The sequence below is a fragment of the Rhineura floridana genome, chromosome 7 (genome assembly GCF_030035675.1).
Source record: "Rhineura floridana isolate rRhiFlo1 chromosome 7, rRhiFlo1.hap2, whole genome shotgun sequence".
In the NCBI taxonomy this organism is placed as follows: domain Eukaryota; kingdom Metazoa; phylum Chordata; class Lepidosauria; order Squamata; family Rhineuridae; genus Rhineura; species Rhineura floridana.
Window position 1 is genome coordinate 95,837,455 of NC_084486.1, and position 72,089 is coordinate 95,909,543.

General features: G+C 43.0%; 1 long non-coding RNA gene across 1 annotated transcript; it reads right to left on the reverse strand.

Moving 5' to 3' along the window:
* Positions 1-15,694: 15,694 nt before the first annotated feature.
* Positions 15,695-53,422, reverse strand: LOC133388464 (uncharacterized). Its single transcript, XR_009763819.1, has 3 exons — positions 53,239-53,422; positions 35,236-35,389; positions 15,695-18,017 (listed from the first exon to the last, which is right to left on the reverse strand). It is a non-coding gene; the product is annotated as an uncharacterized LOC133388464 (long non-coding RNA).
* Between the last annotated feature and the right edge of the window lie 18,667 nt (positions 53,423-72,089).

The following is a 72,089-nucleotide window of genomic DNA, read 5'->3' on the forward strand; positions in this document are numbered from 1 at the left end:
GTTACAGCCCTGATGAACATGAATGGTTACCTGAGATCCCTAGCTGGCTGCCCTCAGTTAATTTGTCCATCAAAGGTAATGGGTTTCATTCTATGGATAGAATCTAGACCCTTACCTAATTTGCTACTGTTACACCCAGCTTAGGGCTTTATAGCTGCCATGCACTACTGTGCACCCATACATGTACATAGCAAAATCATAACTCTGAAACACAATTTCCTAAGAAGCTATGCTTTAGTTGAAATAATGTTTTTTACAGCATTCAAGACTGTGAAGAAAATGTTGAAAACATGTTGGCAACATTTGTCAAAGCTGCAAAATCTTGCAGGGGCATGGACATCAACCGTCAATGTTCAACATAGCTCTTTATTTTCCTTTATGGCTCCTAGCCTATCTCTCACTGCCCTTGCTGCCCCTGACTTCCTCTTCTTCCTCTTCCTCTTTCATCTTCCCTAACCTGCCTAGTCACCACAGATTCAACCACCAATTTATTATATTTATTTATTTTATTTTATTATTTCAATTTATATACCGCCCTTAGCGAAATAGCTCTCAGGGTGGTGAACAAACAAAATAAAATACAATATATCATAATAAAAATACAAAAACATATACAAACAAACCACAAAAAGCACAGCAAAAACAAGCCTGCTTACCAAGGCATCTGGAAGTTTGGCAATAGTTGATTTTTTGAAAATGTATTTATCTATTACCAGGGATGCCAGAAAACTTGTTCAAGCTCAGGCTTGGAGAAGAACTTTGGTGGCTTATAAAACCCATCTCAAAGGACAGATGAGGTTTTAATGCCCCCCAAATTCTTCTCCGGCTCAGACTAAAATGCTCAAATGATCATGGGAAAGGTAGTTTTTCCACGGCTAGCCCTTGTTAATCAATATGTTAGAGTGATGGAGAAAGGAGAGAAGGGGCAAAGCCCATTTTCTCTCCTTAGGCATTGGTCACTGCTTTTTCAGTTGCCTTTTGCCAGGGACTGGAAGGGGCAAGTGGGAAGTTTATTTTGAAGAAGTAGAAGATTGGTGGTAATGACAAGGGATAGCAGGATACTCTTCAGATCTTTTGGAATGGCTTGAAAAGTTAAGAGGTTACAGCTCCTCCCCAACAAATCATATTATTTGCAAGTTAATCTGAGAGCTCTCCTATATTGCATTTTTAACTTGACTTTCCTCCAAGGAACTCAGGGCAATGAAGATAGCTTCTCCCCTCCCTGTTTTATCTTCACAATTCTGTAAAGTAGGTTAAGGTAAGGGATGATTTCAATCCAGGTCCCCCAGACATAGCCCAGTGCTCTACCTACGATACCACATTGGCTCTTCCATTGCAATTGCCCCTGTCTGCTTTTGCTATACTTCTGCCTCTTGTCAGTGCTTGGTGCTGCCATTGATGCTCCTCAATTATATTTTTCTCTTAAAGACATGCATGCATACAAAATAAAAATGGTGGAGGATGAGGGCCACAGAAGGAACTGATGATATACATGAGTAGGAGAAAGCATGGGAAGGAGAAGTAAAGTGTGTAGTGACTATCCAAGAAGTTGCCCTGGACACCCTTATTCAGTTCTATATAAATCTAGTGAAATATGAAAATTTGAGAAAATCTGCACATATCTGATCATAGCAAGAAGCATGATATGTGCTATCGTCATTGGACTTGGGACAGAGGCAATGTATGCCTTGATCACTTTCCAGTGACTTAAAACTGATTAGCTCATAATTTTCAAATTTCTATGACAGCTACTGATTCATAAGCAGGGATGGCCTCATGAAAATAATCCCAGGCTAAAAGTTGCTCTGCCAAGTTTAGAGGGAAGTAAGTTTTCCCCTCCTCCTTTGAGACTGGAATGGAGGGGCACACTCATTCTGATGCAAGGGACACTCTGCCAATGACAATCTCTCTCTTTCTCTCTTTCTATCTAGATATCTTACATTTATATCCCACCTTTCTTTCATCAAGGAACTCAAGGCAGTATACATGTGGTTTCCGGGTGGTCTCTGTTGAGGCTATTTTAGCAACTGCCAGGGCAGTGTGAAGCTCACCTCAATACCCCGGGTGTGAGTGTGGGCGGAGGAGAGCCAGATGGGCCCCTGTGCTTTCAGCCAAGTATCAAGTAAAGACACACACACAGCTCTTGATCAAAAGCGACCTCAGTCTTACACAGGCACGTCAGCCAGGCAAGAGTGAAGGCCCCTCTTTATTGTAAGCAGAATCAATATATAGGTTTCAGGAGTAAAAGAGCAATAAACAAATTGTAACATAACATTATTGACAACGTCAGAGACAAGTAACAAATCCTTGCTACAATTCAAAAGTCAGGACGTTCCTCCCTTGAATCTTTGTAGCCCTTGAGTAATACATTGTGAGATAAGAGTAGGGATGAGGAGAGTAACTGACACTTCTGGTGGTCATAAACATGGGAACATATATACAAGAAAACACATATGGCTCTGAGGAGGCCTCATATCAATGAAACTACGAAGTTCTATTACTAAACCTCCAAAGGAGTACCCAAAAAGAATTTAGAGAGAAATACTAAACCTCAATTACAAAAGAAGATACATGGGTGTAAGTACACATCGAGTGCTGCGAGAATAAAACACTCAAGGACAGCTTCAGTTTATTATCTTCTGAAAACATTGTTGCCGACCTGCAGGCACCTCCGAGGTCAAATTCCCATGAACAGAGACGAGACAGAGTGTTTGCGTTCCCCCTCCCATCTGTGTTCCAACATGCTTTGCAACTTTGGTTCAGTATTTACGGAGTTATTTAGGCTCAATGTTTTCTACCTAACATCTCCCTTCCAGGCATTGACCAGACCCAGACCTGCTTAGCTTCAGCAAAGTGGTGGCCCCTTGTGCTTTCAGACCATATCCTGGGACTGTGGTGAAGAAGGTGAAGAAAGACACAGATCAGCAGGTGGCTGGTCCACCCTGAGACAGTGATGCCCTCTCTCCTTCCTCTCTGTATCTGATGCAGCAAATGACCAGCCCTATTTTTTTCAGGATGGGCTTGGTTAGTCACTCCTTCAAGGAGGACAGAATGGCAATTTTTAAGAGGCTCCTTGATTGGTTGTGGGTCTTTCTTTTTTCACATATTCTTTGATCTCATTTCTTATTGCTTTAGACATAGCTTGCATTAAATATAGGACAGTAAAAGACTGATGGCTGCTCATACTGGTAAGGACTTTGAGGCTCCTGAAAGGTGAAGGTGATACTCATTGCCAGCCCACATGAGGAGATGATGGAGGGGAACTCTGTGACGTCCTTCCCTAGCACCACCTGTGAAGCTCTCACTTGTGGCTACCAGCAGACAGGAACGTCAGGTTTTCCTCTTACCCTTTTCAGCTCTAGCACAGATCTCCCTAGATCCCACTGCTAGGCAGCACTACCAGTCACCTTCTGTAACCCAAACTCCCAGAGACTTTGCCTAAGTCTCTCTATAGCTTGTTACTTTGTGACTGTGTGCCTATGCTGTTCCCAACCCCCTTGTATCTTTATATTTAAAGCATACAACTCTGGGTTGCTCTGGATACGTGACTTGTTACAATCTCTCCCTTCACCGCTGCCACCATTAGATACAGTTTCTGTTCAGCCTTGGTAATTACCTTGCCCTCCCTTCTGGTCTGTATATTCATCCAGCCAAGGATCAGGCCTTTGGTAAACCAAATAAGTATTTATTAAATATCAGAAATTACAAGATTACTTAAGGAATGTTTCACAAGCATATGGTTTCATCTATATTCTGTTAGATACTTAACTTCTTACTAATTGCCTCAGAACTCCGACTCACTCTCCACACCACCAAACCTCCAAACCTCCAACCTCTCTCTCAACCTCTCAAACACCACCTCCTAAACACCCTCCCAGATTCAACTGTCCTTCTTCCATTTATACTCCCAGCCATTCAAACACTCAGCCAATCATCCAGCATTCTACTGCTCATGTACTCCCCCCTCCTCTTTCACTCCACTTACCATATGTCTTCTATATAAACAGCACTTACCATATTTACAATATAAGCAGGAACATCACAAACTCCCTGTAGATTCCAAAGGATCTAGTCCCCTGAATGTTGGCCAGCAGTGATGAGGAGGAACCCAGAAACTGCTTGACTCACTGTTAAGGTGAGCAGGTGAACAAGGTGAAGAAAGACACAGATCAGTGATGCCTGGCCCATGCCTTGAGCCAAGTCAGAATTGTCCATATGCTTTAATATGAGGGATGCTTTAATCAACTCCTCAAATATATAGGTGTCTGCACTGATTTGGTGTGTTGGTTATTGGCTTGTTGCAGATCTGAAATTTAATAAATCTATGACCCTTAATCCTTGTGAATAAATCCTGTTTATTTGAATTTTGGTCTTAATAGGTATAAAATGTTCTGACATTTGTATTGTAATGTACATTGTAATGTATTTTATGTGGGAAGTTTTTGTCTGGTCAGGGGAAAGTTAGTTTAACTGTCACGTGGGCCCTTAACTGACAGCTGTGAGTTAGAATTCTCAGTATGCAAATGAAGGATAGAAGGTATGCATATTTTGATTGGTGGGTGAAGGTTTAGAATTTTCAGTTAGATAGTGTGATTGGCTGGGGCTGGAATAGAGGGGACAGAACAGTGTATATAATGGCTTGCTACTGGTCAAGAGAGATATCAAGTAAGAATAACAGGGTTGCATTCCCCCGTCCTTCTCCCGATAGAGGTCATCCATCAGGGCGACCAAGGCTGATTCAGTCCCATAACCAGGCCTGAACCCAGATTGGAATGGGTCAAAATAATCTGTTTCATCCAAGAGTACTTGCAATTGCTGTGCCACAATTCCCTTGATTACCTTCTCTAAAAAGGGAATATTTGCGATCGGGCAGTAGTTGTCACAAACCAGTGGGTACAGAGTGGGCTTTTTCAGGTGTGGTCAGATCACCGCCTCTTTTTATAGCAGCTGGGACCACTCCCTCTCACAAAGATGCATTGACCACACCCCGAGTCCACTTGGTCATACCTCCTCAGCAACCTTTAATAAGCCAGGAAGGCAAGGGTCGAGAGGACATGTTGTTGGCCGCATTGTTGCCAGCACCTTGTCCACATCATCAGGTTGCATTGACTGAAACTGATCCCAAGATGTTGTGGCAGATGTTGCACCAGGGACTATAGCTGATGTGGGACTATACTAGACATTGCACTGAGGACTATAGTAGATGTGGATGGGGCATCAAGATTGTTACAGAGGCAAGCCGCCCTGGGCTCCTACTGGGAGAAAGGGTGGGATATAAATCCAATAAATAAATAAATAAACTTTACCCTTGAAGTGCCTTGCAAACAATTCACAGTGCTGGTAGTAGTTAGTCAAGTTGGTTGGAGTTGAACTGTAATGAGTGCTTGTGGCGCCAAGTTAAAACCTTTCTCTTCTCCGAGGCATTTTAATTATTATTTTTTGTTAATGATTGTAATGTTTGTAATTTGATCTTAGCTTATGCAGTTTTTAGATTGTGAAATTTGATTTTAGATTGTGATGTTTTTGTACTATATTGTATTTTATTGTATTTATGTTCACCGCCCAGAGAGCTATTGCTAGTCGGGCGGTATATAAGTTTTAAAAATAAATAAATAAATAAATAAGAAGACAATGACAGCAAAAAAGATAGGTCAAGAACAAAGAAGGCCTAAGAGGCAGTTGGAACTGCCTGATGACTGAAGACTTGATGGGGATAGCTAAATTAGTTAACTTAAGCTGAAGAGACAAGGGGAGAACCAGTCTGCAGTGCTGAGGGGAGAAGTGAGAAGCGGCTGGGAATGTTGGTCTCTGGTGACGGGTAAGGGTACCAGAGGCAAGATGGCCAGGGCAGTGCAAGACAAGCCTGCACTTCAGAAAGTCAGTAAAGGGTTGGAAAAAGAGGCTTCTAGCAGACTCCCCAGTTATAGAGTTGGTAGGCTTAACTTGGGTGGAGAGAACAAAAGGCGATTTGGCTAAAGGGTTTTAAAAGGGTAACTAATTGCTTTTTTAAACCTGTCTTGGTTTAACATTAATAGTTGAATACAAGATGTTGGTATATCAAGTTACAATACCTAGTTAAAGTTTAACGTTCTTTTAAAGATATTGTACTATCTTAAAGTAACTAAATAAGCTTGTGTGCTTCTAAATATAAATACCTTTGTTAAATATAATATATATATTATAGCCAGTTTTTAAAGGCTGTTCATCAAATTAGTTGTGAGCTCAGTTCTGGGATTTCTAGCTGGTCTGAGGCTGAAAGGGTTAACAGCCAGCAGTACATTCATCGCCCTCTTGCACACCAGCTGTCAATATACCTGGACAAATTAAGCATAGGTTTTATTGAAAATGAACATTTTCTGCTTCCAAGGGAGTCTCAGAGCTCTTGGAGTTGGTGACCTGTCTTGACTGCTTAATAGTGCAAACAGTTCTTCAAAACTGCTCCGTAACTGATGCTTGAGATTGCACATATCCTATGGCATAGGGACCAGGCAGAGCTCTTAATCCCACTGTCATGTGGCTTTCGACAATTAGAAGCAAAAACTTTATTGTCCATTGTTAAACTTTAACATTTGATGTTTTAATAAACAGACAGGTTCGTTCCCCTGAACCATTAAATCAGTAGTAAAGCAGAGAGCTAAAGCCAGTTTATGAACTTCTTCTATCTGCATGCATCACTGGCATGTTGAAAATGAACCAATGATGTGCTCATAAGAGCCAGGATTTGCTGCCAAGATGAAGAGTCCTTGAAGATTTAACATTGGAATATAAGGAGGAGTCTGGAAGAAGAGTGGCCCATTATCCCTAGGAAGATGAATAAGATCATTTGGGAGAAACAGAAACTAAAGTAATAATTCTCTGTTCTTTTCCCCAAATTTAAAATAATTATGAGACATTGAATAATGTGTCAAGTTAAGAAACTGAAATTTCTGGATCCCACAGTTGCTGCAAGATGGAACTGAAGCCAACTCTCTGGGAGTAAGTCCCATTGGATTCTTTGGGGCTTTTGAATAAGTATGCTTAGGTCAGGCTGAACAAGGGCAACTGCTCTGGAAGGAAGCTATGTGTATAAGTTCAGCTAGGAATGCTACTGAAACACATTCTTATAAAATGAACAGGACCAAAGTTTAGATCAAATCATTTGGGTGGCAAACGTTGGAAAGGAGTTTGGGAATTTTTTTCTGTGTATGAGATTCTACCACTTTGCGGTGACCTTGGAGTCAACACTGGAGGTCGATAATAGTTTCAGTTGTTGTGAACATAATATTCTCACAGCAGATTTGTTGTTATTGTTGTTCATGGGACATTTTAAGTTAGATGACAGTATATCTAACAGTTTTGTGTGTGAATAAATTGCACTGATGAAATGCAACCAATGTAAGGCTGTTTGGCATTCTAGCAAGAGAAGAAGTGTGGCTATAAAACTAGCCAGAATCTTGCAAGAGCCACCACTCTGTCTCCATATGCCAAAAAATGGAAGTTTGGCACACTAGATACATTGCAGGAACAATGTGGTGATATCAATAAGATGTAGAGCTTTGCTCAGTATTTTCCTTTTTTCAATTTTGAGGCCCACTTTTCAGGCCCAAAGAGATGGAGCAGTAGAAATAGTTTCTGGAGGGGAATGGGGAAGCCTTGGATTCTAAGGTAAGTTAAGGAAGCTCGTGGGAGGGGACGTTTCTCTTCCCCTCCTCTGCATGTAGCTACCTGCACCCCCTCCCAAAGTGGTCTTTCTGAAGGGTGGAGGGCCTTCCTAAACAATGGAGGATGATACATGGAGGGGCTGTTGGAGAGAGGAAGGATAGAAACCTTCCGTCCCTTTCAGTTAGCTTATACAAGCAATAATAAATAGGATGATGTCACAGAGGTACATACTGAGAAGAGAGAGCCATATAAATGAATAGGTGAATCCCCTCTTCCCTCCCCCCCCCAACCTTCAGAAAAGAAGTTGCAAGACTATGTATGGGATAAATGGGCAACAGCTTTATTAACTTGGTTCAGGGCTCCTACTGGGAGTGTGAACCCCTGAATGTCAGGTAAAAGCTTGCAGTTTATTTCTCCTGATGTCTGCCTGGCATGAGTGACATCAGTTTATAAACTGAAATAACATCAGTTTATGTCTCCTGATGTAGACTTGGCGTGGGTGACTGCACCCTAGTTTTAAACACCAGACCAATCTGCTGACCGATTTATATATATATATACAAATTCTTGAGGAGGCTTACATAATACAAAACAACTTACTATATCAGGAGCATTAGCAATCATTTAAAAACATAAGCCAGTTGAAACAAATAAAACAATATAAAATTCCTGCAGACACAGGAAAGCTATCCATCATAAACACCTCTCTAGCAATGCAGGCTATATTTAGAAGATGGCAGCTTGAAATAAATGGGTTTTGAAAACACGTTTAAACGTTTGCAGTGTTGGGGCCAAATGAAACTCCACGGAAAAGGAGTTCCACAGTCTTAGGCCAACCACAGAGAAGGCCCTATCTCTCGTGCCCTTCACAAGATCTGTGCTTGACCTTACCGGCTCACCTAAAAGGTGTGCTGAGGAGGCACTTGAGTGCCCCATGCCACCATGCTGGACCGTCTTAGATAAGACTAAAGAGTAGTTGTCCTTTCACAACTCCTCTCACTGGTTGGCTGTGAGAGGTCAGTTAAACACTCTTCACCAAAAAGATGCCTTGGAGTTCTCACCATGGTATGCTCTCCTTAGATCCCTACCCACACTGACCCAGAGTATGGTCTGAAGGCACAGGTGGCCACCACATTGCTGAGGCTAAGCAGGCCTGGGTCTAGTCAGGTGACCTCCTGGGAACCATATATATTGCACCTTGGATTCCATGACAGAAGAAAGGTAGACTATCAATGTTAGATGATGATGATGATAATTTAGATCACTAATTCAGCCAAGTTGTCCTAATGTCCCCTAATGGCTACATCATGAAGAAGGCAGAATAAGGTGCTTCTGGCTGCCAGTTATGCCTTGCACTGCACCACCCCCAAATAATTCTACTCATCTTCTAAACAGATGGCTAGCTAATACCACGCTATCCAGAGCTTGGAAAAGTTACTTTTTTAAACTACAACTCCCATGAGCCCCAGCCAGCATGGCCACTGGATTGGGCTCATGGGAGTTGTAGTTCAAAAAAGTAACTTTTCCAAGCTCTGCGCTATACATCTTAGGGGAAGTTGGACAGGAATGCAGCTCTAGAGAAGTTCTCTAGGTTTTTACAGGCATTGTATTAAAAATAAGTCAAAATAAGGGAGCATTTTTTAATCTGGCACAATTCTAGCTCTGTGTGTGCTCATGTGTAGCCTGAGGTGCTTCACAGCTGAGCAGAAAATGTAGCACTAGACACAACTGTTTTTTCCAGGAGTTATTTGTGAACACTAAAAGAAAGTAGTCAAAATGGAAATGAAATTCTCTTGTATGTTTTGTAAAAAGATAATCCTCATCATAATACTTAATATGAGGCCCACCTGGCACCTTCATTGGCATCTTTCTGTGCCAGGTAAAAACTTACCTTTTACCCCAGCCCTAGGATGATGAGTTTGTTTGTTTGTTTTTGCTGTTAGTGTGCTGTCAAAGTTTCCTGTGGACGTTATGGGAGGGTTGTTTTGTATAGTTTTATGATTTGGATTTTTTAATTAATGTGTTAATATTATATTTATGTTAATATCACATGGAGAACTCTGTGTGACTAAGAAGTGTAATCATCAGCAGCAGCAGCATCTTGTTCCACATCTATCTAATACAGGGCCTTCCTTTAAAACATTCGTCTTCAATGGACTTGCAACCACAACTGCATGTCCTTTCCTAAGATATACTGCATCACAACCATCTTTTGAAGAGAGATGGGGAGGAGAGGAAGGGGAATGGGGTGGTGGAAATGAAGAGTGACAGAGAGAGAGAGAGAGAGAGAGAGAGAGAGAGAGAGAGAGAGATGGATAGATGGATAGATGGATGGATGGATGGATGGATGGATGGATGGATGGATGGATGGATGGATGGATGGATGGATGGATGGATGGATGGATGGATGGATGGATGGATGGATGGATGGATGGATGGATGGATGGGATCTATTGGCTGGTGTTGGTTAGAAAGCATTCTGTTGATTTAACAGACCAGTATTGATTCAAGTTGTTCAATAGCCACTGCTTTTACCAATCGTTTTTTTCACTTGAAAAAAATTGATATTAATATCAATATTTTAAAAGGAAATATCAATAATATTAAAGGAAATCTCAATATTTTGAAAGGAAACTTTGATAAAATTGTCATTCTTAATATTAATATTTTAAAGTATATTTTAGAGTATTTTTAAAAATACCGACAGAAAATTGCTACATAAAAATCCAACCCACAAGATAGAGAATAAATGCATTACTGGGAAATTCAGTAACAGATCCAAATTGGGCAGAATTCTAGCCCATGTCTAGATTGATTGATTGATTGACTGACTGACTGACTGATTGATTCCTGGGTCTGGAAAGGTTGATGGTGACTGATATAAAGCTTATGAATTATCTGGTATAATTTTCCTCTGGTGACACATCCTGACACCCAATCCACTGTCCTGCCCAAAGTCGAGAGATCCATGGCTGTGATTTTTTCTCTTTTTATTAAAGTTACAGTTACATCACAAGCAGTGGGCCTCATTAACCTAACTACACTTTCTAGGAATTTTTCCCTGACTAACTCTGACTAAGCATGACTCTGCAGTGCTACAACCAGAGCTTGGAAGTAATTAGTTACAAGTAAGGAATTACTTGTAATTCATTACTTTTTTGAGGAACAGGTGGGTAATTCCTTTATATTATAATAGAACTAGGAGTAATTTTATTACTTTTGTGGAGCAATTTTAATGTTTCCAGCATTACTTTTGGGTATTACTTGGTGGGGGGAAGCAGGGGAAGTCCTCTGCTTCTCTGATTTGTAGATGAAAATCATGTGCCTCAAACTGGGCTTCTGTGCAGCATCACTCTTTCCTCATGCTTTGTGGGTAGGAGGCGACAAAGCAGGAGGTGGAGAGTGAGACAGGGTGGAGTGGAGAAAACAATTGTTTTTAAAAATGGATGGTGGTGGTGAAGAATGTAGTGGAGGGAAAAAGGAGCTGGAGGGCAAGAACATGGATAAAGGAGGAGGAGGAGGAGGCAGCAACAGAATGGAGATAAATAACTGTGGCGGTGAAAGGTGACAGCATGTGTGTGTGTGTGTGTTTGCACTTGGCACACAAAGTAGCCTCCACCACCCTCTCTGGCTACTGTGCTGCATTTGCAGTATTTTAACTTTTTTGCATCTTAGGGGAAAATGTTTGCTTGGGTGAGTGTCCCTTAGTTGCTGGCAGGGCAGGGTCCGGGACATAGTTAAGTGAAAGAGATTATGCTTGCTGGCTGAGTGGCAGGGTGCACTTGGTTTGATGTGTAAAGATCTGAGCAGTGGCCTCTGCCTCCCTCCCCACCTCCCTTGTCAGCAGAGAGTCCACCATTGCTATCTTATGAATAAAAAATAATTATTCTACTACCTCTATATGTGTGTGTTTATTTTTAATGTAGTTTTAGGCTACTTAGATGTGCAGCAGCCAAGGCCAGTACCTTGAAGGTGTTTTTTTTAAAAAGTAACTGAAATGTAATTGTAGTGATTACTTTTGAGAAAAAGTAAAGTAATCAGTTACTTTCAGAGCAATTGTAACGGTAATTACTACTCTTTGGGGCCATGCAACTGTAACTGTAATTTATTACTTTTTAAAAGTAATCTTCCAAGCTCTAGCTACAACGTTGACTCAGCAACGAACCACTCCCCTGCGTCCCCTTAAGGAGGCTTGGCTTTCGTGTTGGCTCCTCCTTAACAACTGTTGAATCTCCCACTTCTGCCTCCTGTGCACACAAGAGCGGTGGACAGTCAGCTTGCTTGAGTGTGGGAACCTGCGGGGCAGCCGGCTGGGAAACGTCAGGTGAACCAGGCAGTGCCTCTGCTGCAGGCACAGGTGAAGAGGGTGTGTCTAACAGCAAAGTCTCAAAAGGGGCAGTCTCTGACAGTTCTTGTCGCACTTCAGCAGGGGGGGCAGGATCAGAGGGAGTTGAGGTGTCAATGACTGGGTTTGCATGCTGTGTGTACTAGCCTTGCGGCTCTCCGCCTCCTCTGCCTCATTCTCATAGTCCTCAATGTCAGAGCTTGGCACCTCAAAACCTCCCCTCCCAACCTGGGTCACAACATCCACAAACAATTACAACCAGAATTATACAGCCACAAGAGTGGCTGTATACTCTAGCCATCATGGATTTTTCACATTCCACAATGTTAAATTTAAAATACCCCCCATTCTGATGCTTCCCATAAGCTCATTTAAAACAAAGCTTTACAAAACTTATAGTCCTGAACTCAGAAATGCTTGCTTAACAACCCTATAAATGTTCATGGTGACACACAAAACAGTCAGAGAGACTTAAGAGTTCAAAGTCTAAAAAGAGAGGGGGAAAACCCAGGCCCGTTTTGGACTTTTTTCTGTCAGAGTTCTCATAATTTGTTGAAATTAATTAAAAATTAGCCATGTTCACTGAGTACGTGTAATCCTGTTACTGACCTTGCCCCATACTCTGACCTTCATCTTCTGTAGTTTAAAAGTTAAAACAACTCCTGGCTGATTTTTAATTAATTTAAGAAATTTAACATTGAACTCAATGATAATGTGAGGCATGCTCAGTAAGAACCAACTGTCAGTGTTCTAAAAGCCAGACTCACAGCTGCTTGGCTTGCCTAATCGGCTGGTTTGTGCTGATTGCAGGTGTTGCCACCACTCACCATATGCTCAGAGGCACATGTTACCAAATTCTTCCAAGCTACACAGGAAGTGGATTGGACTATGAAAAACCAAACCAAATTGTGTTTGCATTTTGACAAATTTGTAGGGCAGTATAATATCTCACAGAGGAGGTCAGGTCTCCTGCTCCCCTGGTGCATTCACTATAGCTGCCCAATTTCCCTGCTTTTTAAATTTTGACAGAAATATCTGTGGGCTATAGGTACATTCTTAATCCTCAAGGTTTTTTGCCTATTAGTGAATATTTTATTTAAACAAGATCATTCTTCTTTAAGTCTTTGGAGCGAAGCTGCTTAAATCAGGCTATGGCAGAGGGAGAGATGGGAAGTATGACCATCCATTAGCTCTGCTGAAAAATCTGCTCCACTGGATTCTTCCCCTCTCAACTGTCACCTAGCAGTAGCCATTCCATCAGGTTGCTACAGCAGAGGGAGGGAGGGGGGGAGGGAGGGAGGGAGGGAGGGAGGGGGGGAAGGGAAGCAGGACCTTCTATCGGCTAGCTTCATTGGACCTTCACTCCCAACTGTCACCTGGAAGCAGCCATCCCATCAGGCTGTGGCAGAGGATGTTTATTTCCCCTCTTTCAAGGAATGAGGCCCAGGCTTTGGAGTGTGAGAAGGAATTGCCCTCCAGTCCAACCCCAGATGCACATGCCAAAGTAGATGCACTTGGGCAAGTAGAGATCATTGTGCCAGGACCTCTCTGGCCTAAGGAGGTTGTGTTGTACTCCCCTCACATCTTCAGCTGAGAAGTCCTTGTGAAATCACAGTCTCCCCCTGCTGTTGGAGTTAACGTCTCCTAATGTAGATCAGGCTACTTCTTTCAAGGGAGACATAACTACATACTGAAATACAGCTGCAACTCATATTTAAGGCTCAATCTGAAGCTGCTGGCTGCTGCAGTGACAAAATTTGCACTCTGCTCTTATGGAGTCTCCAGCATGAGCCCTGCATGGAACTGTCCGGGGTGCCATTGAAGCCTCATCTTCATACTGGTGAGGCTGTTGCTCATAACATAGGGGGAGAAGGGAAGCAGGGCCACTCCATCAACTCTTCTAAAGGACTGACTACACTTGGCTCCTCTGCCAATTGTCACCTAGCACCAGCCATTCCATTAGGCTTTAGCAGAGGGAGAGATGAGAAACAGGATTACTCTATCAACTCTGCAGAGGTCAGCTACATTTGGCTCCTGCTCACCCTGAACTGTTTCTGTTCCAGCTGGTCATTATAAATACTACTATTTAGCTTAGAATCATAGAATAGTAGAGTTGGAAGGGGCCTATAAAGCCATCAAGTCCAACCCCCTGCTCACTGCAGGAATCCAAATTAAAGCATACCCAGCAGGTGGCTGTCCAGCTGCCTCTTGAAGGCCTCCAGTGTTGTATCTCCCTAGGTAATTGGTTGCATTGTCGTACCACTCTTACAGTTACGAAGTTTTTCCTGATGTTCAGTTGAAATCTGGCTTCCTGCACTTGAGCCTGTTATTCTGTGTCCTACACTCTGGGACAATCGAGAAAAGCTACTGGCCTCCCTCCATGTGGCAATCTTTTACGTACTTGAAAAGTGCTATCATATCTCCCCTCAATCTTCTCTCCTCAAGGCTAAATATGCCAAGTTCTTTCAGTCTCTCCTCATAGAGCTTTGTTTCTAATTCCTTGATCATCCTCATTGCCCTCCTCTGAACCTGTTCCAGTTTGTCTGCATCTTTCTTAAAGTGCGATGTCCAGAACTGGACGCAGTACTCAAGATGAGACGTAACCAGTCCAAATAGAGGGGAACCAATACTTCACATGATTTGGAAACTATACTTCTGTTAATGCCATCTGAAATAGCATTTGCTTTTTTTTGCAGCTACATCACACTGTTGGCTCATATTCAGCTTTCGATCAACAACAATCCCCAAATCCTTCACACATGTGGTATTGCTGATCCAAGTATCCCCCATCTTATAACTGGGAATTTGGTTTCTTTTTCCTAGGTTTAGAGTTTTGCACTTATCCCTGTTAACCTTCATTCTGTTGTTTTCAGCCCAATGCTCCAACCTGTCAAGATCCCTTTGAATTTTGTTCCTGCCTTCCAGGGTATTAGCTATCCCTCCCAATTTTGTATCATCTGCAAATTTGATAAGCATTCCCTGCACCTCATTATCCAAGTCATTAATAAAAATGTTGAAGAGCACTGGGCCCAGGACCAAGCCCTGCGGTACCCCACTTGTTACCTCCCCCCAGTTTGCGAAGGAACCATTGATAACCACTCTTTATGTACAATTCTGTAGCCAACTGTGGATCCACCTGATAGTTGTTCCATCCAGCCCACATTTAGCTACCTTGCTAATCAAAATATCATGGGGCACTTTGTCGAAAGCTTTGCCAAAGTCGAGATATATTATGTTCACAGCATTCCCACAGTCTACGAGGGAGGTTACCCGATCAAATTGGAGCCCAAGTTTTCCTTTTCCCCTTGCCTCCATTTCCCTTTTTCCTTTCACATGTCTCTTTTTAGACAGTAAGCCTGCAAACAGGAACTCTCTCATGTTTTTATTCACTATGCAGAAGCTGCAATCCCTTTTTGGCAGAGGAGAGGGATAAAAATGCTTTAAATAAATGAATGAAAGTATTCAGGCTAAACTGATTTGTGTACAACTGGGTTTGTGGTATCTGATAATTGAAAAGCCTTTTCCACTCTCCCACAAAATAATTATTTATTTTATTGTATTATTCTTAATATACATATTATGTTTCCAGTGAAGAAATGCACATTCTTCTTTATATATATATATATATATATATATATATATATATATATATATATATATATATATATATAGTTTAACTAATAACCTTATATTTTCTTCTTCCTCTTCACCATCTTCATTTACTTAAACCCAAATTCCGGGATAAGGACAAACATATTCATTCTTTTGCTTCCTTAAAATCTTGAGATACTAATACATTATTAGTTGCTTGATAGGCTCAAAAGATGACAAAGATTATTGCACAACACTGCGATAATGGTTAATAAATTATAGCTGCTCCTTGGAGCCTCTGATGATAGCATTAAAAACATTCTTCTTCTTTTATTTTCTTAGAGTGGGTTTTATTCATCACAACCAACACACACGAGGTGGCCAGCATCAGTAGTCTGCTCTGTCCATATATCCTGATGTAAAATTATTAGTGCATTATCGTGGAGCAGTGGCTCACAATTCTCTTTTTTCATAGCTCAATAAAGTGATTGGAACCCAGCCTCCTCCCCAAGAATGAAAGCAAGAAGGAGCTTGATCCTTGCATACACCTAATGGCGAGGGATTGGCCTAAGAAAAAAACCAGCAGTCGAAGGAGCCAACTGAGAAAGGAAAATCTAAACATGGAGCTTTTCTCTTTTCTTTTACTCAGGCCAAAGATCCATCCCTGCATGCAGGGGAGCTTTTAGTAAGCGCTTTGTGCAAGCGACTAATATGAAGAAAATTAAACAATATCCAAACGTTCTCTTCTGTGTGATAATACACAAACCTTTGCATAGGGCCAGCTCCAGATTTGAGGGGCCCCTCAACAATGAGTAACTCCCTCCTATATTGGAGAGCCCCAACTTAGCTGGCAGCAGCATCATGGGACCCATTTTGGAAATCAAAATGGTGTTCCTCACTAGGGGCCATCACCTTAAGTTCCCCTAATGCCCCAGAGCGATGTAATGTCTGGGGCAGTATGGAACATTTCAAATATCAGCCTGCAGATTCAGCTGCCTGGTGCAGAGGACCCAAAGCAGGTATCAATGCTGGGGGGCCCTGCTGGGGTATGGTCATCCCAGCAGCTGCCTGAGGGTGTCAGGTGCTAATGCTGGGTCTGCTGTTGCAGAGCCTCTATGCCCAGTTTAGCTAGCTAGACTTGTCCACTTGCATATGGAATTTCGTGAGTGGGAAGAGGACAGGAGAGAAGATTATGATAAGATCAGTGTACTCCATGCAATGGTTGCTCCAGGGGCTGGGCTGTAAAGAGATGGGCCAACACGGAGGAATTGCAGCAGGCCCAGGTCCATGTATGTCAGTCTGCTACATCCAACATCATCACCTTACCCCATATATGCCCACTTGACCACTTTGATCTGTGGAACTGGCACTGCTAAGGTTCCACATAGTATTAGTTCTGGACTTGCAAGAAACAGTTTTAGTGTGGCAGCTCCCACACTTTGGAACTCCCTTACTATTGACAACAGGCCAGCGCCTTTTGTTTAGGCACAGAGAAGCTGACATATAGAAGCTGGCATGTATTTTCATGCGTTTTTAGCTTAACTGTTGATTTAATTGCATTGTGAATGTTTTTAAATGCCTGTTTTTACTTTGCCTTTTATTTAACATTTCTGTTTACAATCAAGTGGTATATATGTTTTGCTGCATAAATAAATAAATAAAACCTCAGGAGGTTGTTTTAAAAACATATGGTGGAAATAGTGCACACTAGTGAAATGGAGAGACAAAGACTGCTTAGGAAAGCCATGTTGCACGCTCTTCAGGTTGTTCTGTCCTCTTGAATATCCTGTGGCAGGGGCAGGCAATGTGGTGCCCTCCGGATGTTGTTGGACTCTAATTCCCATCAGCCTCAGCCTCAGTCTATGCAGTCAGCAAAGCTACAGGGGCAGGGTTGGCTTCAAGACACAGCTGTGCGAGAGCTCTGTCCTTGATCTGTTGGGTGTGGTCCAGTAAAAAAAAAAGCTGGCCAGAGACACAGAGAGGGTCATGAAATGGGCTCTACTTGGCAGTTGAAAAGAAGTTCACGATGACACCAAGAACAGTCCCTCTCCCAATTTAGCGGGCCAAAGGCCACTTCTAGAAAAACAGCTCTGACTGCTAGAGGTTCTTTAAGAGAATTTTCAGAGTGGTAGAATCAGGACATCTATGCTCACCTCTAATGGGAATTCATTGCAATTTTAGAAGTACTGAATAGAAAGAGTTAAACTTCCTACAGGTATTGTGGGAACAGGACACAGCTGAATTCCCATACATAAGAACCATGCGGCTTTCCATCATGTAGAGAAACTCTGAGGCTGCATGCAGATTAGGAAGATGGGGAGGTGGGTGATACAGTCATGGTGCTGGACTAATCCTCCCCACGGCAGACTTGATGTTCTGATCACCACCAGAGGAAATTAGAAGCACAAGTGCAGTTCAAACAGATCGGGTTATTCTGGAGCTGAGCAAAGACAAAAGCAGTAAAATAAATCAATGACAGAGGCAGAAGGGCAAAAGACAAATGAAGTTCAAATTCCTCCTTGTTTATTTGAATGTTTGGACCATTTTCCACTTGATTTATGCATTTGCTTCCATATATTTTTCATTTTTTATTTATTTTGGAGATAATTGGATTTCAAAGCTTTGCAGCCAGACACTGTAATTGATCTCTTAAAAGATGGATTTGTTGGTGAGCTGGGCACAAGCCTGGTAACCAGAAAGGGATAGACACAGATATATAAATAGAGACACACAAATGGATATATACTCGAGTGGCACAAAAAATAGTTTTAGAGAGAGCTACATTGAACTTGTCAAGGGTTATCAATACCTTGGCACAGTCATTAACCAAAATGGAGGCAATAGTCAAGAAATCAGAAGAAGGCTAGGACTGGGGAGGGCATCTATGAGAGAACTAGAAAAGGACCTCAAATGCAAAAATGTATCACTGAACACTAAAGTCAGGATCATTCAGACCATGGTATTCCCGATTTCTATGTATGGATGTGAAAATTGGACAGCGAAAAAAGTGGACACGAGAAAAATCAACTTATTTGAAATGTGGTGTTGGAGGAGAGCTTTGCAGATACCATGGACTGTGAAAAAGACAAATAATTGGGTGTTAGAACAAATTAAACCAGAACTATCACTAGAAGCTAAAATGATGAAACTGAGGTTATCATACTTTGGACACATAATGAGAAGACATTTCATTAGAAAAGACAATAATGCTGGGAAAAACAGAAGGAAGCAGGAAAAAAGGAAGACCAAACAAGAGATGGGTTGATTCCATAAAGGAAGCCACGCACCTGAACTTACAAGATTTGAACAGAGTGGTTTATAACAGATGCTACTGGAGGTTGCTGATTCATAGGGTTGCCTTAAGTTGTAATCAACCTGAAGGCACATAACAACAACAAAACAGGCTTTCACATCGGCAGTTGCCAAGGCGTGGAGCTAGAACTATCATATAGACAACTTTTCTCTTCTATACTGACTTCAGATGATGTACAATTCTGGGTATTCAGTTGGTGATGTTCAAGGTATCATGTATAGCTGTGCTTCATAAACTGCAAAAAGTAGGTAAAAATAGAGGTGGAGGCACACTGGTGTTTTCACTTTCTGCTGCTTGTAATCATGTAAAACAGGGGACATGGTTGTGCATCTCCCCACATGTGAGTGCTTAGGCTCCATCTGTGTGTGAAGCTCATACAACTCTCAATCGGCACTAATCCCCTTTTTGGCATATTGTAGCAGACAGTTTAACAAAGAATCATGAGTGCAATGGCATATTTACATTTCCTCCTCTCTTGAAAAATGAAAAGCCACCCATACTTATGCTTCCCAATGCTCTAGATGCTTTTTAGAATGTAGAAGCTACCATATCTCCTTCCGTAGGGCACTATATGTCGCCAACCTGAATTTTACTGTCTTCTCATAAAGAAGGAGTCTTGGGCCAATCAGATTTCCCAGTTATAAGGAACAACCTTATATCACATGAGCTATGCATATGTAGGGCCCTTTCTGGTAAATGCTGTGCACACAACCATCTAGGGGCATGGTTAGTAGGTACACTGGCCAGGGCCAGCTCCAGGCATGCGGGGGCCCATGGGCATCAGCTTGCCCTGGCCCCCTGGTGGGTGTGCACATGCACGCATACGTGTGCATGTATGCCTCCCCATGCGCCCCCCATGGCCCCCCTACCTGTCTAGTCTTTACCATTGCCCTTAATGAAGATGGTGGCCACGGTTTCCCTAAGGGGAGTGAAGCCTCCGCCGCCATCTTTGTTGATGGCCAGTGCCCAACTTAGCCGCCCTTTAGAACCAGCCCTGACACTGGCAATTGGGATGTGGCCAGCAAGCACAATGCTACACCCTCTCCCACACATTCAACATGAGGATGAAGAAGAGGGGTGTGTTATTTGAAAGCCACTACTATTTCCTCTGCACTAGGGAGGGGCAAGAAATTTGATTCAGATCACATTTCAAGTCAAATCTATCAAATTTGCACTTTCCAAAAAACATGAGAATCAAAACACAGCCATCCTTCGAAATTCACACTTATTTGAATTTTGCAATGCAGTTTGCCAACCAAACATTTACAAAAATGCATATGTTAGGGGAAAATGTACATAAAAATAAATATATGAGTGAAAATAGTATACACAAATGCATTATATGACAGAAAATAGCTTGCAAAAATGTACACATTAGTCAAAACTTCCTACAAACGTGTTTATTAGGAAAAATTGACATTAACATTTTCATGAGGATTTTTGCAGAAATTGTTGCAGAAATATGGAGAAGTGAATTTAAGACTGGAAAAATGAGAAACTGAGAGAACTGAAACTGACAGATCTTTCCATCCCTACTCTGCGCAACATGCATCACATTGACAAGGTCCTTATTTTAGTAAGCAGGATGTTTTCCACACACTTTCCTCTACCCCATGAATGTGGAACCTCTGGCCCTCCATATGTTGCTGGACTACAGCTCCCACCATCCCTGAATATTGGCCATGCTAGCTGTGGCTGCTGGGATGGAGTTGGGAGTCCAACAACTTCTGGAGGGCCACACATTTCCCATTCCAACTCTACTCAATTCTCAAAGCAAGGTGCGACAGAGTGGAATGTCATCCCATTTCTTTCCAGGTGGATCTATAATCATCGCACTTCCTCCAGGCGGACATAATTGCAGCTACATTAAAGGAACATCATAGGAACATAGGAAGCTGCCTTACCCTGAATCAGACCATTAGCAATGGCTCTCTGGGATTTCAGGCAGGGAACATTCCCAGTCCTACCTGGAGATGCTGGGAACTGAACCTGGGACCCTCTACATGTATACAGTTGAGCTACAGTTCTTCCCTTCCCTTCATTTTTTGTTGTTGTTCTATTTCGGGTACTGCTTCTACCGGATTCACCAAATGTACAAATCAACACAGAAGAGGGACACCACACACAGCAGCATCCACAGCTGATTCATAAAATCAGGATGCTTGACTAAGACACTTAGGGTAGCTACTTTTGCAACAGTGAAAAAGAGAAAATGCATCACCAAAACCAGGACACAGATTTGTTTGAAAGGTGCATATGCCAATATAGATTCAAATGTGGAAATGATTATTATAACTTAAATAGTAATACAATACAACTAGCGGAAAGACTGTGACCAGGTGGCCTGTGTGCCTGCTGAGCCTGGTGTCCAAGCGTTCATTGTTGATGGGCAACTTCAAGGCCCCTCCTGCTCTCCCTTCTTAGCGTTCTTTAAACCAGACATGGATTCAACAGCCCTTCAGATAAATCACTCCTTCAAATAGAGGACTAACCTTTGTATGGTGGAACACATGGCCATCCTAGAGATATTATATATGCTGTTCTGTTTTCAAGGGGATTTGTTGAATGGACAGCATAAGTTATATCTTTCTGTTTTCTCTTTGTTTCCTGTAGCAGATGTGCAGCACAATCTTATGTACGCTTGTAAGTAAGTCCCACTGTGTCAGTGGGGCTTCCTCCCTATCTAGTAATTGTGTTTAGGATTGCAGCCATAATCTAATGTGGATGGTGGCCAATGAGACTTTATTTGCATTACAGCTGGAGTTAGACTAGTTTCTGGAAACATGCCTTCTGATTCCCATAGCTTCTTGTGTTGGGTTGTTCATAATGCACGCAGTGTCACCACATTGGCATCCAGAGTCATGAATCAAGCATACAAAGCGCCAAACTTTTATTTAAAAAACCCCAAAAGATTTAAAAGCATAATAAATGGTTTTGCCATCTGCCAGAGGAGCCTTTAAGAATTCAAGTTTTCAGACTAATCTCCATAGAAGGGTTTGTGAACTTTATTCTAATGTAAGAGGAGAGTCTGACAGAATCACAGCGCTCCAAGGCTTGGACTTTGACAGCCACAAGACTCATAACAATGCCATAGTTTTTGGCAGCAGCTCTGGTGAAGGGATGTCTTTTCTGGAATGCCAGTTAACTTAGGCACAAATGAAATGCAATGGAGGCAGCTCTTTATTTATTTATTTGATTTATATCCCACCCTTCCTCCCAGCAGGAGCCCAGGGCAGCAAACAGAAATGCTAAAAACACTTGAAAACATCGTAAAAAGACCTTAAAATACATTAAAAAACAACAAAAACATTTTTTTTAAAGCTTTAAAAACATCTTTTTTTAAAAAAGGGTTAAAACATATTATTAAAGAAAACATATTAAAAGCAATTCTAACACAGACGCAGACTGGGATAGGTCTCAATTTAAAAGGCATGTTGAAAGAGGAAAGTCTTCAAACGGCGCTGAAAAGATAGCAGAGATGGTGCCTGCCTAAAATTTAAGGGGAGGGAATTCCACAGGGTAGGTGCCGCCACACTAAAGGTCCGTTTCCTATATTGTGCAGAACGAACCTCCTGATAAGATGGTATCTGCAGGAGGCCTTCACCTGCAGAGCACAGTGACCGACTGGGTATATAAGGGGTAAGACGGTCTTTCAGGTATCCTGGTCCCGAGCTGCATAGGGCTTTGTACACCAAAACTAGAACCTTGAATTTGGCCCGGTAGCAAATGGGCAGCCACTACAATTCGATCAGCAGCAGGGTGACATGTTGGCAATACCCTGCCCCAGTGAGGAGTCTCACCACTGCATTTTGCACCAGCTGCAGCTTCCGGACCAATCTCAAGGGCAGCCCCACATAGAGCGCATTACAGTAATCCAGCCTGGAGGTTACCAGTGTGTAGACAACAGTGGTCAGGCTATCCTGGTCCAGAAACGGCCACAGCTGTCTTATCAGCTGAAGCTGGTAAAAGGCACTCCTAGCCACGGAGGTCACCTGGGCCTCTAGCAACAAAGATGTATCCAGGAGCACCCCCAGACTACGGACCTGCTCTTTCAGAGGGAGTACGACCCCATCCAAAGCAGACAACTGACCAATTATCCAAACTCAGGAACCAGCAACCAACAGAGCCTCCATCTTGCTAGGATTCAGACTCAGTTTACTGGCCCTCATCCAGCCCACCACCGAGTCCAGGCAGTGGTCCAGGGCTTGCACAGCCTCTCCCGATTCAAATGTTACAGAGAAATAGAGCTGGGTATCGTCAACATACTGCTGACACCTCACCCCAAATCTTCTGATGACTGCTCCCAAGGGCTTCATATAGATGTTAAACAGCATGGGGGACAAGATGGTACCCTGCGGCACCCCACAGCACAACTGCCAGGGGACCAAAAGACAATCACCCATTGCTATTCTCTGAGAGCGACCCTGGAGATAGGATCAGAACCACTGTAAAACAGTTCCTCCAATACCCAGCTCACCAAGTCGGCCCAGAAGGATACCATGGTCAATGGTAACAAAAGCCGTTGAGAGATCAAGTAAGAACAACAGGGTCGCACTCCCCTGTCCTTCTCCCGATAAAGGTCATCCATCAGAGCAGCCAAGGCCAATCCAGTCCCATAACCAGGCCTGAACCCAGACTGGATGGGTCAAGATAATCTGTTTCATCCAGGAGTACTTGCAATTGCTGCGCCAGAACCCTCTCAATCACCTTCTCTAAAAAGGGGGTATTTGCAACCAGTCGGTAGTTGTCACAAACCAATGGGTCCAGAGTGGGCTTTTTCAGGAGTGGTCGGATCATGGCCTCTTTCAAGGTGGCTGGAACCACTCCCTCCCACAATGATGCATTGACCACACCCTGGATCCACTCGGTCAAACTCCCTTGGCAAGCTTTACTAAGCCAAGAAGGGCAAGGGTCGAGAGGACACGTTGCTGGCCGCATCATTGCAAACACCTTGTCTACGTCATCAGGTCGCATCAACTGAAACCATTCCCAAGAAGTTGCAGCAGACGTTGCACTGGACACCTCATTGGGGATTATAGTAGATGTAGAGGGGGCATCAAGACTGCTATGGAGGCAAGCAACTTTACCCTCAAAGTGCCTTGCAAACAATTCACAGTGGGCCTCCGAAGGGTCTAAAACTCCATTGCCCATTTAAACTCTTGTTTAAACCAGGTCTCCAGTTCCAAGCATTTATACAGCGGGTGGGGGGGGGAGGGAGGTCTGATGTAAAGAAGAAAAGGAGTGCATGGATGTGGGAGAGCTGAACCTTTTCTCCTTTCACACCTTACCTGCCTGCAATCCATTACCCCAAGTGCTTTCCCCCCCAGTTGGAACAGAGTGGTAGAGAAGAGTTTGAGCCGAGAGATGAAGGGGGAAGATTCAACAACTCTTCCCCACATGGGCTCTTAAACTGGACTTCCAAGCCTCATTTTATACATAACAGGAGAAGACCCAGGTTTAAGCAAACTGAAATGCTTCCGTCATCTCTAGTTTCAGCCTTAGGACTGCTCCACTCGTTACAGTAAAATGGTGTATGTGTATACAAGCTAAAATGTAATGTATGAACAGGTCAAACTGTCCTGTATTACACAGGTACTCTTTCTCAGGGAACTGAGATTCGTCCCTGGCCCTGAATGCTTATACACTCAAAGACAAACATAGATGTACTGCTGTGTAAAGTGGGAAATGGCCAATAGTAGTTGCCAAACTAAAGCTGCAATCTTAAGGCATTGGGAAGGAGGTGGGTGCAAAACCAATTAAAATGAGCTGACATATATTTCTCCTGGGCTTGGGGGCATGTCAGAGGATCACAAAGGCAATGGATCCTTCATATTCCAAGCCTTTTCCCAGTCCTCTACCAACATGCCCCCAACACATCTGCATTTTGGACCTTTTTGTTTCACAGGAGCATTGGAGCAGGTTCTCAGGTCAACAGTGCCATTGCCATTGCCTTGATTAGCCATTTACAAGAGCTGTGTAACACATCCGAGGTACATGTACCAATCCATAGTTCATAACTCAGGAGCTCTTTGCCAAAATGCCAGTGGAGTATTGTACTTTCATTCCCATTAACCATCCATTCCCCAATATAGCAAAAACAAGGGGTGATGAGGCAAAACAGTGATCATCCAGCTTTTATAAATTCCAGACATAGTGGGATATTTTATGGGTATTATCAAAAGACATTTCCATAGCCCTAATGCATATCTTTCTACATTCATCACATTGTTCCTGCTCAGGATAACTTGGGCCCTCTGAGGGGCTGAGAATTACCCAACAGAAATCATTGCAAATACAGGCCTCTCCTGCCTCCTCCCCAAAGATATATTTCCTCTTTGCATCAAAGTTCATCCTGGGAAGAAAAAGAGAAAGGCAGGCCACTGTTTCCACAGCCTAACACACAAAGGATTTTCTGGTCTTCACTAGGCCCTTACATCTGTTTTGTGTTTGATGGTGGCAGTGGGGACTTCGATCAGGAAACAGAAGGACTCTTGTTTCCACCAGACAGGATCTCTTGTTGATCTCTGGCCAGCCCCAGAAATCAATCTTTGTCCCTGACATCAGAGGTGCCTCATCAGCCTCCTGGTCCAGCTATAGTATCCTCCTAATTGGTATTCAATTGCACCACCTCCCTTCATAAAATGAACCTCTTCTCGATTCAGGGAGTTGAGCCAGGTTTTGTTTTACATTCATGTGTCTCATGTTCCCACGTCTGGGGAAGAACTAACAGGCATAGCTTTAGATACCTTCTTAAGTCCCTAACCATTACCAGGGCACTGTTCTGCCCTGTGGAAAAGGTGAGATCCCGTGGCAGGGCTATCATCACTTCCAAAGTCCTGTCATCTCACAGCAGCCAGGATGGGAGGTGGCTGTTTCTTATCTTTTATTCTGACCATTTTTCTTTTCTTCTTTTGATCAATGGGAGGGAAATAAATACACCAGCTCCAGGGCTTGCATAGTTGAGGTTTCTGGGGCTGCAGAACAAGGGCAATTAGGATCTTGCAGATTCTTGGTCACTCCCAACATCCCATTTTTTGGTTCCCACCACTGATGGAACACCACCAGTGGGATATCTACACCCACAGAGCATTCTGTGGGCTTATCAGAGGACATCTCATTAGCAGGCTTCCTTCTTTGCAGGTGGAATGGCACCTATCCCACATTCTAGGGCATCTCAGCTAACCTTTGGCTACCTTTAGAATTGCTCCCTAAGTGGGGCCAAACAAATCAAGGAGACATTCTCATGTGGTGAGTGAACAAGAATACAAATATTGTATGGTTTGTTTCAAACAGTGGAGGCCTGTTCAAATTTGGCTTCAACGTATAGCCAAACATAGACTGAGAGCTCATGACTCACAGAAATGTGTGAGGCCCTCCTTCTGAAGTTTTCCTAACCTACCTAAATTGTTGACTATCCCCCAGCAACATTCTTACCAAACATTTGCTAGAGAGCTAGTCCTTCTGAATTCACTTCACATTTTGCTGATGACATCATATGTATAATTCCCCTGGGAGAATGTTGTTGATCACATCAAAAACATATGCCTTCGACTCTCTCAAAATTCATACAGAGCAAATCCCTCCAAATTCACCCCAAATTTCTCTTTTGGTGAAATTCATTGGCACTGCTGATGATGACATCTGGTTTGGGATACAAACAGTGCTACAGGGAATTGGTGAGAGCACACAGCCTTCTAAACCAAGGGGGTGGTCAGACAGCACTTTCGCAAAGTAAGTCCATCTCAACACAGATTCAGGCATCCAACAGAGAGCAACAATGAACGAAACACCAAAGCTGTTACAGTTCACAGGTCAACCACATAACAAAAGCTCTGAAGCATCACTTCTGGCTCTTTAGCTATTTACCTAAGTAAGGTTCCTTCCCATCACTCAGTTCTGCATTTCAGTCCCAGTAGGGGGTTGAATGTCTCCACCCAGTGCCCATCAGTATGTGAATTGAGGAGGAAAGACTATACCTCATCACTTCTGCCGAATTGGCTTCCTAATTGATGCTGCACATTTTAACAAGCAATCATGAAGAATTCTGGTAGGGGGAGAAAAAAAGGTGGTGGTGGTGGGAAATGGGCACCTTCAGTGTTCAGGCAGTTAACTGTAATTCGCCTGGTTTCTGAGATGTAATTATCTCGCAATCTCAAAGCAAACACCCTGGAGGGAGCAGCACACTTAAAGACAATGTGGTATTAAAAATAAATTATTAGAATGATGCCCACTTGCTGCTACTTCAGAATCTGTCCGTATTTCCCTTTCTTATTTGGGCATCTGCGTTCCGCTGCCATGACGTGTCTAGCCCACCTGTCTGGTGAGGTGCAGCATTTTTCTTTTTTAGTTATATGATCCAGAAGGAGGAGGTGGGGAAGGGAGAGAACATATCCCTGCTGCACACTATGTACTGCTGTTCTGCTTTGTCACACTGCAATTAGGAAACCACTACATTTGTGAAGGAATTTAATTCTTACCGGCTATTTAATAGATCACACTTGACTAAGTGTTTGAGGTGTTTGAAAACAAATGGGTTGTAAGAACATGATGCAGACAGATCTCCCAAATGCTCACCATATTTTCAACAGCCACTTGCATGAGGACACCCAGGGCATAGCAAGTGCTTAATTACTAGGGAAAGAGGTGTAGGGTCTTAAGCCTGGGCTCCTACTGGGAGAATGGGCAGGATATACTGTAAATCTAATAAATAAAATAAGAAAATACATAAATAAGCCTGCCTAGAAATACTGCCCTCTGTTTGGAGAGCCCTTCCTGAGGTGTGGGAACTCTCTGAAAGGACTTGGTGACGAGAGAAATGTACTCTGGACCTTTTGAGGGGCATGAGTTGTTTATTTTTCCTTCTCATAATATTGAGAAAGGGTGCTGGCAACATTTAAGCCCAGCATTATTGCCAACTCTGGATAAATGGAGATCTGTTTCTTGCACTACATTTGGCAAAAGTATTTGCTCTGCCAGCGCTTTGGGTAGGTGCAAATGGAATGCATTCCTACATCCTCCTTAGTATCTGGTTTTCTGTGTCCAGTGAGTCATCTTCCTTTTATATATACTGACCTCACTTCCTCAGTGTATGGGCTGCCAGATCAGCAATAGGGAAGACTGTTTTGTCTGATACAATCTGCAAGGTGCGGGATGGGGTGGCAGACAGTACTGAATGGCAGCTGAGGGGGAGGTGGGCCTCATATCCTTACTAAAGGAAGTCACAAGGCCACATCCCACTTTGATTGCTACTATCGCCACACTATCAGCAGCAGTGTCCAAATCTGACATCAGTATGCTGGCTATTCACATCTGTGCACCTGCATGGCGCTAACAGAAGTTCTTCCTGCTTCTTCCACCTCATAGCTTCCTCCAGCCTCCTCTCTCACCTGGTCCAAGACATTTTGCTGCGTATGGAAAAAGAGAAGATGGCGCCTCTTCCCAACCCATGGACAAAAGCAGAGCAGACTGGCAGCTGAATCTTATTTCAACACTGGCAATGGAGCAGTGTCCTTCACTGCACCTGAGGGCAGCAGGCTAGGTTAGGGATGCAGGGTTGATTACATGGTACACCCAGCTTTGTCCATTCAGTCCCCCTTTCATCATCTGCTGACTGAGTTGGCTACCTCACTGCCTAATGCTAGGGCTGGCCCTGGCTGTGGCTTAGTCACACTCAAGTACCGCCTCTTAACCCATGCTCTGCCAGCTGCTTTGGTGGCTTTAAAGCATGGGTGGGGAACCAATGGCTCTCCAAATGTTGCTGGACTCCAGCTCCAATCCTCCCTAACCATTGGCCATATTGGTTGGGGTTGATGGAACTTGAGTCCAACATCATCTGGAGGACCACATATTCCCCATCTTGAAGAGTACTTTGGGTTACAACTTGCTCAATCTTTACATACAATCCTGCACCTTCCTGGGTATCTGTACAAAATGAAGGATATTTATATGAAATATGGGGGGGGTATGAGCCTACTCAAGAACTCCCATCCCCGTACTGAACATCAGGAGCAGCCCCTAGCTATTCTTCCTTTACCAGTGTGTAATTAATATACATTTTTTGATTGGAAGCTAGACTACTAACACAACAGACGTTATAGCAGCTTTAACTGCTGCAGCGCCTCTTAGGTCAACCTCATAATTCTTCATACAGCAGGAAGCAACTGCATCGCCTCCCTTTCTTCCTCTCCTCCTCATATCTAGTCACTCACAGGATGCACAGAGCAAATCTGGAGAGCCCATTAAAAGCCACTCATCTGGAAAATAGTCTCTGGGCCTTGTGCTCACACCGGGGTCTTAGCTGCTGAGATGAATTTGACAGAAGCAGCGGCAGCATGTCCATGGGGAAGAGACGTGGTTGTTAATGGCTTCACAGATAGACCACGTGGCAGTTTTCATAAAGTGATTAATAATTAACATGCCGAGCCCATTCAGATTGGTTGAGGCTATAGATCAGAATCTCCTTCTCAAAGGAATTGTAGCATAAAAGAAAATGAAAATGAAAACGGCAATATTGGCCATTGGAAAAAAAAAATCCAAACAGCAGCCATAGCACAATACCTTTATTAAAATGAACTTTAAAAAGTCGCAGAGTAGTAAGGAAGCTCTCAAGTTCACCAGAACTTTGAATGTTTCTGGATGGGGGGGTGTGGAGAGGGAAATGTGTTGCTGGGCATAATGAAAAACCCCACTCTGCCATTTTTAATTGCCTTAAGACGGAATGTAGGAAGGGTTTGGTTGGCTGGTTTCTTGCAGACTTCATTATATTAGATCACAGGGTAGGGAAGATGTTGTTGGACTACTATTCCCATCATCATTGCTCATCACCATTGACCATGCTGGATAGGGCTGATGGGAGTTGATGTCCAACAACATCTGGGGAGCTGCAGGCTCCCCATTCCTGTTTTAGACCATGCTTGGGCTTGAGCAAACAGATCCCAAGTTGCAGCAAGGCAGGAAAGAGCAAGAGCTGCTCTTTGTTTGAAAATATAAAAACCACCAGTTGTTCAGATCTGTTTCCAGCACTAATCAGAGCACAAGGGTCCCACATAAGACAGAGAGCAGCAGTAAAAGGAAATATTGTAGACCTTTTATTGGCACAGCTGAAGATTAATTGTAGGTGATGCATCAGATGTACAGCCAATAGAAGCCAAACTGGGCATTGCCTAGTGGTTCAAAGACATCTTGTTTTCCTTATTAGACAAAGTCCTATGCCCAGGCAGTAGGATGGGGAACCTTTTTAATAGGGTTATGCTCCGTGTTTGGCCCAGGCCCAGGCCTGAGCCGAATCAGGTCTCCTCAGAGGCATTTAGATCTTGGCTGAGTCCGGTTCAGACAGCCATGGATTGCTATGGGTCAAGTTGGATGACCCAGAGAAATCTGTGTCTATCAGGGGGCAGGACATAGGGCAGGAAGAAGAGGCAGGCAAAGTGGAAAACCTTCACAGAAATCCAAGACCTACCTCAGTCCCCTGGCTGTGTCTTCCAGGAGAAGGTAGGCCTAGCTTCCTGCCTGCCTGTCTGCTGCCTCCCCACCCCACACCCCCAGCAGGATCAAACCTTCCACAATTCTGCATGATAAGCAGCCCCATAGCCAGCCTTCCTTGTTAGATGGGGCAGCCACATTTCTAGATGGGGCATTGGGAGAGAGGAGCATAGCACCAGCCAATCCCCCCCTGATGGAGAGGATATGGGGGCTGGGGAAGGGAAAGTCAGTGATCTTCCCCATCACTCCTCCTCCATTCAGAAAGTGTGTTAACTTACATGAATGAAATTTAATTGGTTGAACTGTCTCACCCTTTTTGAGGTCCCCAGGAATACCAGACTCAAAAGCTTGCCTTTGCCTATAGCTACAGTCCCTGTTCACCTGTGGTCTGTCCCTGTGTTCTGATTCTTTATGAACTGAACTACTTTGGTAATGACAATGAACTCCTGAGTTTGGCTTTGATGCTGCATTAGGTATCTCAGTTTTAGATTCCACATGAAAAACAAACTTGTCCATGCTCCAAGTTTACGGAAGGGCAAAAAGAAAATAAATAGTGCAGAGTGTGTTTGTTAAATGCTCCTTGAGAGCATGACCAGCACCAGGCATGACTGGGCCCTTGGGCACTAGCCTGCCCCAGCCCACAGCGCCTGCCTGTGTGTCCCACCTACCTCATCTTCTGTTGTGTCACATGAATGACATGCATGCATAGCGTGCATGCCAGCCATTCACCAACAGGGTGGCGGGGCATTAGCCCCTAAGGGAAGCCCTCGCCGCCATGTGTATTGATGGCAAGCATGTGCACACAGCATTCTCAGGGACAGGAAAGATAGGTGGGGCATGCAGGCAAGCTTATTGAAGTCCACACTGTCTGTTTTGGAGGGCTGCCTGGGAGCTCCCTCTCTGTGATCCGTGGCAGGGTTGGGACCAGATGCTGCCACGGATCACAGAATGGGAGCGCTATCCTCCCACCCTAAGGAGGGGCCTTTCAGGGACCCCTCTGGACCACAGGGGCCCTCAGCCAGGGCCCAGCCTTGCTTGAGAGTCTCTCCTTCTAGTCTAGCTCCTGACCTTTAGATTTTTCTTCCTGTTAGACAATCAAGGGGAACCATTTTAACTGGCTGCTGTATAAAGGATGAACTAAACAGTTGGAAACTAACTGTAGAAATCAATCGGATTTTTTTTTTACTAGTTGCTGGGTTGATTTTTCTGTCCACAAGCCCTGAAAATGCCTCATGCTGAGCTGCACATACTGGGGAAATTAGGCTTGAGTTACAGCCTAGGTGGTCAGTCAGCCAGCAAGCTAACTGTAGCATACACAGTAATATTTCTGTTCCTCTAGGGCTATTTTCATCCTTGGGCATCTAGTAATCAAGAAAAAGAAGAAAACATAGCCAGTTGTGAGTATAGTGAGTGCTTTAAGAGTAAAGGGTAGCCATTTTCTTCAGATCATTTTATCTCTTTATTTCACCCTTTAGCAATAAGCACCCAATCCTGCTCTGATCATTATAACTGCAGAATAAACAGACTCTTCCTTTTTACTGCAGGTAAACAAACATGCTTCTTTATCGTTGGCTGGGTAGACAGCACAACTGAAAATGAAAAGCAGAGCAAAAGAAAGTCCAAAGGATGGAGTCTAACTCTAGTTCATAATGCAAAGTTCTAATATTTAACTCTTCAAGGGTCATGTTCCTATACAGGCTGCTTTTTTGGAATCACTTAAGTAATTATAGATTGTGATAGTGAAAAATCCACCCTCAGTCAGGGACCGTCTTGAGTGAACAGGCTTTTGGGGGCTCTTCCAGATGAGGCTTTTGTTCTGCACATGCCCTGCCTTGTTCACCGAATTTTTCAGAGGGTCCTATTCTTGAACTGCTGCTGTTCCTAAAACAAGTTGTCATTCTTTAAATGGAAATTTTCATTGTCTGTCATATCACAAATTAAAAAGAAGACAATTTTCCCCAAAAATCCTGTGGAGGGGCAAAGCATAGCTCTGGGGGTTCAGCACCCCCATTTGCCCACCTCTGGCTATAGGCCTGATGGTAAGGGGAATGCCACGCAAGTGACTTTCCTTTAGGAAATGCTCAGCATCACTGGTGCAGAATCGCTCCCCACTGATCAGCTGTTCAGCGGAGGGGTTGATTCTGCATGGTGTGGGTGATGCTCCACATACAGCTTTCCTGTACGAAAGTCATTTGCAGAGCATCAGCAGCGCAGGGTTGCCCTCTCTGCTGACCAGCTGTTTATTTATTTATTTATTTATTTATTTATTATTTGATTTATATCCCGCCCTTCCAACCAGTAGGATCCTAGGGCAGCAACAGGCGGCTGTTCAACCGGAGATGGCGATTCTGCAGGGTGCTGCAATGCCTCACCCCGATCAATGCCTCAGTGAGGCATTGATTGGGGGGGAGGCATTGCAGCACCCTACAGAATTGACCCCCGTCTTGGTTGTGATGCAAGGTCTCCTTTCACTGCCCCTCTCCCTGCTACATGTTTAATTAGGGTTTTAAAACCCTAATAAAACAGTAGCCCTGCCCCCAAACATATTAGGGAGCAAATCTGAGGCGGAGCAGGGGTGGTGGTCCTGAGGTCCTACCTAATTTATACTTCCTGAAACAATTTGCAAACCAAACTGCAGCTAACCTTTGAAAAGCTTCTCAGAATTTTATGGTGCAGTTCTCCAACAACAACAAGTGTAGAAAAGTGCACACTGTGATAAAGTGTGCATTAATATGCCTTCATTCATGAAAACACAAAAATGCCTTATATTCAGAAACATTGCTTGCAAAAATGTGTAGGAGTCATTTGCACAATTTTTTTGTGAGGCCTTTTTTATAAAAAAAAATCACAAACTGACACAAAAATGCAATGAACTGAAATTAAGGTATGAAATATGAGAAACAGAGAAACCAAAACTGAAATATTTGTTTATCACTACTTATAAGCAACCTTGCAGGGGCCACATACCAGTGGTGGTTGGGGCCAGATAAAAAACTGGGTGCAGCAATAGATGTGACTTACCTTTGTACAGTAGGCTACATTCCAGCCAAGCAACAGTCAGAGGCATCTAACCACACACACACACACACACTCTTCTCTGTCCTCCATTCAGGAAAGAGGCATGATCACAGTTCAAGAGCACATTACAGTCAGGCATAAGTACTGGAGGAAAGTACAGAACAGAGCTGGTGAAAAGTGCAGCTTGGGCAGGGGGCATGGCTCATACAGAGTCCCAAGGGCCAGATAGATGCCTGGAAGGACACATTCAGACCCCAACTTAGAGGTTTCCACCTCTGCAGTAGAAGGTCACCTGCCTCCAGTTCCAGTGTTCACCACTAGGGTTGTAAGCCACTTATAGAACCCAACCTGCCAGTTTGATCAATGATCTAAGACTATACACAAGGTATAAGCAAAGCATCCCAATGTTCCTTGTTTGTGTAGGCACAGATGACTATCTCATGAAAAAACAAACAGCCCTTGGTTAAGAACTTCTTAATTATATCAGCAAGGCCATAGTATGCAGCAACAGCTGCTAATGCTATCTTTCAGCCCTTTTCTGGACCCTCAGATGCATTGTTCCATCTCTAGACTGTTTTTACACCAATCCTGTCTCCAGTCTCCTTCACCTCAGCAGCTTCTTCCTTTCTTGCATGAGTACCCTCACTATGGGTCCAGCTGATGCAGGGGGAACAATATGCCGTTGTGGAGAGCAAGGAGAGTCAGAATGAATGTGTATGTAAGCCCTCCCAAAAGCGGGCCTACAGCCGGCAACTCTGAACAACCCCATCAATTCTGCTAATGACCAGGATAATGATAGCATTCTTGTTAGTAACTGTGGAGATAACAAGGCAAACGCTAGTCTCAATTATTGTAAAATGTGCAGAAGGCAATTTAGAATAATAAATGTTTAGAATGTTAGGATTAAAAAAAAAAAGGCGCCTGCTGTCATTAGCTGGCTCTCCATCTAGAGTGCAAAAGGGTCCTCTGGTGAAATTGGTGTAGAAGAGACCTAGAGTGCCTTGCTTCCTGATTTACTAGCACTATCTCTCCATGTTGAACAGAGTTAATGAGGACCTTCCTGCTCTCTAGGTTATGGAGCAGCATTAAATGTTACCAAAGGATCCCCCAGAACACAGAACATTCTCCTCCACTGGATGTTTCTAAAGTCTGTCCAAGTTACTGACTCTTGTCTTACAACAACCCAGCCATAAATCACACTCTGTCAGAATATCTAAAAAGGCTGGTTTGAATTCTTTCAGTACTTGCACAGCGGCTCCCTCTACACCCTATATTTAATGACCATTGTTTTTATTTTATGAGTATCATACTGATCCATAATTAGAGTATTTTGAGGACATGTCCAAATGACAATCTTGAAAGGGGGCAGGTTTCATCCAGTGCTTCCATCCTATAGTGCTGCTTCCCCATCTGGCCCCGCACATTTACCGTGTATGCCATGATAAATGTGGAGCCAACAAAGGTCAAGTTGTCCATAGTATAAAACAGTAGTGCTATAATACTGAAGAAAATATATCTGCATTACAAGTACCTACTTCACTAACTTACCATACTCACAGGGAATAAGGGAGACATAGTGTCTGTAAAACATGGGTCTAAACATGTGGCTGAATTAGGCAGGAAGGAAGTGGTGAAACTCTGAAGTGACAGAATGGTCTTTTTTGCTTCAGACTTCAGGCAAGGGTCATATTTTCATCCTCCTATGTTTAAACAATTCCTTGTAATTATAAAACTACCACTGCAGACAACTGAGCTAGAACCTTTCTTCATGTTGTGTTAGTTTTCTAGTTTTCTTTCTACTGCATTTTTTAAACATAGGGGACCATTCAGATCTGGTGTCAAGTACCTGCAGTGTGAAATGGTATCCTCCACACATCTTCCTTGGGGCTCTAACCCCTCCTTCCGCTGCATGTAAAGGCCAGCAAGAGGGAGAAGGCGATACACTTGAAATGTGTCCAGACGAGGGCAACAAAGATGGTGAGGAGCCTGGAGACCAAATCCTATGAGGAAAAGTCAAAGGAGTAGGGTGTCTTTAACCAGAATAAGAGTGATAGGTATGTTCAAATATTTCAAAGACTGTCACACAGGTGATGCAGCACATTTATTTTCTGTTGCTCCAGGGGAAAAGACAAGAACCAGCAGGTTCAAGTTCCAAGAAAGGGAATTTCAATTAAATTGCAATTGCAATTAAACATTAGGAAGGATGTCCTGGGAGCTGTTTGATGGTGAAACAGACGGCCTTGGAACATAGTGATTTCTCCTTCATTGTCCTTAGGCAGAGATGCTGTAGCAGCCATTTCCTGCAACAGCAGGGGATTGAACTAGATAACCTTCAGAGCTTGGAAAAGTTACTTTTTTGAACTACAACTCCCATCAGCCCCAGCCAGCATGGCCACTGGATTGGGTTGATGGGAGTTGTCATTCAAAAATGTAACTTTTCCAAGCTCTGATAATCTTTGAGATATCTTCCAGCTGTATGATTCCAGTATTCTAACATATTCATGAGCAGATCCCAACATTCCAGTTGGCCAAGAAACAGGAGTCAACTCCAGTGATTCGCTATAAAAAAACAGTTATTTTCTTTAGTGCTTTTAAAATATTATTCATTTAAATTATTTATATCCTGCCTTCCTCCCTGAGAACTGGCCTCCAAAGCAGCTGACAATAAATGAAAACTGATATATGGCAAAATGGAAATGGACTGCCTTCAAGTTGATCCTGACTTATGGCAACCCTATGAATAGGGTGTTCATGGTAAGTGGTATTCAGAGGGGATTTACCATTGCCTCCCTCTGAGGCTAGTCCTCCCCAGCTGGCTACGGCCTGCTCAGCTTGCCACAGCTGCACAAGCCAGCCCCTTCCTTGTCCGCAACTGCCAGCTGGGGGGAAACTGAGCTCCTTGGGACTATGCAGCTTGCCCACAGCTGCACAGGTGGCAGGGCACATAAACCCTGAGCCTGTGGGGTTGATCTTTAGCTGGCGCTTGACACCCAGGAGACATTAGCGGGGATTTGAACTCACAGTCTTCTTGACATTCAGCTGTAGTCCTGCTTTTCTGCTTTCCTCTATCTTTCATCAGCATTTGTTTCAAATCATTACTGGTTTCTGCTAGTAGTATGTTATCGTCTGCATATCTTAAATTATTGATATTTCTCCCTCCAGTTTTCACACCTCCTTCATCTTGGTCCGATCCCGCTTTCCATATGATATGTTCAGTGTATAGATAAAACAAATAGGGTGATAAAATACACCCCTGTCTCACACCCTTTCCAATTGGGAACCAATCGGTTTCTCCATAGTCTGTCCTTATGTTACAAACAAAACGGCCCAGTCCCTTTTAGGGATCCTGGTGGCTTGAGTTCGCTCCCAATACTCACCCAATAGAGTTCAGAAAACGACGAAACAATGATGGAGAAGGAGTATATTTATTACTAACACGTGCACGTGGAGAAACAGCCAAGCCAGTTCTGATTCAAGCTGAACACAGTCAGCCTTCTTATTAACTTTGATATGTTAATTACATTAGCATCATTATCATCATAATTACATCACTTTCATTTTCCTTATATCACTTTAATCCATGCCCATCTTCTTCCTAACTCCATATTTGGAAGTTGTTATTCATACTTGTTTTTCTCATTTCAACCTTGGATGTTTCACTCATATCTGATACCTTTTCCTACAAACACAGCTGCATATTGCAACTAAATCTAATATCTCATTTTGCAAGCACAGCTTTAAACAAACAAGACCAGTCAGCAAATTAGCATTTCTTTTAAACACACATACAAGTAAATTAACTGTAAATTAACTGTGCTACAATTCCCAAAATGAGCAATCTTTATATTTAACTTAAATAAACAAAATTCAGTGTCACAATTCCCCCCTTAGAAGCTTTTTGATATTTATATCATATAGCTTCTTCATTCTGAATAACTTGTTGATACATAATTTTGCCATACATTTGCATACTACTTTTTGCTGCTGCATTATCTGCTATACTGCGAACACCATTCATGATTATAGGTAATAAGCAAGGTAAAAGCATACATCCCAATAAAATCAAAACAACCAATACAATCATTGTTTTCATTCCTCCAAACCAATTGAACCAACTTCCCCAGTTTCCAAGATTTATTCCTTTCCAAGTTTGCACTGGGATGTGGGCAAGCTTTTTGATTTTGTTAGCAATGTCTTTTACTACCTCACCATTATCATCAATTTTTAAACAACATTCTGTTAGGTTGAGGAGTCCACAGACTCCTCCTTCTTTGGCTAACAAATAATCCAAGGCCAGCCTGTTTTGGAGTATTGCCTCCCTCACTTGTGTTGATTGTTCCGCAAGTAGCATCAGAGCCTTTGCTGTTTGATTAGTAATGATTTCCACTACTGCTTGTAGTCAAATAAGTCTATTTAAAATGTATATGGGACCTCGGTACCCTGCTGAACCATCATGTGCCCATGAGGCAGGATCATAAGTTGCAATAATACATTCTGGAGGCCAAGTATTCCCCCAACCATTACCTTGGCCCTTCGTCAGGGAAAGATCAAGTGCCCTTTTCTTTCTTTCAGACTGTTCTTCATCAAACACTGGGATTAAGGGATTCAAGCCTCCACCTTTTATTGCATATTGGGGTTGTATAATCCCAATATAACATGTGCCTGTCCAATTAATTGGTAAAATTGAGTAGGCTATAGATCCACAAATCCAATAATGGCCTTTTAATGCTAGAAGTGCCTCTCTGTTAAACATAGATTTATTAATTTGATATGGGATGTAGTATGATTCATTTCCAAGAGGGCTTAAACTAGCACCTCCCTGGGTTACCGTACATCTCCATAACCCTGTTTCATTTTTCCATTTGCAGACACACCCTGGTTTTGTATGGTTAGTGACTGCCCAATAGTTTTGGAATCCACTCACTACTGTCCCATTTAAATGGTGCCAAACCCATTCTTTTCTATTGAAGGACTGATTCTTGCTACTTTTGAACCAAGCACATAACTGTCCCTCTTGAGTTAAATTATTCCAGTGGGTACGACATGAATATGAATCGTTTGTCCCATCCTTATTCATCCGAATACATGGTGCCCAAATACCATTCTTTAATGCCACATGTGTCCCATTACTCCACAGGGCACAAGGAGTGATGGTCTCTCCAGGTCCTGGATAATATCGAGTAGCATATTGGAGAGTCCAATTACACTTACTATTTCCAAGCCAATGCATTGCCTTGGTAGAGTTCTGTGAAACACAATACTGGCCGGTAGGAATCCAATTTAAATACCACCAGTGACTCGTTCCCCAAACTCCTGTTCCATTGTGTACCTCGCTAAGGTTACTTAATAACCACTTGGGGTTGAGAGGTATTGCCATCCATGGCCACTGTGGAAACCCTCTTGGATTGCCACAGACCCAACAATTGCTAAGGTTAAATCCTTCTGCTACTTCCTGGGCAAGTTTAACAAACACATTTTCCCCTTTCTCCTGGAATGAGCGCCTTTGACGACTGCATACTCTCGTTTCTTGCGTGGGAAAAGAGGTTGGGAAGCAGACATATACCATATATAGAGAAGCAAGACACAGGATAGTACCAAGCATAGACTTAAAGCCAAAGGAGTTGGTACTTGGGTGGGTTCGACCCATTTTGACATAAAGTATTGCTAATTATAATCTATTCTATGTTAATATCTTCTAATCCTGATCTCCAAAATGTTAACAAGCCCCAAGTCAGTACTTTCCAACGGTAACTTGTTCGTACGTAGCCCTTCTGATTTAACCTAGGTCGAGCGTACAATACTATCACATCTACCGCTGGTCGGCTATCTCCTGGAAACTCTCGTACAGCTGTCTTCAAAGGTAAAGGTCGTGCAGAACCTCCCATTCGCTACTTTAATACCAACGAATCCATCTCAGTAGCACAGGTGTCAATTCCCGAGGGGTAACCCACGTTTCAACTATGGGAAGGAGACACCGTCTACCTCGTATCAAAATACTTGCACAAACCAAGACTTTCGTATGTGGTCTTGGATCAAAAGGTAGCTGAATAGGCATTACTTGGAAGGCTGGGGTGGGAACCAGCGCTCCACCCATCTACCTTGTAATAATTTCCCTGTAAGCCAATCTCTCAAGTAGTTATCTTAACTGTAATTTGAGTACTGGTAACTGGATGCCAACTATATCGGTCACGTCTATAAACAGATCTGTCACATCTACAATAGCCCAGCGGAGATCTCTTTTGACCGACTACTACTGGGATTGTGACTCTAAACCTATGAACTACTGGTGCTCCAGTGGGAAAAACTAGCATTGGGCGAGGGGGAAGAGACCCGCCCATTCAAGTTTATTGTTTCTTGAGCTTTAGCTTCAGGCTGAAACCCGGTACGGTTTCCTTTTTTTTTTTTACAATAATTTTTATTCAAATTTTCATAAAACATAGAAAACAAAATCATAAAACATTCAAAGACAAAAAACAAAACAAAACAAAAATGATTAAACAAAAAAAATAAAATAAAATGTTGACTTCCCATTTGTCACATATCAAATCAGTTATAGGTCTACAATATATAACAATCCTGTCTCTTAAATCATATTATAAAATCACTTTCCTCCAGTAGTTATCTTAATTAATCATCAAATCTCATAAACATTACTTTATTCTTTCCACAAAAAGTCAAAGAGAGGTTTCAATTCTTTAAGAAATATATCTATCAATTTTTCTCCAAATAAACATGTCAATTAATCCATCTCGTTAATAATTATAATAATCTTATTGTCATAACCATAGTCCAAATAAACATTTCGATTAATCCATCTCATCAGAATCTGTTAGGTCCAATAATTTCAATAGCCATTATTCCATTATCCCTATTAGTTCCATCTTCCATCTTCAATAGTCCTGTTAAGTCCAGTAATTTCAGTGTCCAATCTTCCATTATCAGTATTCCATAATAATCTTGCTGTTGTAGCCATAGTCATATAATAAGAGTCTGATGGGAATTTCCTCTATCCCAAATATTTTCTTGCCATCCATTCTGAATAAGTTGCTGAAATACTGTTGTAAAGTCATATCTGTGTTCTTCTTTTTTACAAAATGCACTGGCTCATCTCTTAAGAGTTTTTCCATTGTCACATGGCTGCAGTTAATTCCATAGATTTTCTCTATATCAAGCTCCATCACATCATTCCAGTCCAGAAGATTATCCAAGCCATTGATAACTTTATCTCTAATATCTTCATTAATTTCTTCAGAGATAACATTAAATTCCAAACAGTAGATTTTATTTCTAAAATCCATGAACTCCAGATCTTTTTCCAATTCCACATTTGTTCCAATCTCCAAGGCTTGTATCTTCCCTTTATTTTTTCTTTTCTCATCTCTGATCTCATTCTCCTCTCTCACAGGGTCCCCTATTTCTTTAAGCTCCTGCGTCATTTTGCTCAGTTCAATTTTCAGCTCCTTACTACCCTGTCGCAGGGTTTGTTTCGTTATCTCAATCTCATCCATTATTTTCTGAAACATAATTACTTCCAGATTCTCAGCCACTTTCTTGATTGCCATTTTTAAAACCACAAAAACAAAGCAAAACAAAAATAAAGAAGAACCACTTCTTATTTCAGCAACAATTGGGTTAATATTCCAGGCTTGATGACATCACAGTATAAACAGAGCAACCTGCCTTATCTCTCTTGTGCAAGAATGCAAAACAAATTTAGTTCCCAGCATCAAAACAGTTAGTGGCGTCGTGAAGAAGCAGATTCGTCAAAATAAAATAGACCAAAAAGAGAATAGTCCCAGACAATATAATATTCCTCAGAATAGAAACCAGGAATAGAAATCCCTCTTCTGTTTATTATCTTTAGAATGCACTTCCAGGACAGCTTTTTGCGACAGAAACAGAGATAAGCTGTTAATTTCGTGAATAACAGAGAAGAGCTATATCTCACCCAGAAGTTGTCCAAAGTCGATCAATCTGACAAATCTCCTTTTGCTGCAACAATTTAAACCAAGTAAAAAAAATAATAGAAAGAAGGGTGCTTGCCTGTTAGTCCGTTCTCTCTTTGAAGAAAAGATAAACGTATCGCTTAAGCAGATAGAGCTTGTTAGAAAGTCCGTCCGGCATTGTTGGCTGGACCTTATCTCATAAATTAATGAAATCCAGTCCTCCCAACAAAAACAGGGTTTGAGGTTGATCTCTACGTTTCTCCCTGCCCGGGAGAAATTTCATCAGTCAAAAAAAAAAATGTTCTGACTGATTTATATCTGAATAAGCTTCTTTTGAGGCGGGAGCCCGTCCCAAAAGCAGGCACAAGCGAAGTCACCCTTCCCGGAAGTCCGAAACCCAGTACAGTTTCCGACAGCCACTTGGCTTCAGGTGTCTGATCCTTCACCCCTCCAGGTGGGGAGTCCTTGGCTACTCCCTGCTCAGGTTCCTGGATAGTTACAGGCTTGGCTCTTTTTATACGACTAGCATGGACCCATCGCTTGTGGCCTACAAGCTTTACTGCCGATTCGGTAATTAAGATGATCTGCTCCGGCGGTCCCCACGTGGGCTGCAAAGGTTCTTGCTTCCACTTCCGAACTCGTATCCAATCACCGGGTTGGTACTGATGGATCGCCACATCCAGGGGTAACCTCTGAAACTCACGATTGTGCCTGTGAATAGAGGACAAAACACCCTGCAAGGCAGTAACTTACCCGTACACTTCGTTCGACATCTAAGGCCCTCCTCCGAGTACCGTCTCACCGAGAGGCTCGGAGGGTAATGACAAGATCTAGGGCCTTTTCGGTGGTGGCCTCCGAATTGTGGAACAGTCTCCCTGAGGAGGTACGCCTGGCGCCTACGCTGCTATCCTTTCGGCGCCAGACTAAAACCTTCCTATTCTCCCAGGCATTTTAATATATTTCTATGTATTTTACTGTTTTAATGTTTTAGCTATGCTAATATCATTTAGTGTTATTATGAATTTGTATTTTTATCTGTGATTTTGTTCATTTATTGTATTATTGTATGTTGTACACCGCCCAGGGAGCCATTGGCTATGGGCGGTTTATAAATGAAATTAAATAAATAAATAAATAATAATAATATACTCCAATAACTGTCTATTCCCCAGTTCCCCATTAATCTCTGTCTGGGGCCCAGGCTCAATGGGAGGTCTGCCAAACAGTGACTCAAAAGGAGTCAATTTTGTTTTTCCCCTTGGAGTGTTTCTCATAATGGTCAAAGCCAATGGCAGTGCTGTTACCCAATTTAACTTGGTTTCTTGGCACAATTTGGTCAACAAAGTCTTAACCGTCCGGTTGGCGCGTTCAACTTGACCGGATGATTGTGGTCTCCACGGAGTATGGAGGTTCCACTTAAACCCCAAGGCCGCACTTACAGCGCAAATTATCTTACTCACAAAGTGTGGACCTTGGTCTGACTCAAATGTCTCTGGCATGGAATATCTTGGAAAAATTTCCTTCAACAGTATCTTTGCTACTGTAATTGCTGTCGCCGTTCGCGTGGTGAAGGCCTCTATCCATCCTGTCAACTGATCTATTATGACAAGTAAATACTTGTACCCCGCACATCTTGGTAATTCTGCAAAGTCTATCTGTAGTCTCTGGAAAGGGTAATAGGCCCATGGTCTTCCTCCCATGGCCGGCGGTGGCTTTGGAGCAGGATTAGTTGCTGCACAGATAGTACATCCATATACCGCTCGCTTTGTTTCTTCATATAATCCTGGTGCAACTACTTGTCTGATTAGAAGATCCCCTAAAGCATTGCCTCCAAGATGAGTCTGTTTATGAGTTTCCATTACAAGGGCTCGAAGCACCACTCATGGGACGAAGATTAATCCTGTAGGTAACTGCCACCAACCACTAGGTAATTTCTGAGCCCCATACTGTACTGCAGCATCTTCCTCTTTCTTGGAATATTGAGGAGTCAACTCCTTCCATGGAATCATAATGTTCATTAAATTCCTCTTCAATGGTAGTCCACTCAGCGCTGCTTCCTTTGCAGCCTCATCTGCTTGATGATTTCCTTTTCGCCGAACTGGATCCATCTCTCTTCCATGGGCCTTCACGTGAATAATTGCTACTTTCTTTGGTAGTTGAACACACTCCAGAAATTCCATTATCATTTGTTGATGCTCAATCCTGTGTCCATCACTTTTAATAAAACCTCTTTCTTTCCACAGCATAGCAAAAGCATGTGCAGTTTAGAATACATACTTGGAATCAGTGTATATATTCCCCTCTTGCTGGTCCAGTTCTCGCAGGGCATCTATGGCTGCAGCCAGTTCCGCCATCTGGGCTGAATAGGTGGCTGGCAACTTGATACTCTTTATGGCCTTTAAGTCCTCACACACGGCGTAACCTGCATACCACTGTCCATTTATCACCTTCGAGCTTCCATCCACATATAAATGTCGCCCTGTTATTGGCTGATCAGTCAAGTCTACTCGGGGTTTCAATGAGCATTCCAGTGTCTGGATGCAATCATGCACCAACTCTCCGGGTTGAGGCAGTAATGTCGCTGGATTCAAAGTATTACAAGTTCTCAGGCGTAAGCCTTGCCGTCCCAGCAGCTGTTGTTCATACTGGGTAAGCCGGCTTGGACTGAGAACCTTAGCTGCCTTTTCTCCCAGGATCCTTTTCAAATCATGTGGTCCCAATACTTCCACAGGGGCTCCCATCATGATCTTTTCAGCTTTCTTCAAAAGGATTCCTGTGGCTGCCACAATTCGTAGGCAAGCTGGCCATCCTCTTGCCACAGGATCCAATTGGGAGGAGTAATAACCCACGGGTAGGTAATCAGGACCCCACTGCTGTGTCAAAACTCCACTGGCAGTTCCTTTGTTTTCTGAAACGTACAGTCTGTATGGCTTTAGTCCATCTGGCAGGGCTAAAGCTGGTGCTTTCTGTAGAGCTCATTTGATATCTCCAAACGCTTGATGACATTCTTTAGTCCATTTCCAGTCAGTTTCCTTCTTCAACAGTTCATACAGGGGAGTGGCATAACTACTGTAATTTGGTATCCATTGTCGACAAAAGCCGGCCAGACCCAAGAATGACCGCAGCTCCCTAACATTTGTTGGTGGTGGTAGACCACAGATCGCCGCCCGCCTTTCAGTTGACAACATGCGTCCTTCTCGTGACAGTTGGTATCCAAGGTACGTCACTTTCTCCTGATTCCATTGTACCTTATCCTTGGACACTCGATATCCACAGGCATGTAAATGGTTCAGTAAGCTCACGGCGTCCTGTTCATTACTCTTTTCATCTGGGCTACAGATCAGAAGATCATCCACATAGACCAGTAATGCCGACGTTGGTTGTTGTTGATACCAAGGTCCCAGATCTTTCTGCAATGCCTTGGTAAATTCAGATGGGGAGCTGATGAACCCTTGGGGCAACACGGACCAGGTCAGCTGACACTGTCGAAGGTCGACCGGATCCTCCCATTGGAATGCAAAAAGATCTCTACTATCTTCATGAAGGGGTATTGAAAAGAATGCATCTTTTAGATCTATGACTGTGAACCGAATTGTCTTGCCAGGAACGTGGGCCAACAAAGTATGCGAATTTGGTACCACTGGAACATTTTCCAGAACTTTTTCATTAATAGTTCGCAAATCTTGCACCAGCCTATACTGTCCTGGGCGGCCTTCCTTGAGAACTCCAAATATGGGGGTATTGTGTGGACTAGTAATTTGATGTAGCCATTGGTACTGGATGAAGTCCGTCACCAGTTCCTTCAAACTTAGACGTACTTCTGGCTTCAAAGGAAATTGACGCACTGGAGTCGGGCCTACCCCAGGCTTCAATCTGACCTTCACTGGTTCAGCATTGACCGCACGAGCAGGATTATTCTTTCTGGCCCAAACATCAGGGTGAATTCCTTCCGGAGGCTCCCACTGTTGTTTCTCTTTGACTTCTGGCTCCCCCCTTAAGATCATTTGGAAAGTGCATTCTTGCCGCTTTGGTATCACCACTTCCAAGGTGTTTCCTCTAAAAGTAATTTGGGCCTGGAGCTTTGCTAGAAGGTCCCTTCCAAATAATGCAATGGGGCAACCATCCGAGACCAAAAACTGATGTGTAAAACATTGTTGTTTATCTTCTCTTCCTGGAAGGTGTACCTGTATGGGTTGGGACAAAGGGATTTGATGACGCTGTCCTTCTATTCCCATTACATCCTTGGTTTCTTTACTGAGGGTCAGGGGTAGACGGGACATTGCTCGTGGGATCATAGGGAAGGCCGCTCCTGTGTCCACTAGTCCTTGGACTGCCGAATTATTCAGGGTAAGGGACACATATGGTTCTTCCCACGAGCCGCCCTCATATCCCGTCCACCTTCATTCTGATTCCTCCTCCTGCCCTCTGGCAGCCGCGATCCGAACATAGGGTGGGTTCGGGTCAGAGCTCGAGACTATCCTCGGCTCCCTATAGTTGTTTCGAGAGCCAGGGACCTCTCTGTAATCACGACATCCTTCTTGGCGGGGCCTAGGTACCCTCTCATTTCTACAATCCCTTGCCCAATGGCCTTTCTTCAGGCACTTAGCACACTGATCCTTTTCCAGTCTCCTCCTTGGCTCTCTTCCTCTGTCTCTTTGATTTACTCCAACCACTGCCGCAATCATGTCACATTGCTTCTCAATCATACTGTATTGCTTTTTCATCAACTTTCCCTCTTCCTTCTTACTTGCTTCATCCCTATTTACATAGACCTTGAATGCAATGTCTATTATTTGTCCAAGTCCCATACCCATCACTCCTTCCACCTTCTGTAATTTCTTTCGGATGTCTGTAGAACTTTGGCCAATAAACAGGGAAATTAGGAGCCTTTGATTTTCAGCAGCCTCGGGATTGAGGGTAGTAAATCTCCGCATAGCTGTAGTAAGGCGGTTAAGGAAAGCAGAGGGAGTTTCCTCTTTTTCCTGATGAATTTCATATAATTTTGCCATATTCATTGGTTTAGGGATGGCATGCCTAAATCCATATAAAATCAGCCGTTTATATGTGGTTATCTCAGGGGCCGCTGCTCCTGGGGTTTGGATCCACCTATGAGGCTCCACTGTTGGTAAAACACGATCTGGGGCTAAACCGGATGCGTTGCCACCTTGTCTCTGCTCTTCTAATGCGAGAGCATTGGCTTGAGAGAGTACCAGTGACTTCTCCTCCGGACTGAGGAGAGTATTCATTAATGTCTGTATATCTGCCCAAGTGGGGTGGTGACTAGTGAAAATAGTCTCCCACAATTGGCAGTGTTTGTCTTGGTCCTCCCTCAGGCCTGGCATTTGATTTTTCCAATTAAACAAATCAGAAGTAGTAAAAGGCACATGTACATAGGCAACTCCTCCATGGCCATCCAACATTTGTCGCATTGGTCCCATAAAGGTGGCATCAGCCAAAACATCTTCCAGTTCAGGGTTATTTCTACCTGCGCCATTGCCTATGGGAGTGGAACTATATGTCCGCCCACTCCGCAAGGTATGTCCGCTCACTCCTTGATTCTCCCTCCTAACTTCCTCAATCATCTGGAGATGTGGCTGTATCGTTTGGGGCGAAGCTCCCAAGCCCTGGCTTTGTAGTACAGAATGAGTGTAACGATCCAAAATATCATATTCTTGTCTCAGCCGCCCTAAAGATTGATTTAAATCTTGGGACGTTACTGCAGTTCCAGGCGGAGTTCCAAAGCTAGTGGACTGGGTCTGCGGGGCAGTCGACTGTTGATACGTTGGGGGCTGGATTTGAGGTGGTGGCGTCTGGGCTGGTGGCTGAATCTGGGCTGGTGGCTGAATCTGGGCTGGTGGCTGTTGGACCGCCTGTGGTAGCACTGGTGGTGCTGGTGCTGGTAGAGGAATCACCGGACCCTGAGGCGGCGGTAAAGGGATCACAGGTGGGGCCGTAGGTGAAACTAAGCATTCCTCCTCCTCTGCCTGGAGGACTGGGGGCTTAGTTTTCAATTTCTTCCCCTCATTAATTTTACATTGAGCCAACGCCATAGTCAGCGCACATTCTTGTGGTGGGTCTAGGCAGATGGCTCTCCAACCCCTTGCATACCACCACAAAGTTGTCTCGTCTGGCAGCATGTTAAAGAGGGTGGCTTCCAACTGCCGAGCCTTAGTTAGGTTGAACGTCCCACCCAGCGGCCAATCAATGCCCAGCTCCACCCACTCTTCATCACAAAACATTGACAATTGTTCTTCGTTTGGGACGGGCCCTCCGGAAGAAATAACATTTGTTTTAAATCTAAGAAAGTTTTGCAAAACACATTCAAGGGGGGTCATTTTCCAATCACCTTTCTTCTTTTGACTCTTTCCAGATCCTTTCTTAACTCTCTTGTGTCCTGTCCCCTCTGTCCCCTCCTGTTTTGAAGCACCCTGCCCCATTTTCTGGTAGCCTCTCCGTCTAACCTGGGGGGTGTCTGAGACAAAACAATGGACAGATGACGTACGACACCCGCTTCCCAGTTTTTGCGGCGCATCTCCTTGCGGAGGTAGGGAAACGCGCTACTCACGGTCCACACTCGCTTCAAGGTAGTCCACCTGGGGATACGCCTTGTCTCATACACACATTTCCACACACCACTCTCTTCACATATAAGCCCACTGGGCTCCTTACCACTGTCGACCAAAGACGTTGGAACGTTCAATCCCCCGCTCCACTCCAACCTTGTTTCAATTTAAAAGGGAGTCATGGAGATGCCTTGTCGCCCCGGTCTGCTCTCACAGGCTCGGGCAGGCTGAATATGGCCTGGAGCGCTCTTTTCCCAACCTCCTGTGGACCACGCCCGAGGCAAAAGAGGGACGCCAGAAAATGAGTCCCGGCGGAATGTCGCCAGTTTGTTACAAACAAAACGCCCCAGTCCCTTTTAGGGATCCTGGTGGCTTGAGTTCGCTCCCAATACTCACCCAATAGAGTTCAGAAAACGACGAAACAATGATGGAGAAGGAGTATGTTTATTACTAACACGTGCACGTGGAGAAACAGCCAAGCCAGTTCTGATTCAAGCTGAACACAGTCAGCCTTCTTATTAACTTTGATATGTTAATTACATTAGCATCATTATCATCATAACTACATCACTTTCATTTTCCTTACAACACTTTAATCCATGCCCATCTTCTTCCTAACTCCATATTTGGAAGTTGTTATTCATACTTGTTTTTCTCATTTCAACCTTGGATGTTTCACTCATATCTGATACCTTTTCCTACAAACACAGCTGCATATTGCAACTAAATCTAATATCTCATTTTGCAAGCACAGCTTTAAACAAACAAGGCCAGTCAGCAAATTAGCATTTCTTTTAAACACACGCACAAGTAAATTAACTGTAAATTAACTGTGCTACAATTCCCAAAATGAGCAATCTTTATATTTAACTTAAATAAACAAAATTCAGTGTCACACTTATAGTAGCCTCTTGTCCAGAGTATAGGTTGCGCATCAGGACAATCAGATGCTGTGGCACCCCCATTTCTTTTAAAGCATTCCATAGTTTTTCATGATCTACGCAGTCAACGGCTTTGCTGTAGTCTATAAAGCATAGAGTGATTTTCTTCTGAAATTCCCTGGTCCGTTCCATTATCCAACGTATGTTTGCAATATGATCTCTGGTGCCCCTTCCCTTTCTAAATCCAGCTTGGACGTCTGGCATTTCTTGCTCCAGATATGATATGGTAAGAGCCTTTGTTGTAGAATCTTGAGCATTACTTTACTTGCATGGGATATTAAGGCAATAGTTCAGTAATTAGTGCATTCTCTGGGATCCCCTTTCTTTAGAAGTGGGATATATATTGAACGCTTCCAGTCTGTGGGCCAATGTTTAGTTTTCCATATTTCTTGACAAATTTTTGTCAACATTTGGACAGATTCAGTCTCAGTAGCTTGTAGCAACTCTATTGGTATGCCATCTGTTCCTGGTGATTTGTTTCTTCCAAGTACTTTAAGAGCAGCTTTCACCTCACATTCTAAAATTTCTGGTTCTTCATCACACGGTTCCTCCATGAACGAATTTGTCATCTTTGCATCTCTTTTATAGAGTTCTTCCATCTTCCTTTTATTTCATCGTAGTCAGTCAGTGTGTTCCCCTGTTGATTATTCAACATCCCTACCCTTGGTTTAAATTTTCCTTCTATTTCTCGAATCTGTTGGAACAGGGCTCTTCTTTTACCCTTTTTTGTTGTCCTATTTCTATACAATAACAATTGTACAAGTTCTTTTTGTCCCTATGTACTAGTCACTGTATTGTTGCATTTACGGTTCTAACCGTGTTTCTATCTTCTTTTGCTTTTGCTTTCCTTCTCTCTTTAACCATTTGAAGAGTTTCTTCAGTCATCCATTGAGGTCTTTCTATCTTTTTAACTAGAGGTATTATCTTTTTGCATTCTTTCCTGATAATTTCTCTGACTTCATAGTTCTTCTGGTTCTCTGCCAACTAAGTTTAAAGCCTCACATCTGTTCCTTATTTGATCTTTATATTCTACTGGGATGTTATTTAAATTGTATTTTGGCATTATGATTGCTTTGTTCTTCTTCTTTAGCTTTACTCTGATTTACGATACAACCGGTTCATGATCTGTACCACAGTCTGCTCCTGGTCTTGTTTTTGCAGAAGGTATGGAACTTCTCCATCTTCTGCTACCAATTATATAATCAATTTGATTCCTATATTGACCATTTGGTGATGTCCACGTATACAGTCATCTTTTCGGTTGCTCAAAAAATGTGTTTGCAAGAAGCAAATTATTGGTTTCACAGAATTCAATAAGTCTTTCTGCTGCTTCATTTCTATCTCCTAAGCCCCATTTCCCCACAATTCCTAGTTCTTCTCTGTTCCCTACTTTTGCATTCCAGTCCTCCATGATTACCAGCACATCTTGTTTTGGTGTGTGCTCAGTTTCTTCCTGTACTTCTGCATAAAATCTCTCCAGTTCCTCTTCTTCTGCATTTGCCATTGGAGCGTAGACTTGGATGATGGTTATGTTAATAGGTCCCATTAAATCTCAGTGATATCACTCGCTCATACCTTGTGTTATAGCTCTTAATTGTTTTTGCTACATCACTTCTCACTATTAAAGCAACCCCTTTTTTTCTTAATTTCTCATTCCCTGCATAAAATATTTTGTAGTTGTCTGATTGAAAATGTCTCATTGCTGTCCATTTTAATTCACTCAGGCCAAGTATTGTAATGTTGATATGTTCCATTTCTTGCTTGACAATTTCTAACTTTCCCTGGTTCATGCTTCTCACATTCCATGTTCCTATTGTGTGCATCGTACAACTCTGGACTCTTCTTTCTCATCTGTGCACATCAGCCTCTAGGCTTCCTTTCGGCTTTGATCCAGCTGCATCATTAGTCACAGCACTACTCATACTTGTCCTTTGTTCTTCCCCAGTAGCTTGGTGAGTGCCTTCTGACCTGGAGATCTCATCTTCCAGCATTATCTTGTTTTTCATTTTGGATACTCTGTTCATAGGGTTTTCACGTTAAGAGGTATTCAGAGGTGGTTCACCACTGCCTTCCTCTGAGTTTGGATGCATCTTAGTCTGGTGTCTCAGCTTTGACCATTCCGCCTTGGGTGCCCCTGCTAGGAGTCTAGCCTCTTGGTCTAGATTCCTGACGGCATTGCTCTCAGCTTCTTCAACACTCTCAAACCCCCTCACCACGTTAAGGTGTGCATCCTAGAGGGGGTCACAAAACACTATGGGAGATTAAAATATTTCTTTTCACCCCCCACAAAACTTGCAGTGGCTGCCCTTATGAAAAAACCACTACAACCTTCCTTCTGAAATTTGGCAGGATTTATGTCCTCAGAAGGGGCAGCCTTGTCCTGTAAATTTCACCCAATTCTGCCCAACAAAAAAAGTTATAGACGTTTTCCTTTTAAAAATATCCAATGGTGCCCAGCACAAAAGCCTCTGGATCTAGTTGTCTGTAATTTGCCAAGTTTGGATGTGTGTTGGGATGGAGATTCTGTGCCTGCAACTTTTATCCACTTGTCAAAAGGAAAAAAGTTAAAAGTGTTTTTTTAAAAAATCAATAGCGAATAGGAGGGAATGAAGCAGTCTCATATGGCCCCAAGCCAAATCAAAGAACCTCAGGCTGAGGTGGGCTGTTTTCTGAAGTGCAAGATTGGAGGTCCAAACCAAATCTTGTGGTCAGTGTACACACCTAGTTTTTATAATACCTGAATAGGGCAATAGTCCCTAACATTTGGATTGAAATCAGCCAATTCTTCTTCTAACCCAGTGACCTACTCTAGCCAGTGCTAATCTCCAGATATTTCAGAGGAAATGACAGTGTGATTCCACCATTCCTTCATAAGTACGCAGCAGTCAGACATCGAGAGCCATCCTGACAATGACAATATATTCTCACATCATCCTGATCGACCACAAATAAACCTTCCGTCCTTATTTTTTGTTGTTTTTTGAACTAGATTGTCTTACTGACTTCCTTAATGGGTTATAAACTGTAGTTTTAGTTTCTCTACCCTTCATTCTTCTATCTGTGATTGGGAACTGGATGAAGAGCTCTGACCCAAAAGGAGGTTGGAATGACAAATATTTTCAGGACTGTAATGGGTAACTCTAGGATTATCTTCTAAAATGATAGCATTGATGATCAATGGGGAAGTGAAATCAGCATAATAATATTAATTTAACATTTCTAAGGCACCTTAAACATACCAAGTATTGTATATACACCATACAAAATCAACAAGGACCCAGTGAGGAAACCAAAGGAAACATGAAATGGGAGGGAGAGAGAGAGAGAGAGAGAGAGAGAGAGAGAGAATGAGAAAATATAGTTAAAAGCAGACAATAAGATCTGCAACAATATAATCATCATGTAGGATCTATGTTTGGCAGTATGCTGTTAAATGTGAGCCTCTGCAAATCCTATCATCTCATTGGGCCTCAACTGCTCATCTGTAGAATGTAATTAAGTATAATGGGTTTAAATCTGCTGCTTTGTGTGGGGGTACGCTATGAATACCCTCCATCACACTGGTGATGAGGATGGGCTAGCAGGCATCACTGTAATACTGGCAATGAAGCTTAATGTTTTCAAATACATGTTCATTCCCAAGAGATCTCCAGCAAAGGTAACCAACTGTGAATCAATGACTGTGGACCGTTAGATCCATGACAACCAGCGTCTCCCCTCTGGGAGTCATTAACAGCCTTGCTGGTCCCCAAAGGCTCTCCTTGCCATTAACTGATTAATGAATTCATTAATGCCTCTTGCAACAAGAAAAGTTTGGCACCCACTAGGCAGCCCTGTATCTTCGCTAGAGTGGGTTTTTCCCCCTTTTACAGAATGGTGAGCCATTAAGTGCTTCTTCTTGTCACAGTGATCTTTTATTGATCCAGCAAGAACCAGCAGCCTATGGCCTTCCCCCCAGCCAGCTTTGATGGGGTCTGTAATGAGTTGCTACAGTAAAGGGTTTATTGCCACAGTAAACCTTTCCTTTGAGATAGGCAAACACTTCTTCTAATGGTGTGGATTTCAGTGACTCTATGCCATTTCCCCCACTTACGTGTGAAATGCTCCTTTGGGATTCACACAGAGGCCTGTCTACTGAGAGCATAAAAGGCCTATCCTGTATTTTTAAGAGGCTGGAGCATGGGGCCCACTCTTTTCCTTGCCACAAGTAAACATCAGGTACAGCCGTGTGAAAGCCAAAAGTTTCATACAGAAAATGATTTTGATTGCGGCACTTAGTTTCTCAGGGCCTCTGTGAAAGACTCTGATGATTAGATGCAGCTGCCTTTTCCTCAGTCAGGATTGTCCCCCAAACAGCCAAATATCACTAGAAAAAGTCTAAAGATTTAGGTATATTTACCTCAGCTGAGCAGTCTCCTTACTTAGGAATGCTTATAAATTAGTTCCAGCTCTTCTCTGGCAGATTTCGATCATTCCTATCCCACCGTCACCTGCTAGAAAATAGGAATGAAAGAAACTACCATCTCAGGATTAAGGCTGTAATCTTCTGACAAGTTTAAACTCTTCTAACCAGACATATTCGGCCTCACTGTTGGACTTAACAAACACCTCTGTTGCAACACTAGCAAATAAATGGAATTAGCATGTGCAAATACACAGCATGTTCAGAACTGGCAGTTTCCTACCTTCTTGGGTAACTTCCTTACCCAAACAATAGTGTCTTGTACCTCACCTTATAGACAAGAACACCTCACATCCATTGGGGAGAGAACAAGCAAAGAACAATTCTCAGCCTTCTTTTCTGAGAGATACATTCATGGGCAGCATGTAAAAAAAGCTGTTTTTGCTTCTCCCTTTATTTAAGCCTGGTGTCACCAGACCAAAGTGCAATAGCTCAGTGTTAGAGCATCTGAATTTATTTTATATATTTATTTTACTAAATTTATATCCCACCCTTTCTCCCAGGTCCTAGGTTTGGTCCCCAGCATCTCCAAGTAGGACTGGGAAAGACCATGCTTGAAACCCCAGAGAGCTGCTGCCGGCCAGCACATACATTACCAGTCTGACCAGGTATAAAGTAGTTTCCTGTGTTTCTATGGACTGGCATTACTGTTGAAAGGTCTAGTGGGTCCCTATCATCCAGTTAGTGACAGGACCGTATATTTGAATTGGTTTGTCTGGAGCTTCAGTGCTACTCTCCTCAAGTTTTGTCTTGTTGCACTGCCGGCAAAATCTTCTCATACTGTAGGAAAATACACTGCTGGCAACTTACTGCTTAGATAGAATAACATGAATGCTACAGCCAAGTGTTTGTTGAAAGTGATGCCATGGAGGTTCAGAACCAGGCCTGGCATCAGGGGTTGGTGTGGTTGGGCAGCTGCTGAGGGCCCATCTTTGACCAGTCAGACCCTGCTGCTGCTGCCAGTTGCTCACCTCACTAGACTTGGCTCCAGTCTGTGGTGGCTGTCCAGAAATGTGCAGCACCATGACAGCAACAACACTGGGCAAGGGTCCTGGTTGGCACCAGTTGGAGGCCCACTGGTGGCATCATGCCAAGGTCCCACTGAACTCTGGCACTGAGCCTGACCAGAATAGATGTGCATCAACTGAAGCAGGAAAAACCTGGTTTGGGTGACCAGCTGGTTGCAGTTACCAGCCAATGTGATGTTGGTTGCTGGGGCATTCTAACTGATATCGTCTGTGCAGACCATTCCCTCACTATGGACAGTGTAGAGCATATCCTTGCCCATCTGCTGATGGCATGTCATGAATTCTAGAACTGTTAACCAATATGGGGGAAAGACAGACCAGAGCCTCAGCACCAGAGAATATTTTTGAATGGGGAAAGATGCCCTTAAATAAATGTTTGCTCCGGAACAATTCAGTTGGTCCTGAATTTATATTCAAAGCAACTAAGTATTCCCACCTAACAACTGGAGTTACAGTATGCAGTCCACAAATGACAAACAGTGATATTGTGTGCATTGTGGAATAGAACAGGCACCAGAACCTTTAACCTGAGTCATGTTATCCATCAAACCACTGCATTCGCTTTCCTTTTCCTCTGTTCCCCCTGAAGCTCAAGCTACACTGATGCTCAGCTTTGTACCAGCCTTTCCCAACCTTTTATAGTTCCCAGATGTTGCTGGACTACAATTCCCATCATTCCTGACCATTGACCATGCTGGCTGGGGCTGATGGGAGCTGTAGTCCAACAATATCTGGGGACCCAAAGGTTGGGAAAGGCTGATTCTAGACCTTTAGATAAAATGTAGTGCTGGCTGTGTGTGTGTGTGTGTGTGTGTGTGTGTGTGTGTGTGTGTGAGAGAGAGAGAGAGAGAGAGAGAGAGAGAGAGAGAGAGAGAAAGGGAGACTCAGTAGCTCAGGGGTAGCCAACATGGCGCCCTCCAGGTGTTTTGGACTATAACTCCCATCATTCCTGGCTATTGGCTATGTGGCTGGAGGAGATGGAAGTTGTAGTCCACAACATATGGAGGGCACCACATAAGCTACCTCTGCAATAGCTCGTGTCATCCTGTGCACAGAATGCTAGTTGAACCTGGTAAATCAGAATCTGAGTTCCATTTTAAGCAAGGACCTTTACTGTGTGGCCTAAATGCTTCATTCATTCTCAGCTCTCCATCTGCAAAATGGAGGTAATAGAACTTCTTTCATATGGTTCTTGGATAAGGTAAGGGGACTGTAAAGCACATTTAACTTTGGCATTCATGATAGCTAAACATGCACAGCCAGAGCAGTTTCATGTTCTCACTGAGAGTACATCAGGCAAGTAACCATCTAGACTTGAAGTGTAATCCCTGGGGCTAGAATTTGGTGTGATGAATAAACATAGGTAACAGTGTTCAATTCTCCCATCCCGCTCTCTTCTCTCCCACACTCCCCACAGACACAACTTTGATGCATATGCGTGTCCAGAGAGGTGCAATCATTTCTGAATGTCAACCCCCTCCTCCCTACCCTGCACACACACCTCTACTCTGCTGACCTTATCAGAGAGGAGGATCAATACAACGACCCTCTTGGAGCGCAAAGCTGCACGTGAATGCTGAAGAGAAGCAATTAAAATGGAATTTCAGGGATGAGGAAAAAAGATTTCCTCCATTGTGTCCCCGGGGAGAAAAACGAATGATCCAGAAGCAACTGCGGCTCTTAGAATTATCATAAACATAATTGGTATTTGATAAAGCAGGAAATGAAATATAATGTCCATTAATCATGGTGACAACTGCAGAGCTCCACACATGCCATGGTGAAGATGAGCCTAAAGCGGACTATGTGCTAATTCACTTCCTGGGAGCAACTTTTGCCCCACAAGTAGTCATTATGTTGCCAAGGGCAGGAATTGTTATGCCAAGCTGCCTGCAAGAGATCCAGTGTGGTGAAATGGTTAGAGAGTTGGACTAGGACCTGGTAGATCTGGGTTCAAATCCCCTCTCAGTCATCAAGCTTGCTGGGTGACCTTGGGCCAGTCACAGTCTCTCAGTCTAACCTAGCTCACAGAGTTGTTGTGAGGATAAAATGGAGGAGGAGGAGAACTATGTACACCACCTTGAGCAGCTTGGAGGAAAGGTGGGATATAATGTAATAATAAATAAATAAATAAGATGAATCCTGTCTGTGTTATCTAACACAACAGAGTGCTCCTGTGGTGCTAGAGATGTACACATTTCTTCACCACCCGCCAAGAAATGTTGCTTGTATTATTGAAATGCTCTTAGCTTCTTTTGAAATTCCTACAGATAATTTGCCTTAGAAGAAACTTCCGAATCTACCCAAAATTTTATGTCAGGTATAAGCATGAAAAAATAAACATCCTCTGAGACATTTAAATAAACATATCAAAATCCTTTTAACATCCCTCAGAATTCCTGCAGATGTTTCTCATGATGAAATAAATCCCATGCCAATCCTATCTGGCATCTTAAAGACTATGCCTGTTCTAGATGTGCAAGAGACCTCATTGTTGTTGTTGTTGTTGTTAATTTTAAAATGTGCATACCACTCAATTTTCAAAACCTCTAAGTGATTTACACTGGGTTAGGGTTATGCGTGGAACTGCCTCCCTGAATGCCTCCATGAACCCAGATCTCTTACTTCCTACAAATAACTATATATACTTCCCCTTTTTACCCACCTCCATTTCATAAGAATATAAGTGCCCTGCTGGTCAGGCCAAAGACCCATCTTTTCAAGCATCCTGTTCTTAATGTGGCTAACCAGATCCTCTGGGAAGCCTGCAAGCTGAACCTATCCCTCTGCTATCTCCCTGGTGCCTGTTACTAGACTGGAGGCAGCCTGGGACAGGAGCTCCTCCACTCATTCTTCCTTAAGTGCCATGTTCATGGACAGCACCAGTCTTGGGTCAGTGCCATTTATAATGGGGCATGCTGGGGCCCATTAATGGAGGCAAAGTCCATGCCAAACCTTCCCCTGCAGTACCCACTGCCACTTGGGCCCCCTGGCGGCAGTGCCACACAAACCACCAATCAATCTCACTCCCACCCAGAGATTGGAAAAGTTACTTTTTGGAACTACAACTCCCATCAGCCCAATCCAGTGGCCATGCTGGCTGGGGCTGATGGGAGTTGTAGTTCAAAAAGGTAACTTTTCCAAGCTTTGCTCCCACCTTACTCAGAAACGGTGCTTTAAAGGGCTGGAAGCCAAGCAGTCAGTCACCTGCCATCACCAGATAAGCCTGCTTGCAAGCAACTGCAAAGGAGAAGCTGGGGTTGCCCTACCAGCTCCTTGTTCACCTACTCATGGGCTTACTCAGCAGCAGTGGTGCTGCCATGGGCCAAGAGATAGCTGCTACGTGGTGTTTGGACCAGGGCCACTGCTGGGTAAGCCTAATAGCAGGAGGGGAAGGCTGGCGGCACGCCAGTCTCCTCCCCCTTGAACCTGCTCATGGGCTTATCAGGAAGCACTGGTGGCTTATAATGGCCCAGGAGCTAAGCAACTCATGCCACAGCTGCTGAGTAAGCCAACGAGCAGGGCAGGCTGCAAGGGTGGCAGCTACAGCAGTGCTGCCACCTGGGGGCCAAGTGGCAGGGGTGCCGAAGGGACCCAGTCAGCTGTGGGAAGACCCACCAAAGGCAGTCAGTCCTAGTTCCCCCTAAAATCTGAATCAGGCCCTTGATGACACCATATGAACAAGCCATTGAAAGTGCTGGGTCTAAATGGGGGGTCGTTGGGCAAGATGTATCTAATTAGTGTCTAATTAGAATTATCACAGTCAAAATAGAAAGCGCCTGCAAATGGAAAAAGTCACATGGGCCACAGAATTTTTTCTTCAAAAAAAAAAAAAAGGACTGGCAGGATAAAGGGATAAAGTTTGGAGTACATGGTAAAACATCTAGTCTATATTTGAGAAGGTAGAAAGGTGCTTAATATTAGGAATTTTATGTTAAGCTGGAATGTATTTGTTAATTTTTTGGAGAAATACTTTAAAAAATAGCAAATGATATCCTAAATGTGGTAGAACAAAAATGTAATATTGTTAATTTGATCCTGTTATTTCTGTGTGAAATTTGTTGTTGTTATGGGCCTTCAAGTCGATTGTGACTTATGGCGACCCTATGAATCAGCAACCTGCAATAATATCTGTCGTGAACCAATTTAAAAACTGGGTGACTGGTTCCTATGCATGCACCAATGCTGAATATCTATGAAACAGTAGCCCTCTTAAAGCGCTCTGTATTAGAATTAAGGCAATGGGGAGGGCAGCAATGAGCCATCCTGGTAATCCTCCATGAGCTGGAGAGTGAACCTCTGATGCAAGGAGCCTTTTGTACTTGTGAAGCCCCACCCCATGTTCCAGAACCCAGATTTTCCAGGTCCAGGACGGTCCTCACTTCAGAGGTTCACCCTCCAGTTCATGGAGGCTGACCAGAATGGTGACAAGGAAATAGCTAGCACACTCATCTCCACTGCCCTCCTTACTTAATTCTGACATAGAATGCTTTAAGATGACTAGTGACTCATAATAAGCACATTGTTGGTTTCATGGAATCCCACATGGGTGAGTTTGTTTTATCTGAATGCATACATCACTTTTAAATCAGGCCTAACACATTTATTATGACATGACCTTTCATAGGCGCACTCAAGTGGATACAGCAAAAATATTTTACCTAAGGATAGAGAGATACAGTGAGCCGCTAAGGAACTATCACTGGTAGTAGTGTATGGTAAATGTGTCACTGTGCTGGACATTATAGGTGAATGATGGAGGTGCGTGTGCATGGTCCTGTCTTTTTGGTCTTTTCAGACTGAATGATTTCATGATTTACTTATGGAACTTTGGCAGCAAGCTGAAGGTTCTCATGTTAGGGTGGCTGAGTTTTTAACCGAGCCTGTACTCAATGCTCTTTGCACATGCATTTGTATGCATGCACATGCACACACATACTCCCACAAAAATGTAACTGCATCAGAGCAACCAACATTTGAAATATTATGCTGTGCAAAGTAAAAAACAAAGAAATACACACATTTTTGCAAATGGAGCACAGTATGCAAAGCAAAATAAGTATCATTGTATAGTTAATTCTGCTTTCTGCAATCTGGTCCTTTAAGTAACTTGGCATTTTCTGCAAGGAAGTGACTGACATGGGAATGAAAGGAAGAAAGAGCATAGATGGTGTTTGAGCTTGAAAGGCCAGGAGGAATAAAGAAGGTGGGAAAGAGTAATCACAGGAGAGGCAGAAAGAACATATGTAATATAGATATCTAAGACTTGAACTAACAGATGCTTTAAGGACTAGAATTCCAGGTAGACCCTTATCCGGCACAGGAAGGACAAGAGGTCATTATACTTTTGACCAGGCAATTGCCATCTGTTTACAACAGACAGTGGGTCTGTTTAGCATCCCTGCTCTTAAAAGCTTTGTTTAGTCAAAGCAAAAGAGTACTGGCCATAAACCAATGGGCAGATAAAAGCTACAGGACAAATAAAAGGCAAATGGAGAAAGGATCATTATACTACATCTTCATTGTCTTATAAAAGGCTTTAGGGCCAGATGAATCATTCTGCTAATTAAAAGATAGGTGTGACCTTAGTGGCATTTATATAGGGTTATGGTGTCTGGTTCCAATATAATTTTATTCATATGATTTTCCCATTGCCTCATGTGATAATTTATACATTGTCATGTTTTTGTGCATCTTTTGGCATGGTAATTAGGCAGACGCAGCACCAGATAAATCCTTGGATATGTCTGCATGATCAGACATTTTAGTGCTGAACAGCTCCACACACAAACAAAGTGATATAACTGATTAGAATGATAACAAATTAAAGTAAATAATAAGCTTTTAACAAAGATCTTAGGGTTCACCAGATACGTTGTTGCTCTGCAACAGTAACTTCCATGGAGCAGACAAATATACAAGGAAGGCACGAGGAAAAATCTTTTCTCTGTAAGACTGTGAAGCAGAACTGAGCTGGAATGTAAAATGTATTGGTAGGGTGGGGTGAGGAATGTCCCCTCTGTTGAAGAGTAGACGAATAAATGTGTTGTTCATGTTTAACTGGTGCAATCAGATTTCATGATGGCACAGAATATAAAAATAAGGCAAATAAGCTGGAATTTGGTGTTCCACATACTGGAAAACTTGGTAGGTATGAGAAATGTTCCATTTTGAGCTTTATTATTTTGATCCTTGAATTTAATTTGAATTTAATTTGAAATTAAGGCTGCATGCACACTGCACATTTAAAGCATATTTAAAGCACATGACTTCCCCCGTAGAATCTTAGGAACTGTAGGTTGTTAAGAGTGCTGGGACTTGTAGCTTTGTGAGGAGTAAACTACAGTTCTCAAGATTCTTTGGGGGATGCTATCTGCTTTAAATGTGCTTTAAATGTATGGGGTATATGCAGCCTAAGAATATACAAACAGGACTTGCAGCAAAATACTGCAGTGTATCCTCATCACCTAACAGGAGTGCTCTTGCTCAGTCTTCCACCTTCTCAGGCAGACAGGCACTTTCCAGGCTACTATCAACTCTTAGGAGCTCCAGCCTGCCAATTTATTCCTCAGCCCTTCTCCCACCAGTCTTCCTTCCCCCCCCCCCAACTAGGACTCAGCATTCTGTGGCTTCTGGAGACCACTGAGCATGCTCAGCCCTCTAGGCTTATTTTTCTTCCTTTAAATTTAGGACCTTGCATACCTTCTGTGTGACTGGGGAATAGGGATGGAAGAATCTGTCAATTCTTTCAGTTTCTTATTTTCCAATCTTAAATTCAGTTCTCCACTTTTCTGCAATTTGTGATTTTTTTTAAAAAAATCCTCATGAAAATTTGACAGCATTTTAGTGTGGATTTCACCTAATAAACATATTTTGCCTAATATACACATTTTTGCAAGCAATTTTCTGTAATAAAATGCATCATGCACATTATTTTCACAAATATAATGCATTTATGCACATTATTTCCAGTAATATATCCATCTTATATACATTTTACCCTAGTATATGCATTTTTGTACACATTACTTGCCTGGAGAACTGTGCTGTAAAATTCAGAAATGTGCGCATTGCGAAGGATGGCTGTGTTTTGGTTTAGGTATTGTTTTGGAAAGTGTGAATTTGGTTGGTTTGCCTTGAAATGTGAACTTAATCAAATTTCTCTCCCATCCCTACTAAAGAGTCACTCAAGTGTGTAGAAATAACTACCTTATTGCAGGGTGCCCCCAAATAACCAACCACCAAGTGTTCACTATTAGAGGGAATTAGTTTTGTGTTTGTATATGAGCGAGTGTGAGAGAGAACCAAGAAGTTAATACATTATATAAATGGGAGGGGGAGAGAAATGGATAAAATGTGGTGAATAGGTAATATGAACATTCAGCAAACTAGCAATAGAGCACTAACTGGGACAGGGTGTGCGACAAAGTGTGGACAAGTGAGCCATCCATTTTCCAGGTATAAAACACATGAAAGTTGGCAGATCTGGGCATTCCTATAGAGAAAGCTGGGGGCATCTGCCTGAACCAGCATTTTATTCCATGAAAGTAGCAGAATGCTGTCTAATGAGCCTTCGAAGCCTATTAAGCTGAGAGGCCTTTTGGAGGGACAAAAAAGAGCACTGTGAAAAATCTCTTTCTGGGAGAATCAAAAAGGTAATCAAAGAGAGCCTCTGCTGTCCTGGGAAATTCTCCATGCACCATGAGTCTCATCTAACCATGGGAAGAAAGCAAGAGCAAATTTAGCAGTGCCAGCCGCAGCATTCACAGATGGCTGCTGCTCCTAAATAAGCATTACATTAGTGTAAAGGGGGGGAATTAAAAGGAGAAGGGAAGAAAAATGCTGGATTTTAAGGGTGTTGGTGTGTTAATTCTGTTTGGGGATGCTGTGGGTGCTGGCTATACAGAAGGACATAATGTTGAAAGGATAGTATTTGTTATTTTAGACATAACATCTGATTTATTTTCCTAGTGTTCAGCACATAATCTAGAGATTCACAACAACTTGTCTGAGGAAGTGTCAAAATTTAAATAGTCTTCTACTGCAGCAAATCTCAGATTAATGTATCTATCAACATGCTTTGCTGATCAAGTGGCTACCGTATTTGCCCATCACATGCTTGCCCACAAGATTATGTTAAGTAGGTCTTGAATCTTTAGACGTCTCTATTGGCTTGCAGAATGGAGACTGCATTGTGGTTGTCTCTCTAATAATATATGCACCGTGTGAACAATCTGTTTCTCTTTCCTACAAGAACCACATCAGCACAAAAATGGTGATCTCATGGTGTTGAATTTGTTGTTGGAAGATTATATAAAGACATCATTAATCTGTGGCTGTATGAGCATTGCAGTTAGTAGGGGAGCTCTGCCTAAGGCTTTCCCTCCACCATTATTAGTGTAGTTTTCTAAACTTCCTTTCATTTTAAGTTTGAACAAAACTGAAGTTGCAAAGACCACATCCACCCTATGAAAGGAAGGATGACCTAGACCAGAGGTAGCCAATGTGGTGCCCTCCTTGGACAACAATTCCCATTAGCCACATTCAGCATGTCCAATGGTCAGGGATGGTGGTCATTCATGTTTAGTAACAGCTGGGTCTGCTGGGGTGTGTGGGTCCTAGCAAATGCCTCAGTATGCTAGATGCTGATACTGGGTCAAATCAGCATTAATATCTTGGTGTGGCATCAACAAGGTAGCTAGCAGTATAGTATGTAAGAAGCAGAACAAGCAAATGGCACGATACATTAGAATCTGGTCCTACTCCTTTTCAGTAAGGTTTATATTATGTATTTATTTATTTATTAAATTTATATCCTGCCCTTTCTCCCAGAAGGAGCCTAGGGCAGCAAACCAAAACACTAAAAACACTCTAAAACATCTTAAAAACAAAGGACTTTAAAACCTGTTAAAATAAAACACCTTTAAAAACATATTAAAACAAAACATCTTTAAAAACATATTAAAAAGCAATTCAAACACAGACAGAGATTGGGATAAGCTCTCTACTTAAAAGTTTGTTGAAAGAGGAAGGTCTTCAGTAGGTGCCATAAAGATAACAGAGATGGTGCCTGTTTAATATTTAAGGGGAGGGAATTCCAAAGTGTTGGTGCCAGAACACTAAAGGTCTGCTTCCTATACTGTGTGGAACGGACCTCCTGATAAGATGGTATCTGAAGGAGGCCCTCACCTGCAGAGCACAGTGATCGACTGGGTATATAAGGCATAAGATGATCTAATACCTGTATAGGGGCTTTGTACACCAAAATCAGAACCTTGAACTTGGCCCAGTAGGTAATCAGTATCCAGTGCAACTCTTTCAGCAGCTGGGTAAAATGCTTGTGATACCCTTCCCCAGTGAGTAGTCAAGCTGCTGTATTTTGCAGCTTCCGGACAACCCTCAAGGGCAGCCCCACATAGAGCGCAGTACAGTAATCCAGTCTGGAGATTACCAGTGCATAGACAACAGTGGTCAAGCTATCCTGGTCCAGAAACAGCCGCAGCTGTTTTACCAGCCAAAGCTGGTAAAAGGCACACCTAGCCACTGAGGTCACCTGGGCCTCTAGCGACAAAGATGGATCCAGGAGCACCCCCAGACTAGAAACCTGCTTTTTCAGAGGGAGTATGACTCCATCCAAAATAGGCAACTGACCAATTATCAGAATTTGGGAAATGTCAACCAACAGTACCTCTGTATTGCTAGGATTCAGAGTCAGTTTATTCGTCCTCATCCAGCCCACTCTGGCACCGGTCCAGGTCTTGCATGACCTCTCCTGATTCAGATGTTACTGAGAAATAGAGCTGGGTATCATCAGCATACTGCTGACACCTCACCCCAAATATCCTGATGACCCCTCCCAAGGGCTTCATATAGATGTTCAACAGCATCAGGGACAAGATGGTACCCTTGCAACACCCCACAGCACAACTGCCAGGGGGCCAAAAGACAATCAATGCTATTCTCTGAAAATGGCCCTGGAGATAGGATTGGAACCACTGTAAACCAGTGCCTCTGTGATGTTCCTGCTTATAGTGTAAATATGGTAAGTGCTGTTTATATAGAAGACATATGGTAAGTGGAGTGAAAGAGGAGGGGGGAGTACAATGGAGGGCTGTAGAAAGTGGAGTCCCTCAAGGATCAGTATTGGGACCTGTACTTTTCAACTTGTTCATTAATGACCTAGAATTAGGAGTGAGCAGTGAAGTGGCCAAGTTTGCTGACGACACTAAATAGTTCAGGGTTGTTAAAACAAAAAGGGATTGCGAAGAGTTCCAAAAAGACCTCTCCAAACTGAGCGAATGGGCAGAAAAATGGCAAATGCAATTCAATATAAACAAGTGTAAAATTATGCATATTGAAGCAAAAAATCTTAATTTCACAAATACGCTCATGGGGTCTGAACTTGCGGTGACTGACCAGGAGAGAGACCTCGGGGTTGTAGTGGACAGCATGATGAAAATGTCGACCCAGTGTGCGGCAGCTGTGAAAAAGGCAAATTCCATGCTAGCGATAATTAGGAAAGGTATTGAAAATAAAACAGCCGATATCATAATGCCGTTGTATAAATCTATGGTGCGGCCACATTTGGAATACTGTGTACAGTTCTGGTCGCCTCATCTCAAAAAGGATTATAGAGTTGGAAAAGGTTCAGAAGAGGGCAACCAGAAAGATCAAGGGGATGGAGCGACTCCCTTACGGGGAAAGGTTGCAGCATTTGGGGCTTTTTAGTTTAGAGAAAAGGCAGGTCAGAGGAGACATGATAGAAGTGTATAAAATTATGCATGGCATTGAGAAAGTGGATAGAGAAAAGTTCTTCTCCCTCTCTCATAGTACTAGAACTCGTGGACATTCAAAGAAGCTGAATGTTGGAAGATTCAGGACAGACAAAAGGAAGTACTTTTTTACTCAGCGCATAGTCAAACTATGGAATTTGCTCCCACAAGATGCAGTAATGGCCACCAGCTTGGATGGCTTTAAAAGAAGATTAGACCAATTCATGGAGGACAGGGCTATCAATGGCTACTAGCCGTGATGGCTGTGCTCTGCCACCCTAGTCAGAGGCAGCATGCTTCTGAAAACCAGTTGCCGGAAGCCTCAGGAGGGGAGAGTGTTCTTGCACTCGGGTCCTGCTTGCGGGCTTCCCCCAGGCACCTGGTTGGCCACTGTGAGAACAGGACGCTGGACTAGATGGGCCACTGGCCTGATCCAGCAGGCTCTTCTTATGTTCTTACATGAGCAGTAGAATCCTGGATGATTGGCTGAGCGTTTGAATGGCTGGGAGTATAAATGGAAGAATGACAGTTGAATCTGGGTGGATGTTGGGAGTGTGGAGAAAGAGGTGTTTGAGGGTGGAGGTCAGGAGTGTGGAGAAAGAGGGAGTTGGAGTTCTGATTAATAATAAGTCAAGTACAAAACAGGAATAGATGAAACCATACGCTTATGAAACATTCTAAAACTAATCTTGTTATTTCTGATATTTAATAAATACTTATTTGGTTTACCAAAGGCCTGATCCTTGGCTGGGGGATATACAGACCAGAAGGGAGGGCAAGGTAATTACCAAGGCTGAACAGAAACAGTATCTAATGGTGGCAACGGTGAAGGGAGAAATAATAACAATTCAAGTATCCAGAGCAACCCAGAGTTGTATGCATTATCTATAAAGATACAAGGAGGTTGGGAGCAGCATAAGCACGCAGTCACAAAAGTAACCAGCTAGAGAGAGACTCAGGCAAAGTCTCTGGGAGTATTGGTTATAGGACATGACTGGTGGTGCTTCCTAGCAGGGGGATCTAGTGAGATCTGTGCTAGAGCGGAGTGAGAAACCATATAAAGGACGGTCCAGACTGGTGGTATCCCTGGTGGTGCCTAGTGAAAGGCAGTAGCCACAAGCAGGTGGGAACCTGACAGGGAGAACCAGGGGAGGGCGTCACAGCCTCCAATGCCCATCTCACCAAGTCAATGGTATCAAAAGCTGCTGAGAGATCAAGTAAGAATAACAGTCACATTATCCCTGTTCTTCTCCCAATAAAGGTCATCCATCAGGGTGACCAAGGCCAATTCAGTCCCATAACCAGGCCTGAACCCAGAATGGAATGGGTCAAGTCAATCTGTTTCATCCAACAGTATTTGCAATTGCTGCACCACAACCCTCTTGATCACCTTCCCTAGAAAGGGGGTATTTGTGATCATGTGGTAGTTGTCACATACCAATGGATCCAGGGTGGGCTTTTTCAGGAGCAGTCAGATCAGCACCCCTTTCAGAGTGGCTGCGACCACTCCCTCCCACAAAGACATGTTGACCACACCCTGGATTGACTCAGTTATACCCCCTAAACAAGCTTTAAAAGGTAAGGAGGGCAAGAATTGAGAGGACGTGTTGCTGGCTGCATTGTTGCAAACATCTTGTCTACATCATCAGGCTTCATCAACTGACACTAATCCCAAGATGTTGTGGCAGACATTGCAATGGACACCTCACTGGGGACAACAGTAGATGTGGATGGGGGATCAGGATTGCTATGGAGGCAAGCAACGTTACCCTCAAAGTGCCTTGCAAACAATTCACAGTGGGCCTCTGAAAGCTCTACCTCAGTTTTCTGGAGCTAATGTCAACAGACCCCTGACAATACAAAAACGCATGCAGTTGGTTTATTTTTGATGTTCACTGTTGTTTTATTAGAGAGAAAACCATATGCAGGAAAGCAGGGACTCTCTAAAGTAATTGTATGAATATGTACTTTCTAACATAGCCCCATAACAGAATGAATGAGCGCACTGTTGAATCCGGCAGAGTTTGGAAGTAATTCGTTAGGAAAAACGAATTACTCGTAATTTATTACTTCTTTGCGGAACAAGTGGGTAATTTCTTTACATTTTGATTGTAATAGAATGAAGAGTAGTTCTATTACTTTTGAAGTGTAATTGTAATGTTGCCAGCATTACTTTTGGGTGTTACGGGGGGAGCAGGGGAAGTCTTCTGCTCCACTGATTTGTGGATGAAAATAATGTGCCTCAAACTGCACAGCATTGCTCTTCTCTCATGCTCTGTGAGTGTTTAGGAGGCAACAAGGGAGGTGAAGAGTGAGATGGGGGTGGAGTGGAAAGAAAAAATTGTGGTGGAAAAGAATGGAATGGAGAAAGGAGCCAGAGGGCAAGGACATGGATGAAGGAGGAGAGGAGGCAGCAGCAGAATGGAGATGAAGAATTATGGAGGTGACAGATGGCAACGTGTGTGTAGGACAGTGTGTGTGTGTGTGTGTGTGTGTGTGTGTGTGTGTGTACATATATATACTGTCTTTGTACTTGGTGTGTAAAGCAGACTCTGCCACCCTTCCTGGCTACTTTGCTGTATTTGCAGTGTTTTAACTTTTTTGCACTCCAGGGGAAAATGTTTGCTTGGGCAGGTGTGCTTTAGCTGGTGGCAGGGCAGGGTCCAAGAGGTGGTTGAGTGAGAGAGACAATGCTTGCTGGCTCAGAGTGTGGGTGGGTGGGGGTGCACTTGGTTTGACATGTGAAGCTGTGAGTGGTGGCCTCTGCCTCTCTTCCTGCCTCCCTTACCAGTGGAGAGACTACCACTGCTATCTTATGGGGGGGGGGATATTCTACTAACCTCTGTGTGTGTTTTTATTTTTAATGTTATTTTAGTTTTTTTAGATGTGCAGCAGACAAGGCAACCATTTTGTAGGCACTCTAGATTTTTTAATGTAGCAACTGTAATTGCAGTGATTACTTTTGAGTAACAGTAAAGTGATCAATTCCTTTCAGAACAATTGTAATCGTTATGGTAATGTATTTGAGGGTCATGTAACAGTAATTGTAATTTATTCCTTTTTAAAAGTAATCTTCCAAGCTCTGGAATTAGGCAAGTGTTAGTGATAAGTCCTATAGAAAATGCAACACTATATGAAACGCCAAACAGCAAAACAGGAACTTGGAGCAATTTGGGGACAGATCAGGAAATGAGATAAAATTGTGAAGGTTCAGGCAAAATCTCCTTAAGGCTTTGCCTTTGTGTCCAAGTCTGGTCTCAGAAGATTGTGTTTTTCCATCAGCATAATTTAGCAGTTATTTTTGTTTCATTGTTAGCTGCCCAGTGAGCCTCAGTCTCTGTTTTGTTTTTATTAATCTGTGACAAAGTGTGAAATTTGTAGCCTTTGCTGACTCCCAGCTGTAAAATCTGTTGATGCTGATTTACATAAGCCTTTAGTGACTATTTTATGAAAGAAGAAGGTAAGGTACACAAGAAGAAAGAGGCTATGAAATTCTCTGCCAAAAAGGTCAATAGCACAGGGGTGGGATTCACTTCTTCAGTCCTGGGGACCTTTATGACTTTCTTCCTTACAAGTCCAGTCATTTGATCTGTGGTTATTTGTGACCAAGTCCACTAAACAACTTAGTCCCAGTCCTCATTCCATGTTAAGCACCCACTGACAGGCTTCTCACAATCATTCTCAGTTCATCCCTTCTGTTCTAGCTCAGCTATTTCACTTGCATCCACATTTTAAGACTGTAATAAGAGCTACTGGATCAGTTCAATGGTCCATCTAGTCCTGCATCCTGTTCTCACTGTGGCCAACCAGATGTCTGTGGGAAGCCGGAAACCAGGACCTGAGCACAACATTCTCCCCTCCTGAGGTTTCCAGCAACTGGTATTCAGAAGCATACTGGCCCTGACCATAGAGGCAGAGCATACCCATCATGGCTAGGAACCTCTAAATTCAACTTCAGTATTGCTTTTGACAGATTTCAATGGCTACCTAAAGATGTGAGAACACCCTCACTCCCATAGAGTGCCACTAGTCTTGTTAAAACTCTCTTAGCTTCCTTAAAATTCCAGAAAATTTCACTTTAAGTTGCACTGGCATGCACGTGATTAGCTCAACCCATGAACAGTGTGAGTGGAAGCTGGCAGAGGTTGAATTAAAACAAAAACATAGCTGCCAAGGGTACAAAGGATCTTCTGCTGACCACCAGCTTAAAACAGAGTTCCCTATAACTAGGTCGACCATATACAGGATAGGAATGTTCTATGTAATTCAATAATTTACTAATCCCTTGAACTAAATCAGAAATAGTCAGAATGGTACCCTCCAGCTGTTGTTGAACTATAGCTCCCATCAGCACTGGTTAACATGGCCAATAATCAGAGAGTTGTAGTCCAACAACAGATGGAAGACACCACATTGGCTAATCCTGTACTAAACCATGCCCAGCCCATCTTTCTTACCATCTTGTCTTGGAACTGAAAAAAGGTGGAAACTTACCTGCCTCACTTACTCACCTTAGTCCAGGCTTCTGTCTCTCTTTGAAAATACATCCCCAATTCATCCAACAAATGCAAATATCTCTTTCCTTTGTACTGGGAGGACAGCCCACATACTTAAAACATCGCATATAAACTTTGTCTACTTACTGTGGGAAACTAGGTTAAAAATATAATTTTTTAGCTCAAGTAATTACAAACTCTGGTCTTGTGGTATGAGGTCTTCTGTTTAAATCTCAGCTGCTACTGATTTCACTGTGGTTATTATAACAATGTCACAATGCATATTGCTTTTTATTTCTAATGTGCTCTAGATAAGCTGATTATAGCATTTTCCTCCTAGGAGACCATCAATAAAGAGTTGACTGGCAATGTGGATGTCCATTTTATTAGCTGAGTATCACCATGGGCCTGCCTTTTTCCTAGAGAAGTACTAATGCATAGTAACACAGCTCAGAAGACCACTTTGTGAGCAATCAGAAGGGTTATTAAAGGATTACAGTTATCCTCACTGTAATCCAAAGCCTGCTTTATCATTCTTTCATATCAAAACATTTTCCCGTAAAGATGTTGCTCTCTGCTTATATTGTTTTTTTAATTTGATAAGTGACCCATATTGCAAATTCATGCTAATTACATTCCTGAGTAACCACAGCTATGGAATGCATCCAATTTTGTGGCATGCTAGAGTTTAAAGGAATCAAAATCCCTGACTTTCCACCCTGCAAAAGTTTCCCAGAATTATTTGTTGCTCTTGGGAAGAAAATACTCAAATCTTCTCCCAAATCAAGCAGGGCCACAGAAGATCTTCTAGGATTTGGATCCACTGATAAACTATTTAGAAGCTGCCAGCTCCCCAAAATTCTCAGCTATCCTAACGAGTTACTCCATGGAAAACTCAGAGCTTGGAAGATTACTTTTAAAAAGTAATAAATTACAGTTACAATTACTTGGCCCAAAAAGTAGTAATTACCGTTACAATTGCTCTGAAAGTAACTGATTACTTTACTTTTTCTCAAAAGTAATCACTACAATTACATTTCAGTTACTTTTTTAAAAAATCTCCTACAAGGTGCTGGCCTTGGCTGCTGCACATCTAAGAAGCCTAAAACAATATTAAAAATAAACACACACACACAGGGGGTAGTAGAATAAAAAAAATTATCCATAAGATTAACATAATGGCATAACAGAATCTCACATCCCCCCAAGCAATGAAGATACCCCAACTCTTGAAATCAAATTTTACACTTGAAATGCTTTTATAATATGTTTCTGTTATGTCTCAAAAGAACAAGATGCTCAAAGAGCATGTCAGACAAGGAATGTCTTTTTACAGTCATTACGTTGCCACCAGTACTGAACAGGCGTTCTACTGCGGCGCTTGAAGGCATGCCTGTGTTGTGCTGCAAAAAACACCGCAGCACACGTGGAAAGCCATGGAGTGATAACACTTCCCTGCTGGGAGACCTCAGGTACCTCACCAGTTCCTCCTCAGCAGTGTCCACTGCTGACTTCTTGCCCTGGGGCAGAAAGTTAAAGAAGTCATCTTCTAAGTCATCTCCTTCCTGGTCTTTATCTGAAGACTGATCACTGTCCTCATTAAGTACACCCATCTTTATTTCAGCTTTCAGCAAGGCTTCCATTGTGTATCTAAGAAAGAGAGAGGATATTCCTAACACATATATGTTAGGAAACCATCATCTGCTCTTCATTTCCTGATGCTTCTCATGTCCCCTGGTTCAGGGTCCAGCCTGAGCCTGTGGATGATGACATGGAAGGTAGGAAGGTGACCAAGTCACCACACTCATGGGGCAGCACAGCAGACCCTTAAGGATTACCTGCAGCAACCCAAGGTTGTGATGAGGAGCCCCAGGAAGAAAAGGCCCAGCCCCTGCCTACCACCTTAAGCCCTCTGATGCCTCCCTTGAGACAACATTTCCCTTGGAGTAATCCACCCAAAGGGCTTCCCTAATGTTCTTACTTGTTGGTATGGGTGGTGGCCTGACACGATTCCAGCCAATCTAGTTTGAAGCGAGGGTGTAGGCCGCCAGAAGGAGCCTCTTGTCCTCCCAGATAGTTGCAAACCGCTTTCTTAGGGCTTCGCGCACACCTCTCAGCAGCTGAAAACAGTATGTGTACCTCTCAGGTTTGTTTTCCAGTCCTTCTAACTTGCGTTCCAGATTGCAGAGCGTTGGTAGCAAATACCCCATGAACATGCCGTTCTCCCGTTGCAGGATATCTAGGGACTGGGCTAGTGGCTCCATAATCTCTGTGTATTCCTGTACCACTTCAATCTCAGCAGCTGTGATCCTGGACAAGGAGCAGCGGTCCATTATGGCATGCATTTTTAGTGGCACAGTTGACAGGAGCTCATGTAGTTGCTTCAACGCATCAGAGGTGGAATTCCACCTGGTCTTATTCGGTACCTTCAGATACACACCACATTGCGCACGGATATACTCAGCAATCTGTGCTGACTGGTTCTGCTTGGA